General features: G+C 49.6%; 1 protein-coding gene and 1 non-coding gene across 2 annotated transcripts; both read left to right on the top strand.

Moving 5' to 3' along the window:
- The first annotated feature begins 48,875 nt into the window (after positions 1–48,875).
- On the top strand, positions 48,876–63,636 carry RHBG (Rh family B glycoprotein). The gene is made up of 10 exons (XM_056139143.1): positions 48,876–49,092; positions 56,732–56,918; positions 57,320–57,470; positions 57,549–57,696; positions 59,411–59,577; positions 59,789–59,926; positions 60,062–60,195; positions 60,902–61,023; positions 62,777–62,850; positions 63,146–63,636. The coding sequence occupies exons 1-10, from the start codon at positions 48,906–48,908 to the stop codon at positions 63,212–63,214; spliced, it is 1,377 nt and encodes a 458-aa protein (XP_055995118.1). The 5' UTR covers positions 48,876–48,905; the 3' UTR covers positions 63,215–63,636.
- Positions 53,761–53,863, top strand: LOC130015856 (U6 spliceosomal RNA). The gene has a single exon (XR_008791176.1). It is a non-coding gene; the product is annotated as a U6 spliceosomal RNA (small nuclear RNA).
- Positions 63,637–70,757: the final 7,121 nt, after the last annotated feature.

The following is a 70,757-nucleotide window of genomic DNA, read 5'->3' as shown; positions in this document are numbered from 1 at the left end:
TGCCTCCAATACTTGGGGGATGCCCGGGGTTCGTGTGAGGCTGAGAGCTTGCACCTGAGGGCATGCATGTGTGGGTGACCCTGCCCATCCCATGCTCTGGGACATCCGGGGTGGGAGGGGTGAAAATAAGTTAAAATACTGTTTTAGGACAAGTAAAAGTAAGTCCTGCAGCACAGAATAAATTTAAAAAGAAGACTAAGTGCCCGAAAAGTGGTCCAGGGTGGACATCCACACAGTGGGTAAGAACCCATAGATAGTAATGACATTATCTGACTGGAAGGGCTTTCACAGAAGCCCCATACTCTGGAGCATAATCTCAAAGAATACAGCCTCTCTTTCCCAAAAACGAGCCCTTATTTTTAAGGATTCTCAGTACTTTACGTCCTCAGTTGAGAGGATGCTGTTTAAGCTTCTGGGTAGCAAACAGGAGCAGCAGCATGGAAAGGGATGAACATGAAGGAGACTCAGCACAGAGCTGGGCGGTGTGCAGTTCTCTATCTTTAACACCAGGTGGCACCGCATGCCAGCATTCTCCAGACATAGCCCTGGCACCTAACCTTTGGGCATTGAAGTGTGACAGAACCAGAGGGAAGAACTCTGGTCTTGAGAGGGATGTTGTGGCTCGCCTTGGTTAGTACACATTGAACATTATCATTGAACTTCTGAGTTCGTGTTCTTTTTTTTAGTAAAGATGTGAGATCAAAATAGGTGGAAACTCTTTATTTTTTGGTCTATAAATGGGCTAAACAAGTTTTAGTTCTTTGGGTTACTGATTGTGGAATGTCATTGGTGGAGAGGTACATCCAGTGATGCTCAGGACTTAACATCTGAACCATCGTGTGCTAGAAAAGAGCTGGTACCCTGATGGGTCACCCAGTGTCACTGGCATACACCTTGTCTAGTCCAGTGAAGATTGTCTGTGATAAAGACTGACCTGTGGGCAGAAGCCAGACTCATACAGGAGAACCTGAGGGCCTTGCTTTGAAGAGCCCTCTCACAGAGCCAGGGCTTATTGGGTACAAGGCCATGGACTGTCCTATGAGAGAGAAACAGTCTTTGACAGGTCCGGAGGACAGTACAGCAGGCAGGGTGCTTGCCTCATATGCAGCTGACCCTTGGGTCCATCACCTGCATTACACCTGATTCCCTTGAGCCCCGCCAGGAATGATCCCTGAGCACAGAGCAGGAGTAAGCCCTAAGTACTGCTGAGTGTGGTCCAAAAACAAAACAACAAACAAACAGAAACAACAACAACAAAAAAAAAAATACTCTTTTTTGTTGTTGACCACTTGTTTATATGTTTTAGTCAAGACCCAGATAAAATTCACAAAATTGTGTTTTTTATTGATTTGTCTCCTAAGTGTCCCCTCACTCCCTCTCATTGCCTTTTTCTCCTCTGTGTTTAATGAAAGAATCAAGTTGTGTGGCATACACATTTTCCCACTAGGTGGTACATTACACCTCCAAGGTCTAGTCCTAAGCATTTTTCTGCATTTCCTTTAAGTTGGTTTTTAGGTGTAGGTTTGACCAGATTCAGGGGTTCTCTATTTGTTTTCAGTTTTTTTCACTATTTTCATTTGGCTTGATTTTATATTTGTTTTCCTTTATAAGAAAGGGTTTCCATTAGGATATTTAGTGCCTGGTTTTCTCTTTTTCTGATTCTTTGCAGCTATTGTTGATCAAGCTCCATACCAGCCTTTCTCTGTATAGTAAGATGCATAAATATGCCCATATTTATACATATTACAGTGATGTCTCTATTTGTCACAGACCCTCAAATTAAATTTTAAAGTGTATAAAGTTAATAATTTAAGTAAACTTTCATAACTTGCACCAAAATATTTCTAAGATGTTTCCTGGATTTAAAATAAATTTGATGGGCTAGAGAAATAGTACAGCGGGTAGGGCATTTGCCTTGCACACGACCAACCCAGGTTCAATTCCCAGCATCCCATATGGTCCTCTGAGCACTGCAAGGGATAATTCCTTAGTGCAGAGCCAAGAGTAATCCCTGTGCATCGCCAAGTGTGACCCCAAAAGCAAATTAATTAACTAATTAATTTAATTAGACTCTTATGAGTTGTCACAGCTTTGATTCTTTGTATTTTGTGCTTCATCTGATTGTACTTCAGATGCAGCAAAAGTTAGGCTGAGGGGAAGCGGCAGTATGGAACTATCTGGTTGGTAGGAATTTCTCATCTGTTTTCTAGCCTATAAAAACCAGCTCCCAGAAGAAAACAGTGCAGTCTCCTGCCCCGGCACCTGGCTGTCCTTGCCGGGGCCCATTGGAGGGGCTTGAGCTTTCCTCCTCGCCCTGACCAGGGCTCCAGCAGCCGAAGACCTCCAGGACCAGCCACCACCATGCTGAGACCACTCTCCGCACACCTGAAGGTACCGGCAGAGGAACAAAGGCAAGCGGGTCCCCGGGGCCGAGATCTCCAAGCCTACTCGGTTCGGGGCTGAGCATCCTCCACCCAGATCCTCCGAATTCCAGTAGGCAGGGGTCACACCCACCAACTGGCCCCCTGGCGCCGTGTAATCCCATCAATGGCCAAGACTCAGAGACTATAAAAACCAGCTCCTGGAACCGCACGGCCGCATTTGCGGCTGTGCGACATCTTATTATGACATCTTATTATCTCATTCCTACTTTGGACAAACTGGCAGGCCACCGAATGTAACCTGTCCACACGGCAGAGTCTGGCAAACTCCCCATGGCGCACCCAATATGCCAAATACCAGTAACAATGATGGGTCTCCTTATCCTAAAGAGCCTTGAATATAGCACTTTCTTAAAAATCTCAGGGCTAGGATGAAGGAGACGTTACTGGGGCCTGCTCGAGGCAATCGACGAATAACAGGATGGTCGTGATTCGTCGTCGTGATTCGTGATTTCTAGCCTGTCAAGTCTGCAGCACTGAAGAGGTCTAGCAGCCTCCTGTGAGCTTGTCAGGCTTCATCATATTGTCCCTGAAACACAGTTCTGTCCCTTAAGCAAGGGAAGCCTTGTTAAGGTCCGACTGGACCATATCAAGGTATTAATTATTTGCCTCCTATTTCAGCCCAGCAGAGCCAGTTGTGCCTCCTGCGGCACCAGCTGCCAGGTATCCTGGGAGCCCGGGTGAGCAGCTGAACCCAGCATCAGTGACAGTGGGAAAGACAAGGTGGCCTTGGAGTCCCTGATGCTGGGGAGCCCTTATTTATTGATTTGACTCCAGACTCTCAGAAGAAGGAAGACCCCAACCTCCTTGCTCACAGCATGCAAGAATAAACTATTTTTCTGCTGCCAGTGTTGCCAAGAAGGGGGTAGCTTTAGGTCCTGCAGTCTGGTGCATTTAACGCACCATGCAACTGAGGCAGAAAGAGGTGACTGGTGCCTCCTTGATCTTGCTGGGAAGATCAGGGCAGTGCTTGCAGTGCCAGAATTGGGATTTCTTAGACAGGCTAATCAGTATCTTACTGTGAAAAGGGTCAGAGCTGGATGCTTGTTTTCTGTCTTTCACAGGACTTAGAGTCTCAGGATTAAGTGAGCTGGATATAAGCCCCACCAATTCCTGGTTTTCAACATAGTGAAAAGGCTTTAATTTTGGAGCTCCAGCATTTTAGACTACAATCAGGAGAAAAGCCCATCTTAGAGGATCTGTTTTTCAGAGCACACTGGTGTCAGTGAACATCCAGGCTCTTCCAATCAAGGGCCAGAGGTTGCACGAGCTGATCCAGGAGCTGAAAGACACGCTTGATGCTCTTGACCTCTGCCAAGAACAAGGTGATTGCTTGCACCATGAGAGCTTGGGCCTCACATGAGGATCAGGTCATCTTCCTTGCATGCAGCCAATCTGGGTTCAATCCCCAGCATCCTATACAGTTCCCAAAGCACCACCAGGAGTGATCCCTGAGCATTGCCAAATGCTCAAGAAACAAAAAATAAATTTTAAAAAAAGACCTGGGCCTCACACAAACTCACAAGAGACATCTGCAAAACCCCTCCAGTAAAGAATCATCTTGGTTCATGTACCTTTCCATTTTGTTGCTTATTCCCATACTTTCTTTAAAATTATGGGGCTGGAGCAATAGCACAGTGGGTAGGGAATTTGCCTTGCACGCGGCCAACCCGGGTTCGATTCCCAGCATCCCATATGGTCCCCTGAGCACTGCCAGGGGTGATTCCTGAGTGCAGAGCCAGGAGTAACCTCTGTGCATTGCTGGGTGTGACCCAAAAGGCAAAAATAAATTAATTAATTAATTAATTAAATAAAATTATGTCAGTGATGTACAAAGGCTCCTATCAGTTCCACTCCTTCTCATCATTTAAGCAACCCTGTAAAACCCTGTGCTCACAGGAACCCTCCCCCAGCTCATTGGAATGTGGTGATACTGTTCTTCTTCATCTCACCATATAAGCCCTTCACTTCTCTAAACATTAAACTGTTCTCTTGTTTCTTTGAGCAGACACTCGTGCGCCAAGTAACACTCAAGTACCTCAGCAGAGTACCTTCTTCAAAGCTGCCTCTGAACCTTGCCACTTGATGCCTTCCTGCTTGCAGGGTCAGGTGCTCCAGCCTCAGCATTCTCCAGGGTCGACAGCTGCCCTCCGGTCAGTTGCTAGAGAAACTGGTCAGTGCCATGGAGGTAAGACCATGTAAATGGCTGTGCTTCTGAGTCATGGACCACCTGGCAAGTGTCTTGCTGTCTGTGTGAAGATGGGGCTGTTCTGGGGTCATCATTTTCCCGTGAGATCCTACTCATAATGCTCAGGTGAGCTTTGCACAGTATTAGTTAGTTCGTAGGGGACAGTGACCATATCTGCCTTTCTTGGTGGACCTGTATCAGTCAATCCACTCATGAGTATGTCAGAGACATTCAATAAATATTTGTGTGCTTGAAAGTTCCATGAACTCACATCATGGTTGGGGGCGCTTAGGGGTGAGTCAACCTATTGGTAGAAGGAAGGATGGACTGGTCAGCTTCTTCGAGGCTCCCCTGTGTTCTGGATGGAGCCCCAATTCCTCTATAGGAGCTCACACACCTTTTATGGTCTTGCCTGCTTGCAGCTCCCTTCAGCTCCTCATGACCAGGATCTGTCCCATTGTCCCTTTCAGGCACTGCTTTGCCTCCATTCCTCTTCCCAGATTATTTTGTTTTTTAACCTGCTTCAATCCTTTTGAATCTCCCTCCCCACCGACCCCCTTGTTTGGTTGGATGCAGCTCCCAGTATTTTGTACTAACTTATGTCCTAACTCTTCAGTTAGCCAGCAAACGTCGAGAGTCTGCTGTGTGCCAGATATGAGTTCAGGTATGAGCAATAAAGCTGAGGGCAAAAACGACTTGATCTCTCCTACCAGGTAGCAGTTACCCATTGGGCCTCCTGTGCATGCATCCTCTTGGATAATTAATTGTCTTAAGCTTCTTTTTCTTGCCTTCTAGATTGCGAGACTCTAGAAATCAGGGACTATTCTTTGGTGGTGTTCTTAATATCTTACATAGAACATTGAGTAATATTTTAGTACCTTTAGTAAAATTTAGTGCATACTCTATGTGTGGATTTGTAGATTCAACACTTCGTATAGTCCTGGCCCCTAACCATTGGTCAAAACTGGATTGAAAGAATAAAGGAAAATTCAAATTAGGAACATTTTTAAGCTAGGGGCTTTGTTTGTTTGTTTTTGGTTTGGGACCATACCTGGCAGTGTTCAGGACTTACTCCCAATTCTGTGCTCAGGGATTATTCCTTTTGGTGCTTAGGGAACCATATGGTGTGCTGGAAATTGAACCTGGGTCAGCTGCATGCAAGACCAGTGCCCTCCCTGCTGTACTATCTCTCTAGTTCCTGGAAATGCTTAATTCTTAAGCTCAAAGTTCAGGACTTTCAAATGATTTGTTCAGTACTTCTATGAGTTTCTGGTCTGGTTTCTTAGGGTGGGGAGGCAAGGGAGTTTTTCCCAAACTGTCCTGAAGCCCTGGGAAGCAAACCTGGTGATTCTTAACTTACCAGACTCAGTGCTTTTGGGGGAGTGTGAGGAGGAGGGCACCCCAAGCTACATCCAGTGGTGCTAGGGGGACCGTGTAGTCCAGGGATTTTACCAGGGTACTTGAGCATGGAAAGCCTAAACTACTGACCTGAGTCTCTTACTCTGTTGTCTTTATTTTTGGCTTCCAAGTAGTTCTCAGCGGGTCCAGGATCCATTCCAGGGATACTTGTCTAATCCTGGGCTGGGCAGTTCATTTACAAGGCTTGGTGACAGGCTTGGCATCTCAGTCCCAGTGCTTTGCAACTGGGTCCAGGGCTGGTCCCCGTGCATCACAGGCCCACACTCCTCACTGGTGAGCCATCCCCCTGGCCACTCTTGATTTCTTACGCTTGATTCTTACTTCAGCATACCAAACTCAGGCTCTCGGTTCTGGGGGTAAGACTGGCTCCATGATACTTATTTTCTCTGACCTCTTCTGAAGACCACACATTTTTCCATTTTACCCACAGTGTCAGGTTTTGCTTGTGTTTCTTCCAGGACGCCTCAACACTTTTGCTTTGAATTATCTGGGCTTGAATCATATTGGACAAAGCCCACAATGTGAAGAGCCACTGAATGAAGACTTCCATAGCAACGTGTAAGCTACAGGCCAGAGTCCAGTGCCATCACCGGAACCCCCATTCAGAACAACCTGCTGGACATGTACTCATGGCTAAAGTGAGTGAGCTTGGGGGTTCTGTAAGAATGGGGCCTCTTGGTAACCCTCATGATTATTTCATTTCTGACAATAAAGATCTGCTAGGTGCCAGATTATCTTGTGTAGCAGATGGCAAGCCTGTCAGCCTTTAAATGGCAAGAGAATTAATATTTATGAGAAAATAATCTGTTGATGGATGGGCTGATATTGGGCTTTGATTACATCTAGTCCTCATGTATGGGAAAAATATAGGACAGATTGAATTAAGGGAAGCAAAAGTCATCTTTCTTTAGCCCTTTGAATGTTTTGGACTACTTCTGTTTAAAAACATGTGGCCTGAGGTCAGGGTTACAGTTTATGTCAAGCAAACACAAAAGATTATTGATTCTAAAATGCATGTTTTTATTCAGATAGTCTATGAGGATGTGGAATTAGGTTTGGGGGGGGGAGGGGTGGTCTTTGAAGCTTTAGGAAAAATGTGAGCTATCACCTGTGTGACCTGTTATGATGACACAGACATTGTTAATGGGGAAATTGACATTTTTTGTAATGTGGTTTTTGTTACTGACTGGGGCTTTTTGATCTGTCTCTCAAAGCTTTGCTATGAAATTTGCTTTTAAAAATTATTGGGTGATGGCTATAACCCAAAAGTCTGATTTGTATTTTGTATTATGTTTTTTTCTTGAACCTTTCCTTCATTCGCTCACATATGTCCACTACTACCTTGTGACCTTCTTCTGCAGCAGAAAAAAAAAATACCAAGGTTTCTCTGCTATTCTCCATTTGATGACTTCACCCTGTGGAAAAGTAAGGTCAGCTATGGTCACAGAGAGAAGAACAGTGTTGTAACCAAGGAGTCTTTTGTGGAGAACAAGAACCACCTATACTCCTGGATTCTCTGGTAAACCCTTGGTATGCCACCACGATTCTCTGTGGAGCTTCTTTGCTCACCCTAAGTGTCTCATTCGCCCATCTTCCACTTCCTCTTGTGTGGTCGTGCTGTGCCCAAGTCCTCTTTTAGGGAAGGATTGGAGGTATTGTCCAGAAGTTGACTGAGTTTTCAGTATCTACCCAGGGTGCCCACTCTATAATAGTCGGTTGTTTTATGTGACTTTATCCAGCTGCCATTTCTTTCTCTCTTGAAAGAAAAAGTGATGCTGCCCCAGAGTAAATTCCAGCTGTGCCATCTAAAGCTTTATGAAGCTGAAGAGACTGTCTACAATGTCCTTTTTGCAAGATCAAGGTATGTTAGGGATCCCCAGCTCATCCCTGTCCTTGCGAAGGAGTGAATGCGAGGAGAGGGGTCAGAGTCCCCCCCAGCTATGCCTCTGTTATTGATTAGTGGTCTCTTGGATCCTCTCTTTTGTTCCTCCTTCTTTCTCTTCAGCCTTTCCATGCTCACTTCTCATTCACACGCACTGAAGGCTTTCAAACCTGTTAGTCACTGACTTCCCTGTGTGCTGCGTGTGGTCCGTGGGTTCTGGGTCTGTCTGGTCCTGATGGGGCCAGGTTGGGAAAACATCTCTCTGACCTTTGTCCTCTCCTCCACTATTGTCTTGAAACTCAAAAACTATTCTGTAATTCTTATGTCTATCCTTTGTCTAAAAGTCTTGTCCTTCCCTGAGTACCAGATTATTTTGTTCCATTTGGTACCTCTCATTTCCAAGTGAATATTTTCTCTTTTTGTGTCTCCTTACTCTTATGAACATACATCTTGATATTGTTGTATAAGTTGTATCAGTATGTATTAATATGTATTAATATATATGCCTCTCGGAGAGCTTGGCAGGCAACCAAGAGTGTCCCGCCCATACGAGCAGAGCCTAGGAAGCTCCCCGTGGCGTGTTCAATGTGCCAAAAACAGTAACTATAACAGGTCTCATTTCCCTGACTCTGAAAGAGCCTCCAGTCGAGTTAGGAGAGACTGGTAAAATATCAGGGTTGAGATGAGTAGAGACGTTACTGGCACCCGCTCGAGTAAATCAAGGAACAACGGGATTACAGTGATGTTTGTTTTCGGAAGTCCAGTGGCGCTCTATCTCTCTCACCTCCCGCGTTCGGTGGTCTCACGTCCCTTTCCCCACTCCAGGGAGGTCAGTGGCGATGGGCAGGTGAAGGAACAAATGAGAGCCACGCTGGTCGGTATCAATTGTAGTTTATTCCAATCTTAACTCTTACCTCTGACTCTGCCCTCTGGATCCTGAGCTCCCTAGCCCGAGCCTATGCCTGAGCCTCAGCCTGAGCTTCAGCCTCTGCTCTCTCCAGCCTAAGCCCGAGCCCGAGCCCGAGCTTGAGCCTCAGCCTCAGCCTCAGCATCCTCCTCAGCCTGAGGCTTGAGCCTGAGCCTCAGCCTCCTCCTCAGTCTGAGCCTTCTTTCGCCCTGCTTTCTAGAGCCCAAGTCTCCTCCTAGTTTACAGTCTTAGTTTATATAACAATCATGTAGGGTGGTGACACAAAGGTGGGTTAAACATTAACAAATCAGCAAAGAGAGGTAAGACCACTCTTCGAGGAGATTAACTCAAGGATAAAATGTCATATAAAGAGATTATTACAGATTACTAGGAGATCTGCTCAAGGGTGGGATCCCAACAAGGGTGTGTCCTTTCCTCAGCTAGTAATCTATTTAAATAGTTGTAGTAAATCTACTTCCAATATTTCTAGCAATGTCATTCTGTATAAGCACAGTAAAAGATATAAACTTACAGTTTGGTTCTTCCTGAGGACATCTCACTATATATTCTACAGGCCTCAGGCCAGGTTAGTCTTCCTAGCCCCAGCAGGGTCCTAGTCTCGTCGTTATTTACCTTTGGATTATGACAGCATTTGTCCATGATCATGCCCTCATCTTATAGTTGAGCATCGTGGCACTTTGGCCTGGCCCATTTCGATGCCAGGGTAGCTCACAGCTTGCCCTGGGTCCATTCAGTCCTTCGTTGGGACCCTGTTTTGGGGTTTCTAGGAACTAAGGGCAACTGAGTTAAGAAAGCAGATGCCCAGGAGTAAATATTATTCGGAGTCAGTCAACTCCCAAGTTACAAAGCATAATATAGCTGTCTTCCTGTGTCCATACAGAAAGGACATTGCTTTAAGGTAAACTATGCAAAAGACAAAACTTACAATACAAGTTCAGTGTCCTTAGAAGGATCTGATCTTACAAGCTAACAGAATCTGATTAGGGAGAAAACGTGATTAGCTGATTGGGGAGGAGAGCACAGAGAAGAGTTTACAGATAAACAGGAATGGGAGTGACTCAGGAGCACTGTGATGGGTGTAACCAATAAGCCTAAGCGCCCTATGGCAATGTTATCCTACACAGTGGAACAGTGATGTATTAATATTTAAAGTTATAAAATGTTGCTATTGGTGCCAATTAATGCCTATATGTTATTTTTAAATGATTGACTTTTAAAAGTTACTGGTATTTGGCATATTGGGTATGCCACGGGGAGTTTGCCAGACTCTGCCGTGTGGGCAGGTTACATTCGGTAGCCTGCCAGTTTGTCCAAAGTAGGAATGAGATAATAAGATGTCATAATAAGATGTCGGTTCCGGGAGCTGGTTTTTAGTCTCTGAGTCTTGGCCATTGATGGGATTACACGGATTACATGGCGCCAGAGGGCCAGTTGGTGGGTGTGACCCCCGCCTACTGGAATTTGGAGGATCTGGGTGGAGGATGCTCAGCCCCGATCTGATTAGGCTTGGAGATCTCGGCCCCGGGACCCACTTGCCTTTGTTCCTCTGCCGGTACCTTCATGTGTGCGGAGAGTGGTCTCAGCGTGGTGGTGGTTGGTTCTGGAGGTCTTCGGCTGCTGGGGCCCTGGTCGGGGCGGGGAGGAAAGCTCAACCCGCTCCCCTCCAAGGGGCCCCGGCGTGGACAGCCAGGCGCGGGGGGCGGGTGCAGGAGACTGCGCTGTTCTCTTCTGGGAGCTGGGTTTTATAGTCTCTGAGTCTTGGCCGTTGATGGGATTACACGGATTACACGGCCGCCAGGGGGCCAGTTGGTGGGTGTGACCCCCGCCTACTGGAATTCAGAGGATCTGGGTGGAGGATGCTCAGCCCCAAACTGAGTAGGCTTGGAGATCTCAGCCTTGGGACCCGCTTGCCTTTGTTCCTCTGCCGGTACCTTCATGTGTGCGGAGAGTGGTCTCAGCATGGTGGTGGCTAAAGAGCCTTGAATATAGCACTTTCTTAAAAATCTCAGGGCCAGGATGAAGGAGACGTTACTGGGGCCTGCTCGAGGCAATCGACGAATAACAGGATGATCGTGATGACTTTTAAAAGTAATTACTTTTTTTTCATTGCCAGTGCATGCTGGGTTTGGCTTCATTTGACAAGTTGAATTATTTTTCAAAGACCTACTGCAAACCTGACCAAGCATGTCTGTAGAAAGTCTGTGTCACCCCAGTACCTGTTTATATATGAGTTTTCTTTTGTGATCTGAGGCAGGTCAGATATGCGGTCCTATCTAAAGAGAAATGAAAGCAGGAACTGCAAAACTGGAGGATGCCCTGATAATCTGTTTAGTAGAGGTAAGCAGAGAGAAACTCAAAAAGATCTCTAACTCATGGAAAAGTGAACTCAGATTTGGTAAGCACACAGATAGAAAGAGTGTGAATTGTTGGCGTCTGAGCTAGCCTTAGCTCTGAATTCAAATCACAGTAAAATGCACTGATCCACAAGCCTCGACTGGAGACCTGAATGATTCTAAAATTTTTCCTGAAGCGAGATATGGCTTCATTATTGAGTGAGCTTGGAGAAGGCTCAAATAGCCTCTCTGCTTCCCAGCTTCCCCCACATTCTGTCTAAGGCCCTGATCTCTTTCCTGGGCTTTGTTTCCTCTCGGAAGTGGCACAAGAGTTTGGGTCCAGCAGGTCGGGACATGCAGCACCATCCACAACCTGTCATAGCTGCTGCGGCCCTGCCAGTGCTGCCGTCAACTTCTGAAGAAGTCAGTCAGAAAAGCCCCTTGGGTGGGGCCCAGGAGAAGCATGGAAGGCACAGGCTGGTTATTGGCTTTATAGTGACATTCCTGGAACTTGGAGAGTCTGTGGTCTGGAGAACAGTTTTTATTGTTTGTTTTGTTCTATATAGGCTTTGTTTTAAAATGGAAAAATACCTTTGGTGAGTTAAAAGGGAGGCCATGCATGAATGCTTTGGTATTTTAGGGTGTCATAAAGATCATTTTGTTACTTGTTTTTCTCCTTTTAACAATGTATATTGGGGCCTGTAAGTCCAGTTGTGAAAATGCAAGTATTCCTACAATTGGGAAAGTTACCTTTTTTTCTGTTGCATCAGACACCCAAATGTGAAATTTGTTCTATTAATTGCTATAGAGTTGTAGTTTGGTTATCAGTAACTTAATAACCGTGTCATTCCAGTTGGGAAAAATAGAATGATAATGTTGTTTACCTGGCAGCTAAGTCTCTATAAGCTTCCCTCATTTAATTTTTTTTATTCGCACACATGAAGGTACTGGCAGAGGGACAAAGCCACGCGGGTTCCGGGGCCGAGATCTCCAAGCCTACTCGGACTGGAGTCGAGCATCTTCCACCCAGATCCTCCAAATCCCAGTAGGCGGGGGTCACACCCACCACCTGGCCACCTGGCGCCGTGTAATCCCATCAACGGCCAAGACTCAGAGACTATAAAATCCAGCTCCCGGACGAGAACAGTGCAGTCTTCTGCCCCCGCGCCTGGCTGTTCCTCGCCGAGGCCCCTTGGAGGGGAGCGGGTTGAGCTTTCCTCCCCGCCCCGACCAGGGCTCCAGCAGCCGAAGACCTCCAGGACCAGCCACCACCATGCTGAGACCACTCTCCGCACACATGAAGGTACTGGCAGAGGGACAAAGCCATGCGGGTTCCGGGGCCGAGATCTCCAAGCCTACTCGGACTGGAGTCGAGCATCTTCCACCCAGATCCTCCAAATCCCAGTAGGCGGGGGTCACACCCACCACCTGGCCCCCTGGCGCCATGTAATCCTATCAACGGCCAAGACTCAGAGACTATAAAATTCAGCTCCCGGAACTGCGTGGCCACATTCGCGGCCACGCGACATCTTATCAGGACATCTTTTTATGACATCTTATTATCTCATTCCTACTTTGGACAAACTTGCAGGCTATCGAATGTAGCCTGCCCACAGGGCAAAGTCTGGCAAACTCCCCGTGGCGTACCAAATATGCCAAATACCAGTAACAATGATGGGTCTCATTCTCCTAAAGAGCCTTGAATATAATCTCAGGGCTAGGATGAAAGAGACATTACTGGGGCCTGCTCGAGGCAATCGACGAATAACAGGATGATGAAATGAAATGAAATGAAATTCTATCACTATGATCATCCTTGTTGTTTGGGGGCCACACCCTGGAGTGCCCAGGGACTCTTCCCACTCATAGTCTGGGAGTCACTGCCAGAGGTCTTCAGGGAACCATGTCATGCCAGAGATAGAAGCATATGCTCAGTCCACTGAGTTAGTACCCTGGCCCCTAGATTTATCTTCAATGTTATGAGAAACTGTAAGTTACTTGTTTTTCATTTTAACCAGGACTTTTCTTCAGTGTGTTCTGTGACTCGCCTCAGCCTACCGCTTGCTCCTGTCTCTGCTTTGTTCTTCCCAGGTTCATTTGCCAGAGAGTTTGCTGCCCTTCGAGGGCAGAGCCAGGATTGTTTGGTTTCAGCTGACTTTCATCTCATGAACGAAACTAGAGCCTTATCACAGTGGGTTTTTGGAGAGCAATGCAGGCCGACCTGGTATCCAGAAGATTTTCTGTCAGAAATTCCTGGGAAAGAGGTTTCTCAGGTTTATGTAAGCGATAAGGCCCTAAGTGTGTGAGTAACTTGTTTCTGGAAAGCTTTCAAGGAGAACAACATAGCCTTGACCCAAGAGACTGGAATCAATCTGAGCACCAATTGCTCCAACTTGCTGAAAGGCCCTCCTCTTTGAGCGCTGTTCCCTACTTAGCTTCTGTCTTCATGAGTAGTTCTGTTCCGTTTTCATGAAAGCCTTTTAGGGCTGTGAAGTGATGAGAAGGAGGCAGAGGCCTGTGTAACTGAGTGGTGCCTTTCCCTGACCATCTCAGAACTTGTCCCATTGGCTCCCAGCCCAGAGAGGGGCGATCAGGGGTCTGTGTCTCTCTCTGCTGAGGGAGAGTTGTCCTTGCCTCAGCCTCTCCTCAAGGGTTTGTTTTTGTTTTCTAAATGTAACTAGAAAAGAGTTTACTGACAAATAAATGAATTTCTTGATAGAATCACTTGAGAATTCAGTTTAAGAATTACTTTTAATTAGGGGCTAGAATGAGATAGCACAATGGGTAGGGCGTTTGCCTTGCATTCGGCCAACCCGGGTTCGATTCCTAGCATCCCATATGGTCCCCTGAGCACCGCCAGGAGTAATTTCTGAGTGCAGAGCCAGAAGTAACCCCTGTGCATTGCCGGTGTGACCCCAAAAAACAAAAAAATTACTTTTAATTAAATTTTTAAAATATTTATCTAGGACTTTGCCTCCACTGATAACTGAGGAAAAACATAAGAATGTCCTATGTGGCCAAATTTTTACTCCAAAGTATATCTTCAATATACTTTGTGAACTATTGAGTTAAAATTCCTTCATATCATTTTGTGTTTCTTTTTTTTTTTCATTTTGTGTTTCTTGATACTCAAGTGATTTATTCACAAACCTTCTGAACGTCAGACCATTGGTAGTTCAGTCCTCTTCGGGTTGTTTCATTCAGGGAGCACTGCAGATTTCTCAGAATCCTGACCAGCTTTCCATGTATAACACAGAGCACTCGCTCTCTTTTTTGTTGTTGTTATTGTTGTTGTTGTTGTTGTTATTGTTTTAGGACACACCTGGCAGTGCTCAGGGCCTATCCTGGCTCTGCACCCAGGGATCACTCCTGGTGGTTTTCAGGGAACCATATGGAGTGCTGGGGATCAAGCTTGGGTTGGCTGCATTTAAAGACAAGTACCCCACTAACCGTACTGTCTCCCCAACCTAGAACACCTTCTACAGCCTCAAGAATTGATGAGAACTGAGACACTGTGTGTGCTTTCTATCTTTTACTTCCTACTGAACCTAAAATGGTACATTCTCTGACTTAATTTCCTGACCTGGCATCAATGTTTTTGTGTAGATTAGAAAACAGCCTTAGACAAGAGCCTTTAATTCCCCACCTGTACAATATCACACTGTGTTACAGCAGGGACATATCCACTCCAGACAAGACCCTACAACACCACACTGCATCATGCCTTGCCATATACTAACATCACACAGTGATCACTGTCCAAGCTGCCTTTTATTTTCCTCAACTCTAGTGAGGTATCTGAGTGATGAACTGGGAGCTTTTAAGTGGTAGTCCAGTTTTCCTCTCCACTATTCTGGTGGTGATCTCAGGGGTCCTTGAAGACTTCTGAAGGGTCATTCATTTTAGCATCAGGAAGAAGAACCCAGCTTCTCTCCCCCTGTGTTCCACTGACTCTAATGTTCTCTGGGATGATTTGATTAATATCCAGAGAGCTTATTTGGAAGTGTTTACAAGTGCTCCTGAGTCATTCACCCCTCTTTGTCCAGCAAATTTTCAGGAAGACTGGAAAGTAGGTAAAGCTCTTAGTCCTTCCACAGTTGGTTAGGATCAAACTTCCTCTTGTCCAGTGGCTTGTTGGTTGCTAGGGGGGCAAAAATGAACCAGGCAGATGCTGCCTCTGCTTCCTTGGAACATCTCAAATCCTAAAGGCAAACCATGATTCATAAGTGGTTCCATGAAAATATGAACAGAAGGTACTGAACAATTTAGTGGTGGCTCCTAACCCACTTCTTGGGCTTGGGAGAACCACTAAGAAATGATATTAAGCTGGAGGCATTAGACTGGACAAGAGTGAGACCAAGTGTGTTGTAGGGAGGGAGCACCTGGACATAAAGGGAGCATCTGTTGAGGCCAATGTGAACTGGGCTGGAAGGTGGTTGGTCCAAGAAGTATGGGCTCTGCCCTCAGTGGGAAACCACTCAGGAGACTAAAGAGGAGGAAAGAAACATATTTGTTGTCATCGTCATTGTCATTGTTGCTGAGGCCTCACACATTAGTGCTTGCAGTGGAACCCAGGGCTTCACACATGCCAGACTTCTGTTCTGCCACTTGAGCCACACCCTGGGTCCCCAAACTTAGATTTTATAAATGGTCTTCATCAGTAAGAAATGGGTAGGTTCCTTCAGTGGTGAGGAGAGGGTGGGCTTACAGTCGAAAGCAGAGGCCATTGGGAGAATGCACCGGTGACTTAAAGAAAATGCAGCAGGTTAATGTGACTTCCACCCATATGTAATGAAATCTATTCCCAGATTTTGTCTCTGTTGGCTGAATTGGAGGCAATTTGAAGACATTCAGGATCCCAAAAGAGGTAAGACTATTATTTCCTCTTCATGTATTGCTTTTATATCAACCCAGAAACTTGGTATTGCTTACAGTCAGAAATCTTAGCTTTTATGTTGACAACCTTGAGTTCTGCTGGGCAGAAAGCACTGAGGTAATAGCACAAATCCCTTCTGATTTCTAATGAAAATAATTGTAGCACAGTTGAAAAGAAGATTCCCAGAGGGCTCGGTGTAAGCAAAGTCTCTAAAGAAGTGTTTGAAAAGAGAGCTGCATCTAAAGAAAAGACAGGGAGTGGCAGAGGGATGCAGAGCTAGGAGCAGGATCAGACCAGGAGCCCTGCACTGCCAAGATGTTCCCAGATGGGACTGGGGTTCTAGGGAGGTGCACATTCATATTTATTATCCCTTTTGTATATGTTATACATCTGCACTCATCTGTATGGAGTAAAAATATTGGCCTAAAGAATAGTGAAGCCGTAGCAGCTTGCTGTCCTGGCAGCAGTAGGACCTGTGTTCCCTTGCTGTAGGAATACAGATCTCCTGGGATGAGCCCCAGGCCCCAGATAATAGTAGCTGCCACTTTATTCCGACTTTATTTAGCACAATCTGTAGTTTGTACTCAGATAGCACTGGGTCTAAAGCATCTTGTAACGTGTGTGATCCTTGGGTGAGAGGAGGCTTCTCCTCATCCATCCACATGTGATAATTGAATCCAAAGAATAACAAGGGCAAGAGAGTCCTGCAGAAGAGTTTATTTCTTCTAAGTGTGTGTGTGTGTGTGTGTGTGTGTGTGTGTGTGTCTATATGTCCATCCAGTGTCATCATCTCTCAGTGGATCAGCATGCTGAAGGTGGCAGCTCTGCACCTTAAGAGACAGGGACTGACTCTGTTTTTTGGTTTTTTGTTTGCTTGTTTGTTTTTTTAATATAGGAGTACTGCTATTGATTTAGTCATTGATTGAGCTGATTGAACTGAGCATGAACTCCACATTACTTTTTTTTTATTGAATCACCATGAGATAGAGTTACAAAGCTTTCATGTTCGAGATTCAGTCATACAATGATTGAACACCCATCCCTCCACCAGTGCACACCCTCCACCGCCAGTGTCCACAGTATATCCCCTGCCACCCCATCCCAGTCCTCACTCTGCCTCCATGGAAGGCAATTTCCCCAATACTCTCTCTCTACTTTTGGGCATTATGTTTTGCTCAAATTTCCCCACCACCATTCAAGCCTGTTTCCCAGGGACAGATGCTAGATCATTTATTGTCCATTGCTCATTTAGAATATCTTGGATGCTGCTGCTGCACACTTCTGGAGTCCTGTATTGTAAATGGTTGAGTTCAGGAGACTTTTCTGTAGAGCACTAATCCATTTTGGGATTCAACTAGGTGCCTCTGGAGCAGGGTTGTTGGTCCGCTAAGATGGCGCCTGGAGGCACGTTGTGGGTGTGACAGCCAGGTGGACAAGTGGGTGGGGAGCCAGGGAGGGACAGCCTGGAGCTTCTGGAGCTTCTGATGCCATGTGACCTGGAGATTTAGTCCTGGAACCAGCATACCAGGGCCTTGCTTGTGGAAGCTCTTGGTTGCCGGGATTTCATCTGGAGTAGTGGGGAGACTGCACCTGCTCCATCTGGGGTGCCCCAGTGAAATTGGCTCAGTATGGGCCCCAGATCTCCAGCTCTGTGGTGTCTTTCAGGACTTTCTGCTGTGTCTCTGGCTTTTGATCTCTTTTGAGATTTATTTATGGGTCTCTGAAGCAAGGCCAGGGTGGCACCGGAACTGGTTCATGGGGGTGACTGCCAGTGCTTCCATGTGTATTGGGAAGTGGGGGGAGGTAGCCCACCCCAACTCTGTGAAAGCCTGGAGATTTCAGTCACAAAACTCGCATACCCAAATTTTCAGCAGATTATATCTTGGTGAGGTCCATCCTGAGATGGCGGAGTCAGGCCAGGAGTATGGTGGCGATTTTAGATTGTGGAAGCAAGTGGCTGCTGGGGGCTCTGCTTGGGCAAGCACAGGCTAACCTGTCCCCCACCGATTTACCCCAGTCTCTTCAGCCATGTGCAGGTCCAAGATTAACTGTGCTTTTGGTCTCTTTTGAGATTTATCTATGGGTCTCTGAAATAAGGCCAATAAATAAACTTGTATAGCTGAGCAGCAGGTGATTTGTGGGTGTGGTTCCCACATACCTAACTTTTGGCTGTTTAATTTCTTGGGAAACTTGATCCCATGTTGTTGAGGTCCATCCAAAGGCACTATGGCAATTTTGGGATGTCAGGAAGCCTGAAGGCACCATCAGACTGCTGATGCAGTAGCCCTACAGGTACAGATTGACCTGTTGGTGGCATCATACCCCCAGGGACTAACTTGTGCCACCAACAATGGTTCCATCAGCCCCAAACAGAGTATAGACTTGGTAGAGGCATCCAATAGCTCCAGAGGCCCTCAGTATGAGCTGGCCAAGTCAGATCTACTCAGTTAAGAGCAAATGGTTCTCAGCTATTAAGAGCAAATGGTTCTCAGTTATACAAGGAATTTGAATACAGGAACTCAATTACAAATATTCAGGTCAGAGCAATAGTGCAACATATAGGGCACTCACCTTGCCTAGGGCTGACCTGGGTTTAATCCCCAGCACCCCATATGGTCCCCTGAGTACCCTCTGGAGTAAGTCCTTAGTGTAGAGCCAGGAGTAACCCCTGAGCACCATCAAGTGTAGTTCAAAAAATCAAAACAAAAAATCCACATCCATTGTAGGATAACATTGGTTTGCCCTTTCTCTCTTGCTGCAGGGAGCTTAGGTTTATTGTGTTACACCCATCACAGTGCTCTCTTGGCACTCCCATTCCTCAGTGTTTATTTTTAACCTCTCCCATGTGCTCTGCTTCCTCTATCTGTTAATCACCATTATCCCCAAATCAGACCCTGTGACTTGTAAGGTCAGATTCTTCTAAGGACTTTGAATTTTGTATTTGTAAGTGAAATATTGCTTTTCTCTTTCCCTTATGTCCTTTGCATAGTTTACTTTAGAGCAATGTGCTTTTTGTATAGACACAGGAAGACAGTTAATGCTATGCTTTTGTAACTTGGGAGTTAATTGACTCCAGATAATATTTACTCCTGGAGATCTATCATATTTACCTAACTTAAGCCTCAGTTGCCCTTAGTTCCTAGCACCCCAAAAGCAGTCCTGGTGAAGGGACTGGATGGATCCTGGACAAACTGTAGCTACTCTGGCATCAAAATGGGACAGACTAAGTGCCATAAAACTTATAATAAGCTAAGAGCACAATCATGGACAAATTCTGTCATGACCCAAAGAGAAATGACTGGACAAGGACCCTGCTAGGGTTAGGGCTCACTGCTGAGCTCACACTGGAGCTCCCCAGGCATCTCACATCCTGGTGTGAGGCTTGCACCCCGACACTGGGGTGCTTATACACATGGGCTGAGGTGCAACTGAAATCAATCACTTTTGGTGCTGGCAATGAGAGATATTAGAGCTGCAGCATCACTCTCGGGGCCTGTGGTGGCACCCGGGATAACTTGTGACCATGTGCTCATCAGCCGGCACTTGCTGTTATTAAGCTCCATGGCACTGACTGGTTGGGTGTGCCCCTGCGGTACTGTGCAGGGCCACTGTGCAGGGCCACTGTGCCGGGCCACTGTGCCTGTCTGCATGTTGATTTAGATCAAAGCACCAGGGAGGGCTGATTGACAGCACTGAATTCCTCAACAAGTAAGACTTTAAATAACTCCTTCAAATGGTCTGTGCACTTCATTGTTAATCTGACATCTGTTTCCATGGAAACAGAGAAAGGCTTCTCCTCATATCTAAGGGCTGCAGTTTTGATTCTTCAGAATATAATGCTTCAGACCTAAGGATATATCAGCCATGGATAAAAGGGAAAAGCACTATTGCAAAAGAAAAGCCAAGGAATTTTCTATTATGTTTGGAATATGCTTGATACCCAGGCCTTGGAGCCATTGCATGTAGCATTGCCACTGGGAACATGAGCACATCATCCCTCGGAACAAGAGGATGGAGTAGGTGTGTTCCTGGAAATGTCATCATTAGTTCCATTTTTTAAATTTTTTTGTTAAGCCAGTCAGATATTGCCACACTGAGCACTATTGCTGAGGTTTGTCATTTGTCTGATTTTCCCGCAGCCCAGACTGGGACAGATAGACCAGTCTGCTGTCTTTTGGGATCAATGTGTTTTGGTTTTACTTGAGACTCTTCTATACTTATGAATGAGGAAAACAGATTAAAATTATGCCTTTTAAAAGAATTGTCATAATTTTTTTCCCATTTGAAACTTTTAAACACCATGATTTGCAAAGTTGTTCATAACAGTCATCTCAGGTATTTGATATTCCACCAATCCCACCACCAATGTGACCTCCTTCCACCGATGTCCCAAGTTACCCACCGCCCACTCCACCCTCAGCCTGCCCCCTTGGCACAAAATAATTTACTTTATATTGCTTGTTACAACATATATCTCATAGTAGTAGAGATAAGGACCAGGAGGTCTACTCCAGGGCTTGGAAACCAGACTTACATGCTGGGGAGAAAGGCAGCTCAGATAGGAGAAGGACCACCAAGTAAAGGATGTTGGGAGGACCCATTCAGGCTGAAAGATGCGTGCCGAAAGTAGACTATAGACCGAACACAATGGCCACTCAATACCTCTACTGCAAACCACAACATCCAAAAGGAGAGAGAACAAAAGAGAATGTCCTGCTGCTGAGGCAGGGTGGGATGGTGGAGGATGGGGTTGGGGTGGGGGAGGGAAGCTGGAAACATTGGTGGAGGAGAATGGGCACTGGTGGTGGGATGGGTAAACGATCATTGTATGACTGTAATGCAAACACAAAAGTTCGTAAGTTTGTAACTGTATCCCACGTTGATTCACTAATAAAAAAAAGAAAAACACATATATCTCATAATGGTGTCGCTAAAGTCATTGGGTGAGGATGTGCTGAGCTCTCGTTGAGCCCTCTGTCATTGTTTTTGCTATTGAGCTTAAAGGGCGTCTACACAAGCACCCCCTCTATTTTTCTGTGTTCCTATAGGCTATCAATACTATGACTTTTGAAGACGTTGCATGGCCACATATGCAGCTCCACGATTTAGCAGCTGTGTCACTACAGTGGTATCTTGGATCTACCAGCCTCATTGCAGCGGGCTTCTCTCTGAGATCAGTTGTGGGGCCAGGAAGCAGTGCCACAGGAGCCTTGGTGGTCCTGGATAGATGATGTCTTGCCATACCTTCGCTGGTGATCCCCTCCACGCGGGGGGACTGGAGTCCATTGTGGAGAATCTTGGGAATCAGGGTGTGGCCAGAAAGGTGATTGCTCCCTCATCTTTCAATCAACGCATCTGTTGAGAACCTGGTGCTAAACCATTTGCAGCTGGCCTGCTTCTGGGTTAGGGTTTCCTGCATAGCAGAGCAGCTCCCTATCTGCAATCTACTTAAAGTCAGCCCTCAGCACAGTGGTTTGTCCTGTCCACAGATGGATGGACAGATGGACACCAGGAAGTCACTTTGTCACTCTCTTTCATTCTCACTCAGTCCCAGCTGGGGTCCCTGCATGTGCCCCTTCTCCCCATGAGGGCAGGGGCTCTCAGCGCAGTTCTAAACCACCTGCAGGTGTGGGTATGGGTGCCAGGTCACATGTCCTGCTGGGCATGGTTGGGACCCCTGCTCACATGCTATGCCCTCTGTGGTCAGCGGTGCATTTCCCCATCTCACCCCGGTCCCCATCCTCGTCTCCTCCTCGCTTGCTGTCCCCTCTCCAGCACAGCGGCCGCCCCAGGCTGGGACAGTGAAGTCTCAGCCAAGAAGGGCAAAGCCGAAAAGTGGCACATCCAGGAGTTGGGGTGCCCCGATCCCCTTGCATCTGAGGCAGGCAGGCAGCATGGGGCCAGTCATCACAGCTCCCGGGATTCGGTTGCATCTGGGGCAGTCTTCTCTCCCAGAGGTAGCTGGTGGCCCCACAGTGGCCATTCCACCCTTGGGTCTCTGCTCTGTTTCCTTCCCTGATGCCAGGGACATGAAACCAGGCAAGGGCGGTGGCGAGTGCCTCCACGCTTCCCCTCCCCTGGATCAACCGGCAGTCACAGAACACTGACTGGGTAGCAGTTGCCTCCCTGACCCTGCCCTTCCAGAGGTTGACCAGATGTTCAGCCGGACTTGGGCCCTCTGACCGCCTCACTGGGTTGAGCAGATATCCAGCTGGACTTAGCCTCTCCACACAGCCTCACAGAGTCAGCCAGATATCTCACTGAATGTAGGCTCTGTGCACTGCCTCTCAAGATCTATCATTTGCCTCTGGTTCTCTGTTCTCCAGCTCTGTGTGGTCCAACAGTCGACCATTTGTCTTACTGACTTGGCCTCTGCCTCTGCATGCCACACTCTGGGGATGAACTTCTCCCCATTCCCCGGCCCCGCTTGTATCTGTAGGTTAGCCTTTGCATCCCACATTCTGCAGTTGACCCGGGGTTTCTGAGCTGACGGCTGCCCTGCTCCCTCCTGAGGTTATCAGCATTGCTTTTGGCAAGTAGCCAACCTGCTCTCATTTGAGAACAGTGTCTGTCCAAACTTAACCTCTGGTGTGTGCTTTGCTGCAGTTCGTCTCTCTTGGCCCTTTCTGCCTCCTGGTGGCCACTTTTATATATTCCTCCTTGGAATGAATTCAAATGAGGGGAGGGCAGATGGGGACATCAGGGTGGCGGCATGTGGACAGTGCACCAGCAGGCTGACACACTGGACACTTGGGGAGGACAGGATGGGGCAGGATAGTTATGCCTCATCTTTTCCCATATATATATATATGTATATATATATATTTTTTTTTTTTTGGTGGGGTGGGGGACCAACACCCAAGCGCTTCTGGCTCCATTTAGGGATACCACATGGAGTGCCAAGGATCATACTTGGGGATCCTATGTATTATGTATTTTGTTTTAAGTTTTGTCTCTTTATAGAAATTGCTATGTCAACTATTGTAAATCAGTTCTGCCTGTCTCCCTGCCTGCCTTCCTTTTTGTCATTTTCTTTTTCTTTAAGACCTTGAGACATACCCTACAACCAGAGGTCAGGGCTCGTTTTTAGTTTTAATTTTTGCCTTTTTTTTCCCCTTCTGGGTTAGGGATGGTTGGGACACCCAGCTGTACTCAGTACTTACTCCTGGCTCTGAATTCATGGGACCAATTTGTTTTGCATCCTCTTGCCAGCAAGGCTAGTACCTAGCACCCTACCCACTGTAATATCTGCCCCACCCACCGCCCTGTGAAAGATTGACCTGGTTTCCTTGAGAAATAAACAAATTGCTTTACTTTGGCTTTAGCATCCAGAATGTGTGTATTCACTTGGCCCTTTAAACAGGATGGGAGATGGGAGTGACTCAGAAAAGAATGTAGCTAACCATTTTTATTTTCTGCATTGATCTATTGATTTTTACTGATTGACTACTTTATTTTTGGTTTCTGTTTAACTATTGCTTACTTTATTTTTGATTTCTGTATTAATCAATGGATTGTTTAGCTAACCGCTTTGTTTGGCTTCTGTAAATTTGCATGTTTGCTTAGTGAAATTCCAAGAAGTGGTTTGGCCCTTTAAAAAACTTTTGGGGCTGGAGCGATAGCACAGCGGGTAGGGCGTTTGCCTTGCACTCTGATCTGTTCTGTTCGATTCCCAACATCCCATATGGTCCCCTGAGCACCGCCAGGAGTAATTCCTGAGTGAAGAGCCAGGAGTAACCCCTGTGCATTGCCGGGTGTGACCCCCCCCCCCCAAAAAAACTTGCTTTTTACTGTCAGGGCTGTTCTCTCATTCAAGCTGAGCTCAAGAGAGCAGTTGCTGGCCAGCTAATAAAGCCTCCTTAATCTGAGACAAAATTATGACTTTGTAAAAATTTGGGGGGTGCCTCGCCTATAACACTACCCCAACTCTCACTCTCTTGCCCACCCTCTCTACCCCCACACCTATTTTTTCTTTTCATTTTCTATTTACTGAATTTACTTGTCTTTTTTTTATTTATTTTTTAAATTTTTTTAATTTACTAGTTTTTTGATAAAAAATTGTTTTAATTATTTCTTTTAAAAATGAAAAAAGAGGGGCTGGAGTAATAACACAGCGGGTAGGGCGTTTGCCTTGCACGCGGCCGACCCTGGTTGGATTCCCAGCATCCCATATGGTCCCCAGGAGTAATTCCTGAGTGCAGAGCCAGGAGTAACCCCTGAGTATCACCAGGTGTGACCGGAAAAAAAATTGTGGAAAATAAAATAAAATAAAGTAAAGGTTCACCTCTGTTGCCCCCCCCCCCCAAAAAAGAAAAATGAAAAAAGAAAAATAAAAGAAAAAAATATAGTCACCATGAAATCACAAACTTAATTCAGGATTGCGTTTTAAGCAGTGTTTCAACACCAATCCCTTCAATATTCTCCACTTTCCTTCAACGGTGCCCCATTTGCCTCCCACCCACCAGACAAATGATGGCAAAATTCTTGACCTTGTATTTCAAAATTGAGATGATCAAGAGGAAGAGGCAATACATACATCATCATTAACACTATTGTAGATGTGTGACCACTAGGATAATAAAGAGAGGAATAAAACTATTATTATAACTGTAATAATCTCTGTGGAAACAATTTAAGGTATATTATGAATTCTTGCCCTTTTCTATTATCAGTATTTTTTTTCTTTAAGGAAGATTTTCTAATAATTAACAATTTTCTTCTAACCCCGTAGATATCCTCAGGTAACTCTTCTGGGTTTGTGCCCTTAACCATTCCTTTCAGAACTCCCAGTGGTGGGGAACCAAGAGAATAGAGGGGCTGGATGGTGTGGGCCCCTTTGTAAAGAGGATCCTATGTGAATCAGTAGTTCTGATCTCAAATCTCTTGGAATATTTGTTCTGTTTTTCAGGAAACGTTTTTATTTACCTCTTTGATAAAACACCTATGTGAGTTCAGGACCACTCTGAATGTAAAAAACCTTAGTGAGAAAAACCACAAATCACACTGAATAAAAAAATGATGTAACTTTGGGTCCACACACAAAAACAGGGATGCTCAAGGTTTACTTCTGGCTCTGCAGTTGGGATACCGATATGATGTAGGCAGGTAGACAGGGAAGACCCACTCCCAAGGCAATGACAAAAGCCAGCCCTGAAGAAAATAGGAAAACAGGAACTAAGGCTTAATAAGACCCTCACCTGGCTCCAGCAACAGACCCAAAGAAGCTCCTGCAGGAGCAAAAGACCAGGAAAGGAATTTCAAAGACCATCACCTTTCCCAGCCCCCCTGGTAACCTCCTTAGCAACAGGCCCACCTGGAGGCAGGTTGGAGAAACCCTATAAAGGCCACCTTGAACAAAGGAAGTGCGCACATATGCTGCTGAAGCCCATGTGCTGCTTGCGCCCACGTGGCGGAGCACCTGTGGTGCCCCAGCACATGTGTCGCCCGCATCTCCCCTCTTGAGATGTGTACTTTTCATGCTTTTGTGTCTAATGCTGGGATGCGTGTAGGGGCTCTCTCCATCCTCGGAGAAGCCCATGTTCTCTCTTGAGTACGTTACTCTCTCTCATTCTCTCCCTCTCCACACCTTAAAAATCCTCCAAATAAAATCTATTTATTTCACTGCTCATCTATTCCTTAAATTCCTTTCTGCTAGGCGAGACAAGAACCCAGTAACCCTGGGTCCCGGGTGGCAGGGGCGGTTGGGGAGAAAGTGACCATCTTTCTCCTCCCCACTTCATGTAAGTCACCTCTGGGGCCCACCGACATCAAACCCACCAAAGAAACTCTCATTCTTTTATTTTTTTTTTAACTCACATACTGATACTCTGTTAGAGCTGAAATCAATCTTTTTGATGCTGGACTACTCCCACCCAGCAACAATACTCTGGGGGCCAACTCTCTCTGGCCCAGTGAGTTTTTGGATTCCCTTCCCCCTCCCTCCCGTCCCTTCCCCCTCCCCCCCAATGAATTTTTACAGCAGCAGATGTTGGAGGTGAGGGAGTGGTGTTCAGGGGAAAAGGGGAAATCATAGGATGTAAAGGAATACAGGAGCGGGGGCAGGGTGTGTGTTTTAGTCTCACATACAGGTTTTCATTTTATTCACGATTTTCATTTCTGCTTCTACAATCATAGCCTGGATGCAGGATGAAGTTTGACTCCAAACCAGTTAGACCAGGACCTCTGCACCACTTCCCCATTACCCCATTGTTTGCTCCTTGTGCTTGGTCTGGGAGGTAAAAAGCCGGCAGGAATACGCAAGATTCAGGGCTTTCTTCCCAATAAACTATAACAGTGGAGGTGGGGTATGCCCTCCAGAACACTCTGGCCTTGCCCTCAGGTTCAGAACTCCCACCAACAGACTCTTGAAGGCCAACCCCACCCCCTCACAAAGCCCTTCCTCCATCATAAACTAAGTCCTTGCATTTCTTGGATCATTCAAAATAATTATACAAGGATGGTGGGAGGGGAGGGTAACTGGGGACATTGGTAGTGGGAAATGTACACTGGTGAAGGGATGGGTGTTGAAACATTTTATGACTAAAACCCAACCATGAACAATCTCAACTGTGTCTTTCTCAATAAAAAAATTGTTTGAGTCTTAGAAAAGTAAGATTAATTATCCATGAGGCGAGGAAACTGGTGGGGTGGTGCTGGGGGGGTGGGGAGTTATTTACTCAGGACTCTGCAGGGAATAGGTAGAGCCTTGGAGGTGGCAGTGATGTAGGCAGGCAGGCAGGCAGGCAAATAGGGAAGACCCTCCCAAGACAATGGCAGTAAATTTCCTGGGAAGTAATAGCTCTGACCTCAGGAGAACTGGTGCCAGTCTGTAACAGACCCTGAGGAGTCTGGACCCTTACAGTGATAATGGCAGCAGAGATAGAGACCAATTAAGGACCTGCAAGAGATTCAGCAGAAACTCCTTTATTCCTTTGACAGAGCTGTTCCTTTGACACCTGACCAACCCCCTCCAGCAGAAGCTCCTGCAGAAACAAAAGGACAAGAAAGGAATTTCAAAGAAGACCATCACCACTCCCAGCCCCCTTGGTAACCTCCTTAGCAACGGACTTTTACCTAGGTAGAGACCACACGTGGGAGTAGGTTGAAGAAATCCTAAAAAGGCCACCTTGAACAAAGGAAGCACAGGCATACACTGCCTGAGGCCATGTGCCCATGTGCTGCTTGGCCCATGTGTCTCCCACATCTCCCCTCTTGAGATGTGGACTTTCATGGCTAATGCAGGGATGTGTGTAGGGGCTCTCGCCACCCTTGGAAGTGCGTGTGTGTGTGTTCTCTCTCTCTCTCTCTCTCTCTCTCTCTCTCTCTCTCTCTCTCTCTCTCTCTCTCTCTCTCCCCCTCCCTTCCTCCCTCCCTTCCTCCCCATCCACACCTTCAAAAACCTCCAAATAAAATTATTCAAAAACCTCCAAATAAAATTTCTTTACTTCACTGCTTGTTCATTCCTGAAATTCCTTTCTGCAAGGCAAGACAAGAATCCAGTAACCCCGGTTCCCTAAAGTGGTATATAACTTTAGGAAACACTTCACTTAATCACTTAACTTCCCGTTAATTGTTGATTTGCTCGAGCAGGTGCCAGTAACGTCTCCATTTGCCCCTGTCGCGTGCTAGTGTGATCCAATGGCGTCTGTTCGCTCTAGGAACATGAAGAGCCTCAAACCAATCGTTCATGATCTTGATGAAGAAGTCTGACCATCTGGTAGGTGGGCGGCCACGCGGTCTTTTGACATCCCGTGGGATCCAGTCGGTAACAGCTCTAGTCCAGTGGTCGTCTTTAAATCTCATTACGTGACCAGCCCATCTGATTTTTGACACCTTGGCAAACGAGACAGCGTCCCTGATTCTTGATCGTCGACAGATGTCGGAACTCCGGATTCTTTCTCTCATTTGAGTGAAACGTGATATTCCAAGCATAGCTCTTTTAATTCCTCTTTGGGAGACCCGAATAGAGTTCTCATCCTGTTTGCATAGGCCCCAGGTCTCTGAGGCATATGTTAGGAAACACAGCAACCAAAATACAATATTATTTAGCTACATTGAATACTTGTGAGCTTAGACAAGGGGTGAGGCCTGTTCTTGAGCAAATCCATCACCCCCCTTTTGAAGGAATTGCTCAGGAGCTGTTTGTGTGGTTGAGGCAATGAAAAATGGCCTACAGTTTTCTCCTGGCTCTGGGAACTTTCCCCACCCATGTTCCCTTTCCTGAAAGGGCCTGCATAGTGAGACCCACCTTCCTTTCTCCCCAGCTACATTGGGTCAGGTTCTTTTCCAAAGAAACATTAAATATGTAGTATTCAGTCCGACGACTTCCCATAAAAGGGGGGTCTAAGATCAAAACATAACCAACAATGCTCAGTGGCATTAGGGTTGGTGTTATTGAGAGCCGTGAAGGCCAAGGAGAGGAAAGTCCACAATTTAATCTTAAATTAATCAAGATTGATTTAATCTTGATTTAATCTGTCCTCGAGAGGAAATACACATCTGAGAAGTTGGCAGGTTGAGGTAGGGCATCTGTTCCTCTTGTGCCCTCTGGGCTAGAAGATGTAGGCTGGGGAGCTTTGGGCCTCTTTGGCCTTGGGGGTCTCAGTACCTTGTGTACCTTGTTGGGCCCTATAGCTGTCTGAGTCATAGGCTTCACCTTTAGGAGAATTTGCATAACCACCCCTCACCAACAGCATTGGTATAGCATTAGCCCCCATGACAGTCCATTCACCCATCTGGTGTCCTTTTTACCCTTCTCAGTAAATGTTATCTTGATGAGATTCTGAGTTGGGAAGACATTCCTGGTTGTTATCAGCCCTGGGGTTGTTCTCCAGTGGTAAGATCTGAAAGAATCCATATTAGGGCATCAAATTTTTGTGTACTTCAGCTAACTTGCAACATTGCTTTCTGTAAAACTGCTTGGCTGCTTTGCACCTGGGGGAGAGGGAACTTGGAAAGTGAATAGGGCATAACTTCTTTCTAAACCAAGTGTGACAGGATTCAGGTGTATTTACTGTTCCCGAAATGTATTGTCTCACTAAAGCACCCTGCAGACTTGGGTAACTCAAAATGTGGATGGTCAAGGGAGATTACCTAAGGCTTAATGATTGTGCTGACAATCGATGTACGTAAATGCTGATCTTTGAATCTATAGGCTAAGGAGTGAGGTACTTTTAAATGGATTTGTTAGGAAAGTATATGTTGTTACAAATCTATTGGCTATGAAATGTGCGGGCCTTGCTGTAACGGCCAGTGAAGGCCTATATAAGATCCCCTTTGAAGAAGCTCGGGGCTCTCAGCCACTGCCCATTTTGGGGTATGCTGTGGAGCCCCAGCATGCTGGTCTAAATAAACCCCGTTTTTACTCCTGCAGGAATTGTGTCTATCTGGTCTAAATAAACCCCGTTTTTACTCCTGCAGGAATTGTGTCTATCTGGTCTCTCCGCGCCTCCCAGGGCTAGGGAACTCCCGATCCCAACAGACCCATTGTTGTCTTCCACACAATCCCAGGCTTTCCAATAATAGTAATCAACTACTGTCCCACATCTTGCCTTTTTTGATCCAGTCCTGAAGGCCAGGCAGACCAAAAAAAAAAAAAATTCCTCCACATCCGCTCCCTAGTGAGTGAGTTGTGGCTATAATCCAGGTACCGTTTTTCTCTGATGTTAGTTTCCCTTGCCCCTGTAGGTTCCCCCAAGGCAGCCTCCAAATTAAAGTACAAGTCGGAGAACCAGGTGCTCATGGGGTACTCATCCTAGGTGGTATTACAGGGAGCATAAGTCTCTCCACTCCTTATTACCCAGGTTCATCGGTAAGATTGATAAGGGTTTTCCGTGGCGGTCTATCTCCACCCCCAACCCCCTCCCCCCACAGCACAAGGAAAAGTGCCGCTATTCCTATGAGCAGGTTTGTCGTGTTTGCAGGCAAACTTCAACTTCAAGGGGTTCCCCAGGTCAGCATGGGCCGTCCACTGGTCGTTTAAGGCTTTCCACTCCCTGCAGCTGGCCTTCCGGATGTGGGAGTGGTGTATCCATAGTCAAACTACGTCTACCTTTATGGCAGTGGGAGTTACAGAACAACAACATAAGGCCCTTTCCAGCGAGGTTCCAGAGTCTTACTCATGCCTCCAGACCCACACCCGGTCCCCCGGTTCCAAATCCCGAGTGGGACTCTCCTGGCGGCTCTGCTCATTCTGGTCCCAGTATAGTTCCCTAATTGCTGGCCATATGTCCTGATGAACCACATGGAGAGCCGTTAGGGCCGCCAGGAGCTCTCCCGGTTTCGCCCCGGGAACCAGCTGGGGGTCTATAGGAAACACAGGTGAGGAAGATCCATATAAGATTTCAAAAGGGGTTAAGTTTAGCATGTAAGGAGTTTTCCGCCCTGAAATAGGGCAAAAGGTTGAAGTGTCACCCAGTCCCCACCAGTCTCGATTGCCAATTTGGACAATGTCTCCTTAATTGTTCTATTCATCCTTTCTACCTGCCCCGAGCTTTGAGGGTTGTATTCACAATGTAATTTCCAATCAGTCCCTAAAGCTCGGGTGAGATGAGACCCCCGTATGAGCTCTGCTCATTGTGTGTGTGGAGGAGGGGCAGGCTTGCCTACCAAATAATTTTTCCTTTCAAACCCACCACCATGGCCCCTGAGTGACAGTGTCCATTTTGAACAAAACTGCTTCTGTTTGTAAACCAGATGGCATCACTTTGAGGTAAGGGGGTGTCTCTTAAGCCTTTCTTTATAAAGGTTATTTCGGACAAGATTTCTGGGCGGCTATGCAAGGGGGCTTTCATGTCTGGGGTAGGTAGCAGGGTGGCCGGATTTAGGACCACAGGCTCTTTGAACTGGATGCGGGGAGAATCAAATAACAACCCTTGATAGTGAGTTAGTCTTGAGTTGGTAATCCACCTGCCTGGGGGCTGCTTCAGGATTCATTCCGCAACATGAGGGGTTGTCACCATGAGGCATTGTCCATAAGTGAGAGCTTGTTTGCATCCTTGACCAGTAAGGCAGTGGCTGCTATAGTCCTTAAACACGAGGGCCATCCAACAGCTACTGGGTCTAGTTTCTTTAACAAATAAGCTACTGACCACTTCCAGGACCCCAGGCCTTTCATTAAAACTCCCTTGTCCACCCCCTTCCTTTCGTCCACGTACAGCTGGAAGGGTTTGGTAGGATCTGGCAAAGCCAAGACTGGGGAGTGCAGAAATGCCTTCTGTAGCTCTTCAAAAGCCCTTTTAGCCTCAGGGGTCCAGTGCCAAGGTGGGCCCTCCCTACAGAGTTCAAACAGAGGTCTATCTTCTCAGCGAACCCAGGGATCTAAAGACGGCAATACCCTACTGAGCCCAGGAATTCTCTTACCGCCCTTCGATTTGCTGCCACCAGGAGTTGAAGCACAGTTTTCTTCATGGCATCTGTTAGCCACCTCCAGCCACCCTGGAGTCTGTGCCCAAAGATATGTAACCTCCTCCATGCATATCTGGGTCTTCCTGGCACTTCCTTGGTACTCCAGCTCTCCCAGAACATGTAGCAGTTCACCTGTTCCTTTCATGCAAGTATCCTTGGAGAGGGCAGCCAGCAACAGATCATCTACATACTGCCAAACAGTCAAATGAGGGTGTGTCTTTTGGAACTCGGTCAGATCCTCATGGAGAGCTTCGTTGAAGAGAGTAGGGGAGTTCTTGAAACCCTATGGCAATTGTGTCCCTGTCAGGACTTGCAGTACCTTCTTCTTTGTCCCTCCATTCAAAGGCAAAGATCTCCTGGCTCTGTGGGGCTAGGAGTAAGCTGAAGAAAGCATTCTTTAATTCCAAAACAGTGTACCAGAACTGGGAGGGTGGCAACAAGCTCAACAAAGTATATGGGTTTGGTACAGTGGGGTGGATGTCTGTTGCTCAGGCATTGACTTCCCAAAAATCCTGCACTGGGCAGTAATCTTTACCTCCTGGCTTCACCACTGGAAGAAAGGGGTATGCCATGGAGAGCAATGACGTCTCAGAGTCCCCACCCCCAGCAGCCTCCTGATATGTGGGGTGATCCCAGTCTCGCCTCAGGTGTCACAGAATCCTGTTGGACACACACAGGCACTGCTCCACCTTGAGTTCCACCAGAACTGGGTCCGATGACTAGCCAAGCCAGCGCCCGCCATCTGGCCCACACTTGGGAAACTTCTCCATCCAGGAGACCATTTCCTGTGGAATTTCCTGTGGGGGCGGAGGTCGGCCAGGGAGATAGTTAGCATTTGTAGAGACCTTCTATCACAATCTGTTACCTGAATTCCCTTATCTTTGGAGAAGATTGGGGCACCCATCTTAGTGAGTAAATCTCTGCCCAACAAGGGGGCCAGACACTCCAGGATCTCGAGAAGAGTGATGGACTTGGTGATTTCCCAGATCAGCTCGCCTCTGGTTTGTCCAGCGATATGGTTTGGTCCCAGTGGCCCCTTGGACCAAGCTGACTTCAGAGGAGAGTGGTCCCCCATCTTGGGGTACTGTCGAATACTGTGCCCCCGTATCTACCATAAAGTCCACGAGGGTCCCCTCCACTCCAAGTTTTATCCAGGTCTCAGGGAGAGATGCACCTCTAATCATTGTCCTCCCCAGCTGCCAACACACTGGTGGATTTCGGCCTCTCTGCTTAGGAGTTTTCTCTATTACGCTGGCTGCATCTGGGACATGGACCCGGACCCCTGTCTACGCCACACCACCCAGGGAGGTCTCGGGCCCAGTGTCCTTTATGCTTGCAAAGGCGCAGTTCCTGAAACCTGACCCTCTGTTCATCCCTGAAACCCAGCTATGGATGGAGGGTCAGCTCTCCCCTGGTCCCTCCATGTGGTTTCAATCTTTCAAAAATTCTGGCCATTTCCCTTTGGTTTCCTTTGTTCTCTCTTGTCTGGAACTCTCGATCTTCTTGTCTAAATCTTTCCTGTCGCTCCTCCATGGTTTCCCTAGAACTGTAAACTTTCTCGGGCACCTTAATTAAGTCCCCAATTGTTTGCTCCCCTAATCTGTTTATCTTCTGTATCTTCCTCCTGATACCAGGCGCCTTCTGATTAATAAAGGCATGATAACCAGATCCTTGACAGTGGGACCCATAGGACTGTACTGCCTAATAGTATTCTCAGAATTCTCTCTGAGAAAGCCACTGGGGTTTTGGTAGGCTCTTTTATTCCCTCCCCCCAAAAAAGCTTTATTTACAGTAATTTTTAAAATAGATTTTTTTATTGAATCACTGTGATAGACCATTACAAAGCTGATCATGATTAGGTTCCAGTCATAGAGTGTTCCAACACCCATTCCTCCACCAGTGTACATTTACCAGCATCAGTGTCCCAAGTTTCCCTCCATTACCCCTACTTCCCCCAACAGTAATTTTTTTTATTAATGTAGGAGTACTGCTATTTATTCAGCCACTAATTAGGCTGATTGAATTGGGCATGAACGCCACTTGGTGGGCTCTTGTCTAATATCCCCCATAGCACAGCGGGTAGGGCGTTCGCCTTACAAGCGGCCAACATGGCCGACCCGAGTTTGATTCCTCCACCCCTCTCGGAGAGCCCGGCAAGCTACCGAGAGTATTCGATATGCCAGACACAGTAACAACAAAGTCTCCAATGGAGACGTTACTGGGCCCGCTCGAGCAAATCGACGATCAACGGGAGGGCCTTTACCTTTACCTTAGCCAAATTAGTGGGTTTTCTAGCCGCTGCACAGAGACCAGCTGTGAGAGTCTGGTGGTAAACTTGGAGCCGCTCCCTACCTGCTCCGGTGTTGTGGTCCCAGTGGTGGGGTCATGTTAGGGGAAACCCTTCATCAATCAAACCTTGAGGAGCGGTGGGCCCCCATCGTCCCACTTTCCAGGCCTCAAGTAGGATTTGCTCCCACTCCTCTGTGGTGAAGAGGATCTTCAGGAGTTGCTGGCAGTCATCCCACACAGGGAGATGGGTAAAGAGGATAGACTCAAAGAGATCAATTTGTTCCTTGGACTTCTCTGAAAAAGAAGCAGTTTGGGTCTTCCAGTTGTATAGGAGAAAGGTCAGAAAGGCCAGAATCACTGCTCTCAGTGGAAATGTCTGAGTGGCAACCAGGGATTCTGGGTTGGGGGATTGATGGGTTTTCTGCCAGGTCCCAAAAGCAGGCCCCTGTTGGGCCAGAGGAAGTGGCGCCACTGCTGCCTTGGGGGGAAGTGGAGGGTGAACATATGGAGAGCAGAGTTTGATCTCCGTATCCAGGTCAGCAAGACTGGGATACAAGGTGGAGTCCATCAAAACAGGGGGCTTATGAGGTAATGAGCCCCACTCCTTGTCAGGTTCCAGTGTCCACCAGTTGGGGGGCCCAGGGCTCTCCTCCCCTTTCTCTCGGGCTACTAGGACTTTTACAGGGGGGAGGAGGTTTCTGGGGAATGAAGGGATTCAGCCAATTCGGTGGATTATCGACCAAATCCCTCCAAACCCTAATGTAAGGAATCTGGTCCAGATGACCATGAGGGCCAGAATCAAAAATCAATCAAAAATCTTTAACCTTCCGGACTAGGTGCAGTCCAAGGAGCCCTATGGCAGCCATTCGACTTTAAACCTGGGCCATTCCGCAAAACAAAATGTAAGGAACTTATTCTTCTCGACCTCCAAACTCAGATTACAAGCTCTACTTCTAAAATCAGAGAAATTATCCTTAAAGAGAGACAGGGGTGTTATTTGTCCTTAGCCCATATTCCTGCAGAGAAAGTGAGTGAGCTTCACAAATATGCCAAGAAGACAGACAAACATCTGCTGTTAGTTCCCTCTTCACTTAACTAGCCCCACTCCTACACTGGCCCTTCCATGGTCAAGCTTACCAAATGGCGTCCTTGGTGTGAGGTTTCGGTGGGGAGGTAGCAGTGGGGATGTCTTCCAGACTCTCCAACTGACGACCCTCCAATGTGTCCGCTTACGTCTTGTGCCAGTTCTTTGTACTTGTGCCCTACTCCCGACCCCTCCAGTCAGTAAACTCGTACAGTCAGTGCAACTTACCGACCTACCTCAGTTAACCTACACTCAGCTGCCCCTTCCGAGACGACCTTCACTCAGCCACCCCTTCTGAGGCTACCTACCCTGTGGAGACTCTGAGAGTTCCCATGGTGCTGATCAGCAAGAAGAGTGAGGACCACGTTACAATCTGGGGATCACAACAAGATCAAAAATCCCGGAGGATGAGCCCCATGTCCTGGGACGGGAGTTTTGCTCCCACATTGACCGGACCAGACGCGAGGATCCAAATGCAAGGCCCCTTTATTGCTAGCTCGAGCTAGGGTCCGAGTCTTATCCAACGCAGTGGAGTCTTGACAAGGACCCCAACTCTGAATTCTGAGCAGCTTATATAGGGTTTGGTTACATCACAGCATTTTTCCAGGAACTGACAATATGTTTCCAATTTTTGGTCCCAGTCCTGCCTCGTGACTTGTCTCCATTGTCCATCTCTACTTGGCTGGGTGCCACTGCACATGCCCCCTATTCTGATAGGCTGCCATGGGTCGGTTTATCTGCCCAGGATGATATTGTTTTCTGAGAAGTCGGAACTTTCTGATTAGGGGAAGCCGAAACTTAGGCCTGGTGAGTTTCAGTCTTAAAGTGGAGCCTCTCATGGCTCAGCTTCAGCCTGGCAATTCAATCACCTTTGTAAAATTAGAATCTGATTCTTATAAAAAGCAAGTTACAGAAACATGATTTTCTCTCCACCTTCATTTTAAATTTGCCAGATGGCTTAACAAACCCGGCTCATTCTTTTGAATAAACACAGGAAGATTGGAGAGCTCTTCATTTAGGGTACTCCATTATTTACTGAGGAATTCTGGGGATTGGCTAAAGACAGGAGACATACCAATAGTGTCATTATTTTTTTTTAATCAGGTATGGTCAGTTATCCTGAGGTTCTTCATCCTCTTAACAACTTCTTCGACGCTCTTGAAGGTGCTCCACACTGCTCTCTTTCTCCTGCACAGTTCTGGCACCAAGTCGTTTCTCATGTTGAGTTCTCTACCCAGGTACACATAACTGCTGCATTCAGAGATATTTGTTCTGTTGAGAGCAAATGGAATGTCAGGAACTAATTTGTTTCTCGTGAACAATGTCTTCATGAGATTCAGCTGCAGTCTCCGACCTTTCCATACTCATGGTCAAAGTCAGCCAGCATTTGTGCTGCTTGGCTAATGTTTGGTGTTATTAGAACGATGTCATCAGCGAAGAAAAGGTGGTGGAGTTGCCAACCATCTATTTTCACTCCAATTTCTTCCCATTCCAGTTGTCGCATGACATTCTCGAGGGTGGCACTGAAGATTTTCGATGAAATGATATCATCCTGCCTAACCCCTCTCTTTACGTCAATGATCACTTCCTTGTAGAATGGCGAGATCCTGGTGGTGAATCTGTATATAGCTTGTGGAGGACCCTGATGTACTGAGTTTCAATGCCCTGTTTGGACAGGGCTTCAATGACCGCTTCAGTCTAAAGGCCTTCTTTAAATCGATGAACGTTAGACAGAGTGGCATTTTGAACTCTTGCGAAATCTCAATGAGCATGGTCACTGTGTGGATATGGTCAATTGTGCTGAATCTTTTTTGGAACCCAATTTGCTAGCATGGTTGTCCTTTGTCTAGTGTTCTGCCAATCCTATTCAGGATGACTCGAGTGAACAACTTGTAGACAATGGACAACAGGTAGATCTGGTGATAGTTGCTGATGTCGCAGTTGTCTCCTTTCTTGTATAACAGAAGGGTCCTGCTGGTTTTTCATTGGAATGGAACATTGCATTCAGACAGGTAGCGTGTGAAGAGCCGAAAAATAGTATTTACGAGTGAACAGATGGTGGCAGATTCTTCAGGTATTCGGGTCTCACCTTGTCTGGATCAAGTGCTGTATGCTTCTTTACCAACGAAATTGCGTGTCAGATTCCGGGAGGGAGAACACTAGGAACAACATATCCATCCTGCGGAATTTGGTATGTGGGCAGGTAGACATAGCTATAGAAGAAATCTGAGTAGAAGTCACGGATAACCTTCTCCACTGCCCTTTTAGAAGATGTGATAGATCCATTAGGATATCAGAGAGCAGTCATCTTGGTCTTATAGTTGGTGAAGGACAGGCGGGCGTTGCAAATACTTTTCCCGGCTTCTGCTGCATCAGCGAACACTGCTGCTCTTCTCTCTTTGAGGTCTTCCTTTATTGCTTATCTGCACAGTTTTGTGAGCTCAGACGTTAGCTTGTGATTGCCTGAGGCTCGTGCTGAATCACATTTGTGAATGAGCTCCAGAGTTTCTGAAGACAGGATGTTTTTGCGGCTTTCCCACTCTCGGCATTTCTCGCACAGTCATGGAGGTGCTGAACCAGTTGATCGTATTCTTTGTCAATGTTGTCAATGATGGCATCTGCCCATATTGCCACAACAGTGCCAAAGAGCTCCCAGTTGGTGGTCATTCTGGGAGTTCTCTTCTTAAACTTCGCAGCCCTTTCTCTGCACTCTGTTAAGTAGAATTTCGCACAAGGGAGACAGTGGTCTGATCCCGTTTGGTATTTTGGGACAGCAGTGACTTCAGTCAGGCAAAACCATCGCTTGAATATGATGTGGTCAATTTCGTTGTGGAATTGTCCACCGGGAGACTCCTATGTCCATTGTTTAGATTCGGCCTTCTGAAACTGCGAGTTACCATGGATGGTCTTAGTCGACATGATGAACTCAGACAGTCTCTCACCCTGTTCGTTCCATTCTAGGCCATGGGTTCTGATGTGGAGTTCTTCGCCTGATCTTCTCGGTCCTATCTTGGCATTAAAATCACTAACAATGACCTTTTAGAAGCTGTGGTCTTCTTTATAGAACTTCTTCAGCTCCATGTAGTACTTCTCAATTTCTTCTTCGTCATAGTTGGACGTTGGTGGGTAGACGACAAAGGTAGAAACTTCCGGCAATGAGCCACATCTATTCAAATGTAAGCATTCAATTCAGGTTGTTAGGCATTTGAACAAATCCATGCTCATGGCCAAGTTTGTGTTGACGAGGACACCGACACCATCGATGCCTCTACTGTCGCATGTTCCAAGGAACAGTTCTTCTCCAGTGTTGAAAATGGCATGATGTGATCGATGCCTTCTCGTCTCGGTCAGACCAATGACTTCGTACTTGATCTTCTGTGCTTGCACCATCAGGTCCTCAGTGGATGCTTCCAATGCCAGTGTATGTGCGTTGAAAGTACAGACAGTCATTTTAGTCCTTCTTCGTTTTGGCAACCTAGTTAGGCCCTGAGATTTTATCAGCCTCTCCTTGCTCGTCCTTCCTAATGCTGCCGTATTGGGGGCTCTTTCAGGGTTAGGGGAATGAGGCCCACTATTGTTACTGTTTTTGGCATATCAAATATGTCATGGGTAGCTTCCTAGCTTTTGTCACATGGGCAGGATACTCTCGGTAGCTTGCCAGGCTCTCCATGAGGGACGGAGACTTTTAGGGTAGTCTCTAATCGCCCTTACAAGTGCCCCCAGTCTACCAAATGCAAGCTTTTGGTCGACTAGCATGTTGTAACAGGTCTCCCAAAGAGGAACAGAAAGAGCTATGCTTGAAGTATCACGCGTCACTCAAGTGAGAGAAGGAATCCGAGTTCTGACCTCCATCAATGATCAAGGATCAGGGATGCTGCCTCATTTGCCAAGGTATCAAAAATCAGATGAGCCAGACATGTAACGCAATTTAGAGATGACCACTGAACTAGAGCCATTACCAACTGGATTCCACAGGACATCAAAAGAACACCTGGCCGCCCTGGTTGGGCTTCTTCATCAAAACCTGAACAAACGGTTTGATGATCTTTGTGTTTCTGGAGCAAGCAGACGTCATTGGGCTACTCTAGGACGCAACAGGGACAAATGGAGATGTTACTGGTGCCCTCGCGAGCAAATGGAGGAACAACGGGTTGACAAGTGATACAAGTTATGTCAGTTACCCAGGCCTGGCCTGAAGATAAGGTCCCACGATGAGCTGGAGGTGACACTGAGCCTTCAGGTTGAACGGGATGTGGAATTGGTGTAGGCAGGATAGGCCCCTTCCCAAGGTAATGGCAAAGATTTCCTGGGAAGAAATAGCTCTAAAGTTGCTGTGAGAGCCTAATAAGCCCTCAGAAGACAGGAAAAAACAGAAACTAAGGCCTGAGAAGACCCTCACTCATCTACAGCAACAGACCCAGAGAAATTTCTGTAGAAACAAAAGGCCAGAAAAGGAATTTCAAAGAAGACCATCACCACTCCCAACTCCATCCCCTTGACAACCTCCTTAGTAATGGACTTTGACCTAGGTAGAAGCACGCATGGGGGGCAAGTTGAAGAAACCCTAAAAAAGGCTACCTTGTACAAAGGAGCACGTGCATATGATGCTGGAGCCCATGTGCTGCTTGTGCCCAGGTGGCCGAGCACATGCAGTGCCCCAGCACATGTGTCATCCACATCTCCCCTGTTGAGATGGGGACTTTCATGCTTTCGTGTCTAATGCTGGGATGTGTGTAGGGGCTCTCTCTACCGTTGGAGAAGCCCAAGTTCTCTCTTGGGCGTGTTACTCTCCTCTCTCTCTCTCTCCCTCTCTCTCTCTCTCACTTTCTCTCCCTCCTTCCCTTCAAAACCTTAAAATAAAAACTGTGTAATTTTAGCCTACTCCTGAAATTTCTTTCTGCGAGGCTAGACAAGAACCCAATAACCCTGGGTCCCAGGTGGAAGAGACGGATTAGGAGAAAGTGACCATCTTTCTCCTCCTCACTTCACATGAGCCACCGGTGAGGCCCAGTGACATCAAAAAGAAGCTAAGATCTGTAGAGATACAATTAAACATCATGTTTAATTCATTCAATTCCATTTTGAAAACCTTGCACTGTATCAGGAGTCCAGATAATCTGTCTAATATCTTCCATAGATCTTGTCAAAAAGGTACTAAAAATTATGCAGATGTAATTTGAAAAGTTTCTTATCTCCCAAGAAATTTGAAAACAAATTGATAATTATTATCTCATTTAGTATGACAAAACTGTACTCTGCAGCACTCTTCAAAAGCATAGATATTCAAAAGGTTTACAGTGCTCAAAATTGAAGATCTCTTAGCAAAAGTTCACTTCACATTAGGGATTAATCAGAACATACTAAAAGGTTTATCTTTAGAATTCCAATATCTAGGAAAACAGATACAAGAGAATTAAAACACAGGTTATCTTGAAACAGTAAGGATCTCACACTTGTGGATAAAGCTCTCTTAAGGTCAAGACTAGGTTGATACCTGGTGACGAAGCTTTCATGAAACAAAGTTATCCTAACAATAGTATGCATTTTCATGTACTGGGCATTTTCATGCACTGAAAAAGAATGATTGCTGTAATTTCCCACATTTTCACCCAATTCTTCATATTTAGAAGCCACTAAACCCAAAGAGGCTCTCCCTAGCTGCTTGAATGTAAAGTGGCTCACTTTTTGCTCGAGGTAAAGGTAAAGGCCCTCCCGTTGATCGTCGATTTGCTCAAGCAGGCCCAGTAACGTCTCCACTGGAGACCTTGTTGTTACTGTGTCTGGCATATGGAATACTCTCGGTAGCTTGCCGGGCTCTCCGAGAGGGGCGGAGGAATCGAACTCGGGTCGGCCATGTTGGCCGCTTGTAAGGTGAACGCCCTACCCACTGTGCTATCGCTCCACATAATCGGCTCACTTTTTATTTTCTTTTTAATACGAAATCCTGAGGCTGCTGTATTAGAATTCTTGCAGGAAAGCCTGATATCCTTAGAACTTTTATCAATACACAATGCTGTGACTTCAGACTATCAGGCTGAAGTACGGGATTACTAGTTATGACCCTTTACTAAGTAGCTCTAGAAATTTAAGTAACCAAAAGTCTCAGAGATCAAGTAAAACACTAGTAGGATAAGTTTTACATCAACTTTATAACCCTAGAAACTCATGTTTTAATCTAAACCATTACTCTTTGAACCTGTTTTTATGTACCACAATTATTTCAATTCACAGGATTTTCTAGGTCAGATATTCTAATAAGACCTTTGAACCATAAATTTTTATGAAACATGAGAAATTCTTCTTTGGTTTATTTCAATCGTTCTTAGACCTTAGTTATTTCAAATCATGAGCTTTTTACACCAGATACTTGTCTATAAATGATGCTTAGATTGAAAGCATCATTCCTTGTACATAGTGGGCCATTCCAATTCACAAAGGGTGGTCAGCAGTCCGCGGGCTGAAGGTGCCGGAGGATGGAGGGCAGCCCGGAGGGTCCGGCATGAAATAAGGGGGAGGGGGCAGATCTTCCTCCTCGCCTACTGCACCGCTGACCGCTGACCGAGCCGCCCCCTTCCAAAGGCTCGAACGATTGATGTTCCGCGGGCTGACAGGGGAACAGATATTGCGGCCCTTTTCTAAAAGTCAGTAAAATGTTAGTTAACAGGGCTAGGGGCTCGGGAGTTTTCCCTTTTGATGCGGATTGTGCCATGCTGCCCCTATAGGAGAGAAGAATTAACACAGGGGAGGGGGTACAATAAAGAACACTGACCACAGTAGCGGACACGCAGCTGGTGACAGGGAGACAAAGACGACCTGCCAAACCCATTTGACAGGGGCTGGAGCAATAGCACAGCGGGAAGGGCGTTTGCCTTGCACGCGGTCAACCCGGGTTCGATTCCCAGCATCCCATATGGTCCCCTGAGCATCGCCAGGGGTAATTCCTGAGCGCAGAGCCAGGAGTAACCCCTGTGCATCGTCGGGTGTGACACCAAAAAAAGAAAAAAAAAAACCATTCGATAGCGCACGCTCCCAAAGAGAGCTCCCAAAGAGAGGGTGTCGGGCTCGTCAACGCAAAGGGGGCTTCAGTGGAACCGCACACCAAAGGAGGCCCCTGGAGGTCGGGGTGCCCTCGTCCTGCCACCCCCCCCCCCCCCGGGGAATCCGACTGAGTCCAGTTTGTCCCCTTTGCACTACCTGTGGCGCCCTACCCACCGGTTTTTTAAAATGGTGCTGGCCTCTATCCTGTCCGTCAGATCCCGGCGAGTCCCCCAAATGTTAGTTATAAGAAGAACGGGACAGTCAAAAATGAGAGCAAAGAAGTTCTTTAGTTGCGCCAAGCACAGGTACTGTTCGACCAGGGTCCCCTGTACAGAGGACTAACCCGGATCCCTGCAAGCGTCCCCTTTTTTCCCTTTACTTGGGTTCAGACCTTCCTGCATTGGATTGGCTCCCTCCCAGGACCCCAGGGTCCTGTTATTTTTCTTGATTGGCTTATCCCTTCCCTGCTGCCCTCACCTGCTAACTCCGATTACCCAATTTGACTTCTTTTCCCCTTTTTAGGCTAAAGCCTGTAGCTTTTCCTTTAACGGCCCCACGCCTTTACTTACTCTTCTGCTTTCCCAGAACTTATCCCAGTGATTGTGTTAGCTAGGTTAAAGATAAACCCAGATATCCTGTCCAATATGCCTGCTTCGCCTTAAATCACTACAGTGTGGGACTATGGCTAATAGGGAGTCCCTAATGTTAAGGTTCTTGGAGCCTTTTAGGACAGATATGTTTCCACAAATAAACCAAGTCTGACACTACTGAAGGAGACATGCCAGCTAGATGGGTTAGTGGAGGGGGAAGGACTGAGGCTACATTCAAGAGGTTTCCTTCCTCTGAAGGAACGCAAATGGAGGTATGTGTGAGGCCTAGTATGTGAGCCACTGCAGTGCTAGCTGCTCCACAGGACACCTGCTGTTCTGAATGAGGAGAAAGTGGCTCCTTCAGACTAGAGGAGGGCTAGTTTCCCTTGCCAACTGCTGTGAGAAGTCCTGCTTTTGGCTGACCCATCCAACATTTTGACTCCCTGCAAATTCCTGGGCTTTTCTGATAAACAAGGAGTTAACAGTTGTTCGTCATAAAATTCTGCCCCTGAGCTTAGGCTCACAGGAAGACTAAGATAATAAACAATACCTGAGGCAGATGGCCAGAAAGACTCAAACCAGCCTGATGACCACCCCGTAGATTCTCTGAATTCTCTGTGATACTTGATAAGAAATGCAAATGGCCTTTAAAAAAGGCCTACACAAAATCTTATTTTTAACTTAGTGCTATACTAAGTTCCTCCCAACTTGAGGAGCTTCTTTTCTTTACTCTTCTACTTTCCAATAAACTTTTCTACTTTCTAACTGATAGATTGAGAACCCTGTCTGATGCAGAGGAACAGAGACAAATAAAAGTGAAATAGGAAGAATGTATTGGTGTGCTTCCAGACAGTTCAGGTGAGGCTGGGGTAGAGCCATGTCCTGGGAGAGGCTAAGGGGGCTTTTAAGTTGTCTTAGGTGGGGAAAGGGGAAAAGGGAGCAAAGACCAATGAAACTGGTGTGCTTGGTCTGGCCTGTTATCTGTAGGGGATGGATGTGAGGAAGCAGGAAATGCAGTCTGGTGGCTTCCTGTCTCCTGAGTCCGTGAGTCGCAAGTCCTGTTTTCCGCACCAGCGGTGGGTGCTGGAGAAGGCAGTGAAGCGTGCAAGGCGAGCGCAGCTGAGCTGAGTCCACCCCCCCTCCCTCCCCGGGCATCCCCTGGGGTTTCCCGAGCACTGTCAGGGGTGCCCGGAGCACAGCCCGGGTATGTGGCCCCTGAACAGACGGACACTCACATAAGCACACTAAGTGGTGAGCGTGGTTTTAGATCGGTGGTAGGGTGATCTTTGATTCTATTTTGTTCACGGGCGATCATTGGATCCCGAGAAAACCTTACACTTTCATATGCCAATTTAGTCAAACTTTTAAGTGTAGATGATACTTTTTCCCCTTTGAAATGTCACTGACTAGAAGTGTTTGTGAACATACATAGGTACGTGTGTGCTTATGTGTGTTTGTGTATGTCTGTGTATGTATGCACATGTTTTGAGGGTGCTCAGCGTCCTTCACTGCTGGCTGTGCTTTTGGGGAAACCTGGGATGCTGGGATGGAACTGAGATCCTTGTACTTGCAAAGCATGGCCCCCGACCCCTGAGCTACATGCCTAGTCTCAGGCGTCCTTTAATTTTATACAGTAGCATTTCCTCTGTCCATTCATGTAGAAGGGTTGCTGTCATCTGTTTTAAAATATGTTAAGCTGTGTTAAAAAAAATAAAAATATAACAGTGACTGCTTCATGATGACACTTGTGACATATGAGTTTTATGTTCAGAATCATATTTAAGAATTATGAAGAGAAACAAGTAGGTGGTTGTGCTCATGCCACTCCATGTGGGCACCACACAGTGTGACCCGCACAGCAAAGCTCACCACCCTGGATTTAGCTTCACAAGTGGCTACCACTAAAGTGTGCTTATTCCCAATGGTGGCTGGTAGCCCTAGAGTGCTAGGGTGCCGGTTCCTTTGTAGAAATTTCCACAAAGCTTCACCCAGGAAAACACTTTCCCTTGGACACTGTTCTGCCTGAAACTGGGTTTTTTCATGGAGCTACCTCATTTTAACACAAGCTGGTAAACAATACTGCTACTTTGGACAAACTGCTACTTTGGACAAACTGGCAGGCTACCAAATGTAGCCTGCCCACACGGCAGAGTCTGGCAAACTCCCCGTGGCGTACCCAATATGCCAAATACCAGTAACAATGATGGATCTCATTCTCCTAAAGAGCCTTGAATATAATCTCAGGGCTAGGATGAAGGAGACGTTACTGGGGCCTGCTCGAGGCAATCGACGATCGACGGTAAACAGTAAAATCATCTTTTTTCCTCAGATAAGGAGAACACTCGCTCTTTGATCCGATCACCTGGCTGATGGGTCCTCCCTGGTACTTTTTAAAATTCACTTTGCTTCTAGGTATCTTATGTGCATTATCCATCCCTTTCTTCCCCTCCCCAGTCGCCCAGAATGGAGTGGCCACAAGGAGGCATCTTAAAATGATCTACAGCTCCCCAGTCGCCAAGAATGGAGTGGCCACAGGGAGGCGTCTTAAAATGATCTACAGCTCCCGCTAGAGGATCCGACCTGGACCTCTTCCCTCCTGCCTGCAAAGCGTGACCCCGGTCCGTTGAGCCCTCATTCTGGCTCTTGCACCCCGATTTTAACAGGTTATCTAGAGGGTGACTTGCAGAAAGCAGCCTAGGAGTCATGTCCGCATAACTCACTGGACTCCAAGGTTTGATGCCAGGCATTGCATGGTCTCCTGAGCACTACCAGGCAGGAGAGGAGTAGCAGATATAGATTGACCACCTCCTGTTCCAGCTCCTGTTCCTGCTCCTTCTCCTCCTCCCATCACAGAGAAAACATAGCTTGATTTCATTCTGTTCACCTCTATTTTACTTTTTCTCACACAGTAACAGAGAACCCGAATCTGTTTTAAAACGAGGGGTTTAGGGCAGAGAGACAGAGACAGAGAGTCCAGTGGGTAGGGTGCTTGCTCACCTTGCACGCGGCTGACCCAGATTCAGAGTCAGGAGTAATCCCTGAGCATCGTCGAGGTGTGGCCCCCAAACAACCAAATCAAACAACTGAAATGTGGTGGCGGGTGCTGGAGAAGGCAGTGAAGCGTGCAAGGCGAGTGCAGCTAAACTGAGTCTACCCCCACGCTCCACCCTCCCCCCACCCCACCCCCGTCGTCCCCTGAGGTTTCCCGAGCACTGCCAGGGGTGTCACCGGAGCACGGCCCGGGTGTGTGGCCCCCCGAACAGACGGACACTCACACAAGCACACTGAGTGGCGGGCGGGCGTGGTTTTAGATTGGGGGTTCCTCCCAGCGGACCCCCGCCCTGCCTGTTCTTCCCGGCGTGGACAGCGCCCGCACTAGCCCAGCGCGGGGGCTCGGGCGCCACCTGGCGGCCGCTACTCTAGCCCGGAGCCTCCCGGAAGGCCACCGCGGCCTCGGTGCTGAGCGTGGAGAGTGGACCTGCAGGCTTCACGCGGGGGCCGTGCTGCCTCGGGAGGGGGCGGCCCTGCGCCGCTCCACAAGCCGGCGGAATGCTGGTCCCTCAGCCGGGGCCCCAGGCTGTCCGGCTGGGTGGGCAGCACTCCGCCTGCTAGCGGAGCGGGGCGGGGAGAGCCGGCTCCTAGTGACCAGAGCCCCCGGAGGCGCAGGGTGGACGCAGGGGTGCACGGAGATCCCGCAGCCCGGCGCCGGAGAGCGTAACGGGGGTCTCCCGGGGCGCCCACTCGCCAGCGCCAAGAAGGAAAATGAAAAAAAATCAGTTTTTCATCTTGGAAAGTATTTATCTCCCTTGTCTTCCAGTTCCCGGGACACGGCGGTTGGGCCCAGCGCAGCCTGGGAGACTGTTCTGAGTCCCGGTGGCTTAGGGGTCATAGGACGGAGGCATCCCGGGTCGGCGGGTCACAGGGACCCTGGGTAGGGCAGATCCAGCCCGAGGTGGGCCTGGGGAGCAAATGGTGGGGGACAAGGCCAGACTGTGGTGGGGGTCCCCATGGAGAGTGGTGTATCCCACAGCTAGCTGCAGAGACCCTGAGGGGCTGGGTTCCGAGGGGGGGCAGAGGGAGTGGGTGGGGAAGGCTAGGGGGAGGCCTTGGTTGGGGCGGGACACTAGGCAACATGGAGGAGGGAGGGGGCAGGCCCAGGGGCAGGTCCAAGGTCCCTGGGGTGCAGGGGAGTGGGCAGCCCTGGGCTGGCCTCAGGGGCACCAATGGGTGAGGCCATTCTGGGCTGGGTTCTCCTGCCGCAGTGTTGTGGGGCTATACCAGGGAGGGGGTGGGGGCTAGGGAAGGCCACCTTACGGCCTAGGGAGTCCCTCTGGGGGCAAGGCCAGCCTGGGACAGGCCCCAGATGCCCCAGGGGCAGTGGCGCAGGTCCACAAATGCTCCTGGGGGCTTGAGCTGGACCAGGGCGAGCACAGGGAGGGCCCCAGGGAAAATGGGAGTCAGTGGCCTGGTTCAGGCCACAGGGACCCTAAGGGGTGAGGGCGGCCTAGGGCAGGCCCCAAAGGTATCGGTGCAGTGGGGCTGGGCTGGTGTGAGCATGGGGGAGGTGGATAACATGTGACAAGTTGGGGGGGGAGGTGTTACAGGGTCACACCAGGCAGGCCCTGGGGGCCCCAGGGAGACGGGGCTGGATTGGGTGAGCCATGGGACACCAGAGAATGCAGGGAGAGTCTATGGGCTGGAGAGAAGCTCAGAAGGGCAGTGCCATTGGGGCCTTGCTCTCCAGGACCCAGGGTAATTCCCACTGGTTGTTCAAGTATCAGAAATTATCCAGCAGCAGCTGAGTAGACATCTGCCCCTGCAGGAGCCAGATTTGCTGCTGGCCAAGTAGCAGCCAGGTGCCTCAGGACCAGGCAGGGTCACCCCACATCCCTAGAGCCCCTGTGGCTGGTCACGTGGGGTACACCTGAAATTCTGCTGGCCCTCAGAATCCAGGCTGGGCTAGATTGAAGGCCCTGAGGAGATGTGGGCGAGAGGTAGAGGGAAGGCAAAGAGGAAATTCAGGGACTTCTCAGATAGTTCTGTCCTTGCCATTCCCGAAAAGGGACAACTCATGCCCAGGGAGTGACTGGCTGTTCTGAACTGAGGACCAGGGTCCTCTGGGCTGGCTGGGGCTGCCCACCAGAGAGAGCCTCCATCCTGCCACCTTTGCCCTCAACTTTTCTATTTGGGTTTTTTTTTTTTTTTTGGTTTGGGGCAGCATTGGCCAGTGCTCGGGACTTAACTCCTGGCTCTGTGCTCAGGGATCACTCCTGAACAGCCTCAGGGGATCCTATGCAGTATTGGGGATCGAGTCCAGGTCATCTGCATGTAAGACGAGTACCCTGGTACTATTGCTGTAGTCCGTTTTATTTTGTTTTAAAGTCATAAGCTAGTGGAGTTTGACTACTTGGTTGTGATACTGGGTGACCATGCAGTGCCCAGGATCAATCCCTTTTGGATAATCCTTTTTTTTTTTTTTTTGCTTTTTTGGGTCACACCCAGCGATGCTCAGAGGTTATTCCTGGCTCTGCACTCAGGAATTCCTCCTGGCAATGCTTGGGGGACCACATGGGATGCCGAGGATCGAACCGAGGTCAGCCACGTGCAAGGCCATCTTCCTGCTTCCCAAATTTTTCTTTCTTCCATGTGATGCTGGGCTTGGGGAGACCAGAGGCCACTTCCTGCCATACCTGGCCAACCTGGCCTGCAGTTCAATGCTCAGGCTGAGAATGTAGGCCACCAGGACCATTCCCTGGAGATGCCTAGGCCACGTGGTGCCCCTGCATGCTCTCTGGCCTCGGTTCCCTTGGTGGGATGGCAGCAGGAGCAGGTAAGGAATTCAGCTGCTGAGGTGGCCGTCCTGGCCAGGTTAATCATCAATGCCTCCAGACCTCTTCTTTATCTCTGTTCCGCATCACAGCTTTTCAGCTGGGTACACAACTGAATTGAGTACCCTTCAGTTCCCTGTTGTTAACCCTGCTGGGGCCAGGCCTGGACTTAAACCTGACTCCGGGAGAACTATGCTCCCATGCCTTGACTGAGCTCCGGGATGGTCGCCCTGCCTGTCCCAGCACTGGTCTGCAGGCGTGCCCCAGCAGCAGAGAACTCCGAGAGCCTCTCCAGGATCATGGAACAGCTCCAGGGCTGGCTGGGCCAAAAGGGCCGGAATAGGACCTCCCAAACGCCTCCCGCCCTCCCAGTTTCAGTCAGAGGCCCCACTCCGGTCTCCCTGCCAGGACCCCCAAACCCGGTGCCCTGACCTGCAGTTAGGGCAAAGGAGGACTTCGCGTGGGCTGGGCCCGCGGTGGGCGGGACCCTAGGTGGGCGGGACCCTAGGTGGGCGGGGCCTGCCTCCTGCTAGGGGCGCCCACCAGCGGGCGGCTGCACCCGCAGACCTGGTGTGTCCAGAGCGGGACTGGCAGCCTCTGTGCCATGGCCGGGACCCCGCGCCGCGCCGCCAGCCGGCGACTGCAGCTTTCCCTGCTGTGCCTCCTCTTCCAGGGTGCCACCGCCATCCTCTTCGCGGTCTTTGTTCGCTACGACCACGAGACCGACGCTGCCCTGTGGCATGGGGGCAATCACAGCGATGCGGACAATACATTTTACTTTCGTTATCCGAGTGAGTGAGGGCGAGAGGGGCGCGGGGAACAGAGATACCGAGCTCCCTGTGTCTGGGGAGGGGCCCTGCATGCCCTGGCCGAGGTGGGCAGCCTGGGCTGTGCCAGCAACTCTCTTGCTCGAAAGGAAGATGTCCTGGTGGATAATGACACCCTTTCTGCTCAGTTCCAGATAGCACATCGAGGGTGGGACAACCAGGAGCTTATTCGGTTTACGAGGGAGCCAAGATGGGGAAACTGGGGCTTAGAGAGGTTACGGGATTAGTTTCGAGTCAAGTTGTTAGAGAGCTGGATTTTGGGGGGTGGACACCCGGCGGTACTCAAGGATCCCTTCTGGCAGGACTCAGGACCCTATGGTGTGACGGAGATGGAAACCAGGTCAGCCACGTGCAAGGCAGGCATCCTACCCACAGTAGGACAGTAGGATCTCTCTGGCCCCTGGGGGCTGGAGTTTGAAACCAAATCTAAAGCCCCAGTGCTAGCTGCACCCGTGTGCGACCTTCCCACTGTCCCAGGGTGTTCCGCTGGCCTGTGCCTTGCTGAGATTCCCCTTCACCACCCACCTCACCTGCCTAGGAAGAGACTCCTGTGCAGGAGGAAGGGATAGTCAGAGGGGCCAGGTACAGCACTGAAGGCACGCACGCAGGCCTGGTGGGGTGCAGAATCACCAGGCTCCTTAAGCAGCTCCGTCCAGATGCATAGGGGGGCACAATACCTGCTCACAGCACTGTCAGGAAGGAGGCATCCAGAGCAGGGAGTCCAGCTCATATAGGAGGGAGGAGGCATTGCTCGTCGTTGGTGACTCATTTGAGTGACAAAACTGGGACTAGGACTCAAGCACCCTTTGTTCCATGGACCATGGCCTTACCCCCCTGCTGGCAAGGCCCAGAAAGAAGAGGGTGAGCCCCGAATCCCCTTTTCTCCTTCAAAGTTGGAGACCAAGGCTGGGGATTCAAGTTCTGGGCAGCTGGGAGCAAGGACACCAGATTTCTCAGATCATCACAGATGCTTCAGAGTCTTTTTCCAGCCTCAGTTTTCCCCATCTGGTCAATGGGGAGAAGGATGCCTCTGAAGGATTCACAGAAGGCCAGTTTGTGGGAGTCTCTTATAAAAACCTGGGGCTGTTGTTACCTTTCTGGCTGAGCTGGAAGCAGCCTCTCTTTCCACCTGACCCTGTCTTGGTCCAGACCCCGACCCCCAAAAATTGAAGCTCACTGGGCTGCAGATAGGAAAGAGCCAGAGCTCAAGGTGCCAGACCTTCAGCACCTTCTTCCCCAGATTGCACCCTCAGCCCTTCTTGAAAGGTGAGCCCCAGAAGCTGAGGCTAAGTCAGAGCCCCAGCTGAGTTGTGCAAAGCCAGGGCATTCGGAGGAAAGGTCTGAGTTGAGAGGAGCAAGGACTTTTTTGCTTTGGTTTTGTTTTTGTTTTTTGGACTACACTTAACAAGGCTAACTCCTGGCTTTGTACTCTGAGGTCACTCCTGGCTTATCTTGGAGGACCCTACATGGTGCTAGAGATCAAACCTGGTCTACCACCTGCAAGGCACATGACTTCTCTGCTGAACTATCTCTCCTGTACTTTATTTCCCCGACTCTCAGTTTTGGGTTACCCTGATACTGCTTATAAGCTACCTGACTCTGCTCAGGAGTCGCTCCTCAGGGCCTGTGCAGTGTCAGGGACGGAAGCCACGCTTCCTGTGTGCAAAGCATGGGCTCAGGCTTCTTTTTTTCTTTTTTCTTTTTTTTTTTTTTAATGTGTGTGTGTGTGTGTGTGTGTGTGTGTGTGTGTGTTTCTTTTTGGGTCACACCCATCAATGTACAGGGATTACTGCTGGCTCTGCACTCAGGTATTACTCCTGGCAGTGCTTTTGGGACCATATGGAATGATGGGAATCGAACCCGGGTCAGCCGCGTGCAAGGCAAACGCCCTACCCGCTGTGCTGTCACTCCATGCCCCATGGGCTCAGCTTTGATTTATCTCTAGGTCCTTGTCTATCTTAACACAAATAAAGGTCTGACCTGGGTGCCGGCCTGAACTCCCACTCACTGCTCCAGGATGCGTCCCTCAAGCCTCCGCCCCGTGTATTCCCAGGTACTCCCTCTCTATCACTCCCCTCCCAGCTTCACACCCTGCACTGTGGTGAGGGGAGTGGGGCAGGGATCCCATCTTTTTTTGTCCTAAGTTGACTTTGGGGCTTTGGGGAGGGGGGTGTCTGTGGAGGGGGAGCTGAGGGACACATGAGATGCCGGCTTTGATGAGCCGGGTCTTCACCTGTCCCTGTGTCCAGGAAGGGGTCAGGGCCAAAGGGGCGTGGCACTGCCCTTTGATTCGGGAGATGAAAGGAAATCCTGCAGCTGCACTGGACTGTAGGCCTGGCCAGTACAAGGCCATGGCTGCCCTGGGGGTGGCTTCTGTCATCAGAGGAAGGTCCCCCAGTGCCCTCTGCTCCATTCCTCTCACTGGGAAAAGGCAGGGATGCCACATCACCTGCCAAGACCCCACAACCAGCCAGGCTAGGATCTGTTTTTCTGGCTTCCAGATATTTCAGTCTCTGTCCCTAGAGACAGGAGTGGAAAGAGAGAAAATGCTATGGCTATTGGGGCCAGAGGGCAAATGTAAGAAAGGGTTCCACGAAGGAATCTGGATTGGCCTCCTCCTTTTGGGGAGGAAAGGGCATACCCACAGGTGCTCAGGCCTTACTTCAGGCTCTATGCACAGAGATCACTTCTGGCTGGGGACCCCTATGGATGCCTGGATTGAACAGCTGCATATAAGACAAGTGCCCTACCCACCATCTTTGGTCCCAGCTGGCCCTGTACATGTCCTTCCTAGACCTTGCTTGCAGCACAGATGGAAGCAGGGTTATTTTGAAAAGGTAGGGTAGGGCGCCCAAGGATTTTGTGACCCATCTGGCATCTTAGAGGCAGCTGGGGAGAGTGTGGCAAATACTCCATCCCTTCTTCCTGCTCCTTATCATTTATGTCCTGTCTTTTCAAATCAGGAAACTGAGACTCAAAATGTTAATTGTAGGACCAGTGGGGCTGGCAAGATAGTACAGCAGGTAGGGCACTTGCCTTCCATATAGTTAACACGAGTTCAATTCCCAGCACCGCATATGGTCTCTCAAGCATGGTCTCTCTGCCATGAGTGAATGCTGAGATCAGAGGCCCAAGCACTCTGGGTGTGACCCATAAACAAAAAGAGTTATTAAGTGGCTTATTTAAATTCATATTATCAGGGGGCTGGAGAGATAAGTCAGCAGAGAAGACCATGCTGTGACCAGAGCTCAATCAGCAGCTCAGTATAGGGTCCTCTGAGCACAACCGGAAGTGATCCGTGAGCACAGAGCCAGGAGTAAACACTGACCATAGCTGGGTGCCGGCTCCAAACCAAAACCATCTGGTAAGAGAATTTACATGCAGCTCCATGGGATGTGAAAAGTCTTCGCTTTCAGACCAAGCAATAGGACAGTAGGTCCAGCACTTGCTTTGCACATGGCTGACCTGGGTTCAATCCCTGTCACCTCATATCGTTCCCGAGGCTGCCAGGAGTGCTCACTGAGTGCAAAGCCAGGAGTAGGCCCTGAGCACTGCTGGGTGTGGCACGCGCACACACACACACATCACAGGTCCTGGCTTTCATTGCCTCATTGCAAAATCATCTGGCAGCTCTGCGAAGGGAGTCAGGAGGGGCAGTCAGTGGCTCTGAAAGCATTCGTCTTCTCCCCAGTGAGTGCATTTGGTGGAGGATCCCCAGAAGAGAATGTTCTTACTCCCCCACATCCAGCTAGGAAAGCTCTTTCTCCGCCACAGTCCCTGAAAAAGTCACTGGAACAGCCCCCAGGAAAGGAGGTTCTTCCAGTTGAAAGTCCAAGGCACTGAGTTTTTATTGCAAACAAACCCAGGGCAGAAGAAGTAAATATTATTACCATACAAGACAAGTTCTGGAGTGGTTCTAGCCTGCACTGGACACCCAACCCCCCCTGGTTAATGTTGCTGTCCTTAGCCAAAGAATGGACATGCCATCTTACTGCTTGCCCAAGGAGAAAACAATCAGGTGGCAAGGCTAGAGAGAACTTAGGCTGTGAGTGGAATTCTAAGTGCTTCCTTGCCTGTTAGAGGATTTGGGGCATGAGCAGAGCAGATATAGCATGAGATTGGGGGCATAATTACCAATGTGATGGGCAGCTGAGCTCTGTTCTCTGCGCCCAGACACAGTCACCCTCTGCCTGGGATTTCCAAACACACCCCACCTCAAAACACCCCAAACATAAGAGCTTGCTTTTCTATTATTGATTGCATTCTCAACCAGAGGGGCCAGAGTGATAGTACAGCAATAGTATTGAGCGATAGTACAGCTCTTGCCTTGAATACAATGACCTGGGTTCCATTTCCAGTACCACAACAGTTCCCCTGTTCCCCACCAAGAGTGAACCCTGAGCAGAGAGCCAGGGGTAAGCCCTGAGCACTGCAAGGTATGACTCCAAACCCAAAGAAAGAGAAAGAAAGAGAGAAAGAAAGAAAGAAAGAAAGAAAGAAAGAAAGAAAGAAAGAAAGAAAGAAAGAAAGCAGGCAGGCAGGCTCAATCAGAAAATTTTAACTAGTTGATAATTATTTGGATTAAGAAAAAAATGTTCATGATATTTTTAATTATATCTTCCTTCTACTGCAGCGCCACCAGCACATATACTAAAATTGGAACGATACAGAGAAGATTAGCATGGCCCCTGCGCAAGGATGACACTTCCTTCTACAAGGGCACAAGTCCAAGAATGCAGGGGCCGGAGAGATAGTACAGTGGGGAGGGCACTTCCTTTGCACATGACTAATCCGGATTTGATACCCAACATCCCATATGGTCCCCTGAGCCTGCCAGGAGTGATCCCTGAGCTCAGAGCCAAGAGTAAGCCCTGAGCACTGCCAGGCATGACCAACCGCCCCACTCCCCCAGGGGCAAAAAAAAAAAATCTAAGTACAAGGAGACACAGAAGACAACACTGTAAGAATGAGATTCTTGTGCAGCTCTGAGCTTCCAGGCAGTCATGAAAAAAACAATTTTTTATTAATCTTTCTGGATTATTATCAGAGTTAAGGAAACTTGGCCTCTGTCATCTTGATCCCTGCCTGACTTCCACTCCTGGGGCCGCAGCCTGCCACCCGCAGCTGCTACCTGTTCCTCTCCACAGAGAGGCGGAGGGGCCTGGCCCGTGTGTGCACAATGAGTCTGGGAAAGCAGTTCCTCCAGGGATGTGAGTTTCCTAGTACTGAATTCCACAGAAGTTTCTCAAAGTTTCTCAAAGTGTGTGTGTGAGTGAGTGTGTGTGTATGTGGTGTGTGTGTGTGGTGTATGTGTGAGTGAGTGTGTTTATGTGGTGTGTGTGGTGTATGTGTGGTGTGTGTGTGTGTGTGTGGTGTGTGTGGTATGTGTATGTGTGTATGGTATGTGTATGTGTGTGTGTATGTGTGTGGTGGATGTGTGTGTGCTGTGTGTATGTGGTGTCTGTGTGTGTGTGTGCATGTGCGTGTGTGTGTGTATTGTTTGCTTGAGGGCCACGTCTGGCAGTGCTCAAAAACGATTGATGCTGAGGGCTGGCCCAGGCATTCCACATGCAGAGCACCTGCTTAGTTCTTCAGGCTACTTTTTTTTGGAAGGCCCACATCCTGTGGTGTTCAGGGCTTTCTCTTGGCACCGTGTGGCCTCGAAAATAGGAATTTTAAAAGGAACTTTATGGGGTCAGAGAAATAATACAAGCAGGAAGAGCGCTTGCCTCGCACTCAGTCACCCCGGATTTAGTTCCCAGCAATGCATTTGATCCTCTGAGCACTGCCAGGAGTGATTTTTGAATGCAGATCCAGGAGTAACCCTTGAGCAAAGGTGTGACCCAAAAGCCGAAGAAAATTTAAAAAATCGTTAAAAAGGAGTTTAGGGGGGCTGGAGCGATAGCACAGCTGGTAGGGCGTTTGCCTTGCATGCAGCCAACATGGCCAACACAGGTTCAATTCCCAGCATCCCATATGGTCCCCTGAGCACCGTCAGGAGCGATTCCTGAGTGCATGAGCCAGGAGTGACCCCTGAGCATCGCCGGGTGTGACCCAAAAAGCAAAAATAAATAAATAAATAAAATTTTAAAAAAATAAAAGGGCGTTTAGGGCTGAAGAGATGGTATAGTGAGTTAGATGATTGCCTTGCATGCTGCCTTAAATTCAATCCCAGTGCTGTATATAGTCCCTCAGAGCCCCACCAGGAGTGACCCCTGGGCAAGGGTATTGTTCAAGGGTAAATCCTGAACAATGGTTTCGTTCAAGGGTAAGCCCTAAACAATGCTGGGTGTGGCTCCCAAATCAAAACAATAACAATAATATTAACAAAATAAAAGGCGGAGTTTGGGGTCATGGGTGAGCAGATTTTTCACTCGCTTGTACAAGGACTGCAATAATATGCTTCTACTGCTCTTCTTCGTATTATTTCTCCACTAAAACCAAAGATTCAGCAATCACAGACCCAAGCCAAGACAGATAGACTGCCTGAGTCTAACACTGAGTTGTTCAAACCCTTTATGCAAGTTGATGCTGGAGCTTGAAGTAGAGCAAATGAGCCCAAAGCAAACTGCCAGCATTTACCCGATTTGCAAAGTATCCATGTGTATTATTTTATTAACTCATATTTTTATGCACAGTGGTATCAAGTAGAAAATAAAAGAGGGGGGGAAAAGCCCCAAATCTCCCTGTTCAGCAGCCAGACATTAACTAACATTAGTAAAATTCAAGTAACTCACATACGAAGTGAAAATCTTCAAGCTAGAGCCAGAGGGAGTACAGAGTTAAAGTGCCAGCTTTCATGAGGCTGACCCAGGCTCAACTACCACATATGGTCCCCTAAGCACTGCCACGAGTGGCTGCTGAACACAGCTAGGAGTCAGTCCTGTGCTAGCCCCACAACCTGTGGCCCCCAAATGAAAAAAAAAAAACCTCCAAACTTAAGAAAGCAGCAAGTTGAAAAGTGGGGCCCTATTTCCCAGAGAAGCATCATCCCCTAGTCACAGCACAGCCCTGCCCCACTGTCTTTTCTGGGTAGGTGGGGCTTAGGCCACAGCTGGTGGTACTCAAGGGACAATATGAGCTGCTAAGAATCAAACCCAGAGCTCTTGCATGCAAAGCTAGAACTGTAGTCCTTTGAGCCATCTCTCCAGTTCTTTTTATTTTTCAATCTTCAAATTGGAAGATTCAGGTCCTGAAGTCAGAGGGATAAAGATTAGCCATCCAGAAGGCCTTCCCAGCAGACAGGGAAACAACCAAATGAAGGGGAAGGGGATTTGGGGCTCCAGGGGCAAAGGCGGGGGCAGAAGGACAGATAGACTGGTCATGCTGGTTTTTTGTGCTTTTTTTTTTTTACCCTTTCCTTTTAAACAAGACTGACTCTAGAGCTGCATGGGGCTCCGTGAGCACCCGCTCAGCCCTTTGCTCAAATTCCCAGTCCAGGCTAGTCAGAGCAGCCGGGCAGCGGGCTGGGCCCTGCTGCTCCTGGCTGGTCAGCTCTTGCACTGGCCATGCCTGGGGAGTTTTACAGGCTCACCTGCAGGTGGGGAGGGCGCTGGAGGCCAGGGCGGAAGTGGGTGGCTGACCGGTGAGGGCCTGCCCACAGGCTTCCAGGACGTGCACACCATGGTCTTCGTGGGCTTCGGCTTCCTCATGGTCTTCCTGCAGCGCTATGGCTTCAGCAGCGTGGGCTTCACCTTCCTCCTGGCCGCCTTTGCCCTGCAGTGGGCCACGCTGGTGCAGGGCTTCCTCCACTCCTTCCATGGAGGTCACATCCACGTGAGCGTGGAGAGGTGGGCATGGTCGGGGGCAGGGGCCCACTCCACTCTCTGCCTTGGAGGTGCGGAAGCATCAGAACCGACACTGTGACAGTCTTTTTAGCTGCCCATTTCTTCTCTCCTTCCAGACCCAAACCCTTAGCTGCTTCTCTCTCCTTCTGTAAGCTCCTGATTACCCAAGAGCCATGGGGAGGCTAGCTTCATGGGAAAGGGCAAGGTTTGGAGGAGCTCTTGCTTGTGAGATCTGGTTGTTCTACCTCGTTAGGCTTTATTCCCCGAGTCACAGCACCTCCTGTTACCTCCTCTCTAGGAAAGGCAAGGTCCCTGCACACACGGGTGCAACCCTGCCCTCTCCCTGCTGCTTCCCTGCTTTCTGTCCTCAGCCTCTCCCCCTCCCCACCCCCCCCCCCCCCCAGCATGATCAACGCTGACTTCTGTGCTGGGGCAGTGCTGATCTCTTTCGGGGCAGTGCTGGGCAAGACTGGACCAGCTCAGCTGCTGCTCATGACCCTGCTGGAGGTGGTGCTGTTTGGCGTCAATGAATTCGTGCTTCTTAGTCTCCTGGGGGTGAGTATGCAGGGGAGGGGAGAGCGTGGGATGGGGTGGGGCGAGTTTCACAGCCTCACCTTAGCTGTCTCTCCCCAGGTGAGGGATGCAGGTGGCTCCATGACCATCCACACTTTTGGTGCCTACTTTGGCTTGGTCCTCTCCCGGGTGCTCTACAGGCCGCAGCTAGAGAAGAGCAAGCATCGTCAGGGCTCTGTCTACCACTCGGACCTCTTTGCCATGATTGGTGAGACTGGCACCTGCGGTGTAGGGGACCACTTTTGGACATCCTCAGTCCAGGCCAGAGAGGCCCATCTCCAGCAACAGGCCTTGGGGTTCGGCCCTTCCAATTTGGAGTCAGCTGTGGCCCAGAAAGAGAGCACAATGGGTAGGGCATGTGCCTTACATATAACTGACCGGAGTGCCATCCCCAGCACCCCCTATGTTCCCCCAAGCCCACCAGGCGTGATCCTCAGCTAAACTCTGAGTGTCACTGGGTGTGGCCGCAAACCAAAAATAACCAACCAAGCAACCAGTTTGGAGTCTGCCATGAGAGCCCAGGATATGTCCCTCATACTCAAGGGTCTGTACAGGCTCCAAGGACAGCTGTGAGGACCATCTATGCTCCTTAATTTTTTGATGTGACTGCACCAATCTCTGCCTAAGACCCTTTATGCACACACACAAACACACGCACTCGTACACACACACACACACACACACACACACACACACTAGTTAGAACCAGATTCCTCAACGTGCATTTCCTCTGTTTTTCTAAACTAGGATGCAACGGCGCTCCCTTCACCTCTGCCCTGGCTACACCCTCAAGCAGGAAGGAGCAGCCCTGGGGGGAGGAGGGGAGGGGGCAGGGGGGCAACTGTGGTCACCTCTGCTCTTTGAAGCCCACCTTCTGCCTTGGCCCCTGCTCCTCTTCTCCCCACATCGGGTTTGGGGAAGCCATCCAGCCTTCCCTATTTCTTGGTGGCTCAGAGTGGTGGCCGAACTGCCTCTTCTCCCACCAGAACAAGGGCTGCCTCCTCACCCTGTTATGAAACATGCAGGATGTGCAACCCTGGGTCAGCTGAGGCCTCTCTGCCCTTTGCGACCCGATCCCTTTGGCTTGCAGTCCAAAGGCTTCTCTGAGATCTCTGCGCTTCCCGAGAGGCTCCTGGTCTCTCTGGCTGTCTCAGTTTGTGGCCTGCGTGTGTAGGTCACCTTCCTGCAGACTGCTGGGAGGTGTGGTGCGCATACCCACCACTGAGGGCCAGGCCCTGCTGTCTTTCTTTTTTTTTTCTTCTTTTTGGGTCATACTCAGTGATGCACAGGGGTTACTCCTGGCTCATGCACTCAGGAATTACTCCTGGTGGTGGTCGGGGAACTATATGGGATGCTGGGAATCGAACCTGGGTCGGCTGCATGCAAAGCAAATGCCCTCCCTCCTGTACCATCTCTCCAGCCCCTGCTGTCATCTTTCCCTCAGCTCCTCTGCCCTCTCTCTTCAGGACTAACCTGGGAAGCCCAGAGGGGCAGGCAGGGACACAAAGCTCCCCCAGATCTTAGTAAACATCCAGGTCCAGCCATACCCCACCTAGTGGATGAGGTATCTTCTGACCATTGTTGGGTCTAGCTTCTGGACCGCCATCAACATTATAAAACAAATTATTTGCTGATATATAGATCAAGCAGCTAGCTTAGGGCTTACACATGTGACCTTTGCCTCCCTCTTTTCTTTTCTCTTGTGGGGGGATGGGGGAGGAGGCCACACCTGGCAATGCTCAGCGGTTACTTCTGGCCCTGCACTCAGGAATCACTCTTGGTGGTGCTGAGGGGACCATATGGGATAAAACCCAGTCAGCTTTTCTGATATTTCAAAACCCAGCTCAACCCTCCCTCTGGCCTTCACTGGCCAGTGGCCGGTCACTTCCTTCCTCTCACTCCACCTGCTTGTCTCCATTTAGGAACCATCTTCCTATGGATCTTCTGGCCCAGCTTCAACTCTGCCCCCACCGCACTGGGGGATGGCCAGCACCGGACAGCCCTCAACACATACTACTCGCTGACTGCAAGCACCCTCAGCACTTTTGCCCTGTCTGCCCTTGTCGGGGCTGATGGGCGGTTGGACATGGTATTGGGCAGAGAACTGGTGCACCTGCGGGCTGGAGGGGAGGGGACTGAGATCTGGGGTCCTGCAGGTCTAGCCACGAAGCAAACACGGCAGGGCACTGGCTCCAGCAAGAGGTCAGAGTTCAGCAGTGGGTGGATGACCCAATGGTGAGCCAGCTTGAACTGGGATGAGGGCCACTGTCTAGTGCCTTGCTTGTCCCTTCTCTCCCCAGGTGCATGTCCAGAATGCAGCGCTGGCCGGAGGGGTCGTGGTGGGGACCTCCAGTGAAATGATGCTCACACCCTTTGGGGCGCTGGCTGCTGGCTTCCTGGCAGGAGCTGTGTCCACGCTGGGCTACAAGTTCTTCACGGTGCAGAGGCCTCTCTTGGGCCTGGGAAGAACAGGACTCTTTGTCCCCACCTCTTACCTCTCCTGCAGGCTCAGGGGAGGGGTTCTTGGGGGAAGGGAGGCATAAGAGACTCATGACTATTTTCTCCTTCTCCAGCCCATCCTGGAGTCAAAGTTCAAAGTGCAGGACACATGTGGTGTTCACAACCTCCATGGGATGCCGGGGGTCCTGGGAGCCCTCCTGGGGGTCCTTGTAACCTGGCTGGCCACCCACGAAACTTATGGAGATGGGTGAGTATTCAGGCATTACCCTCTGGGAATCACCTCTCATGCTCTCTCCTCTCTCCTCTCTGTAGCAGTACAAATGGTGCTGGAGAGAGTGTGGGAGGCGCAGTTTCACCCCCAGGACTGCATGATCCCCTGAGCTTTGTGGTAGGAATGGGCCCTGAGCACTCTAGGTGTGGTCCCCCCAGAAGAGAGTGTTTTCACCTCTTCACTCATTCATTCTCCCGGGAACCTTTTACTTACGGAGGGAATGGACCTTGCATCACTTATAACCAAAGATCTCTGGGTAGATGGTTTTAATAGTGTGGTTTCTAAAGGGTCTCTGAGAAATAAGGACTCAGGGGCCAGAGACGTAGTACAGTGTGTAGGGTGTTTCTTCATGGCTGCTCTGCACAGGGTCCCTTGAGGCCCCCGCCAGGAGTGATCCCTAAGCGCGGAGCCAGGAGGAATCCCTGAGCACCTCTAGATGTGCCAGATGTGGCCCCCAAAACAAAAGTGAAAAAAAAAAGGACTCGGGTCAGTGTTTTGCACGTCAGGGCTCAGAAGAGAGGGTAGGCAAGAGCACCCTGGACACTGCACCTGAAGTGGGTTTGCTGTGCATGCTGGGGCCATAGGGGGCTGCGTCACGGGGGGTGCTGCCTCTCTGTGGGGGCTGCTGGCGTTGCTCCCCTCTGCCCTATTCAGTTTGGCCCCCTGGCCTCCGCTTCTGCAGCCTGGAGACTGTGTTCCCTCTTATCGCCGAGGGCCAGCGCAGTGCCACCTCGCAGGCCGTGTACCAGCTCTTCGGACTGTTTGTCACCCTGATGTTTGCCTCTGTGGGCGCGCTGTTTGCAGGTGAGTGGGGGGAGGAGCGGAGGGGGGCCCAGAAGCAGTTCATGGTGGGAAAAGAGGGAGATTCTCAGAGAGAATCTGCACCCCGCATTCAAACTCTGTGACATTTGTAAGTGTTGCTCTGTGCTCACCAGGGGCCAGATTGTTGAGTTCAGGGCTACCCTCCCACTGGAAAAGGGGAGCAACTGAGGGCTCCAAGTGGCTCTGGGTCTCCCAGTTCTCCCTCTGGCTGTGCACTTAACTGCAGGGCTTTCTTTGCCCACTAGAGGGCAGTCCGACCTCAGCTTGAGGTGCCTTTTCCCCAGGAAGCCATCCCCGGAGGCAATAGGTAGCGCCTATCATTCCTGAGGTCTGGCTTTAGTGCTTTCAGCCTTTTCTTTTTTATTATTATTTAATTTTTAGTCACTGTGACTTACAGTACTTCCATATGATATGGTTTAGTATGTGTTCCAACACCCCCCCACCACCACCACCAGAGTGTCCATTTCCCTCCCCCAGCGTCTCAGGGTTCCTCTCAGGCCCCCCTTCCCCATCTGTCCCATCTCCCCACCATGGCAAGCTCAGTTCTGTAGGCCATTTCAGATTCAGCTGCTTTGGGCTATTCATTATTTCCTTACTATGCTTTTTTGCTACCCCCATCTGAGAGCAATCATTCTGTATCTGCCCCTCTCTTGACTGATTCCACTCAACCACGATACCTTCCTTTTGGTTCCATCCAATAGTGGCAAATGACATCACTGTCACTGTCACTGTCCTCCCGTTGTTCATCGATTTGCTCGAGCGGGCCCAGTAACGTCTCCATTGTGACAAGTATTACTGTGTTTGGCATATCGAATATGTCACGGGTAGCTTGCCAGGCTTTGCCGTGCAGGCGAGATAGTCTCGGTAGCTTGCCAGGCTCTCCAAGAGGGGTGGAGGAATTGAACTCGGGTCGGTCATGTTGGCCGCTTGCAAGGCTTACCCACTGTGCTTACCCGCCGTGCTATCGCTCCAGTCCAGCAAATAACGTGATTCCACATTTTTTTGTTTGTTATTTTGTTTGTTTTGGGGTCATACCTGCTGGTGCTCAGAGCTTACTCCTGGCTCTGCTTTCAGAGTTTACTCCTGGCAGGACTCAAAGGACCATACGGGGATGTGGGGATTAACCTCAGTTGGACATGTGCAAGGCAGGTGCCCTACCTGCTGTACTATGATTCTGGCCTCATGTTTTTATCTTTTCTTATGGCCATAAGAAATAATATTCTGTAATATTCTGTTGTGAATGTGTACTATGGTTTCTTTTTTGGCTACTGTGAGTAGTGGTGCAATGAAGACAGGAGTGCAGAGGACTTTTCAGAATAGGGTTTTGGGGTCGTTGCAGTAGATCCCTAGAAATGGATTTGCTGGGTCACTTGGCCTTTGAAAACAAACCACCTGTAATTCAGTGCCCCTTCCTGCTCTTAGCTGGAAAAGTTGCATCCATTCACTGAATCGCTGATTCAGTAGACACATCTGTACCCCTCTGTGGGGTTCATGACAGAACTCCCACTGGGTTCCTTAGCAGTTGTGCAAACTCCAGTCCATTCTTTAACCTCTGCAAGCCTAGCTTGCCTTCTCTGGCAGGACTCACAGGGAAGGGCTCTCAGGCCTGAGACACAGTAGGGTAGCTGTTCACCTTGCAGCCACTGGGCAAACAACTGCATTCACACCTCCTCCAGCCCCTCAAGCAGAGCTCTGAGTGGAGCCTCACCAACCCATCTTCGCCTTCCACCTCTAGGGTTCCTGCTGCAACTACCCTTCCTGGGTTCCCCACCAGACTCCCAGTGTTATGACGACCAGGTTTACTGGGAGGTAAGACACGCTGCAGCCTGAGGCCCCAGGGGCCCGCTCACCCACCTGCTCTTCTCCCCCTTCTCTTCTCGCATCTTTTGTGGTGGTGATGATGGTTGGTTTCCAGGACTGCACCCAGGAGGGGCTCTGGACCAAGCCCAAGTCAGTCTCGTGGAGAGCAGACACCTTAACTCGGTCCTATCTCTCCGGCCCCCCATACATCCATTCTTGCTTCCTTCTTTGCTGCCCTGCTCCTTACCCCGCTGTGACGTCCAGCCCCTGGAGTTCCTTTTCACATGCTCCTCAACCTCTCCAGGTGCCAGGAGAGCATGAGGATGAAGCCCAGGGACGGCTGAGGACAGAGGAGCCAGATACTCGGGCCTGACTGCACCCAGCCCAAGACCAAGCTCCACTTTAAAAACTGCTGACCATCTCCTAAGAGGATGTTCTTCTCTTATCCCTGCCGCTGCCCAGCATAAGCTGCATGTCATAAATCTCCTTTCCAGAGGCAGCCTGAGGGGCGGGCAGTGGAAGTTGGGGGGGTTGGGGAGGCTGGGGAGTGGGACTGTATCTGGCTGGGGAAGGAGGTTGTGTGTGTGCAGGATCACCAGAAGCCTCGCCCACCCATCACCAGGCTGTGTGTGGACAGAATGAGCCAGAAGTGATCTCCCTCTCCCCACCCCACCCCCTCACACATGTGCCGTGACCCAGCCCAGTGTCACTGAGTCACAGTGAGCTCTGAGTCCAGATGGGAGTCTCAGGGTGATAAACTCGGGTACAGTGAAGACTGACTGCTGCGTGTCTACACCAGGAATCTACCCACAGTGTTGGAAACCTCTGAGGTAGAGTGGTACAAAAGGCAGCCTGCCTCCTCGGGATCGGGCCTCTCCCTCTCAGAGGCCATGTTCTCTACCGAGCACAGAGCTACCTGCCTGTCCGGAGCTGGGGAGGCCTGTTGCAGTGGAAGACTGCCACCTCTCTTCAGGGCAGTGTGCTGCCAGGTCGTTTCTGAGCAGAGGGCAAAGGGCCCCCTAACAGGCGCGCTAAAATCTCTGAAGCTGGAAGCAGGGTCTGGGAAGATGGGACAGATGGGTAGAAAGAAGGGTCAGGCTCCCCATTACCACAGCCTGAAGCTATCTGAGCACCAGAGGGCGCTCCAGACCTAGCAGCGGGAGACCGAGCCTTCAGCCCCTCCCTCGGAGCTGGAACGGAAGACCTTCAGGCCACAAGTCTACCCAATGCTGATTAGGGCTGACTCCTGACTCTGCACTCAGGGATCACTCATGCTGGTGCTGGGGAACCATATAGGGTACTGGCGAGATAGTCTCGGTAGCCACATGCAAGGCAAGTGCTCTTCTTGCTATAATATCATTCCCACCCCTGCCTTCACTTTTTAAATTTGTTTTTCGGCCACATCCAGCAGTGCTCAGAGCTTACCCCTGACTCTGTGCTCAGGAATTCCCCCCCCCCCCCCGCAGCCCCCATGTCCTATATGATCTCCCAAGCACCACCAGGAGTAACCCCTGAACATCACCAGGTGTAGTCCCAAAACAAAAACAAAACAGACCAGAAACAGCTACTGTCACTGTCACTGTCATCCCGTTGTTCTTCGATTTACTTGAGCAGGTGCCAGTAATGTCTCCATTCGTCCCAGCCCTGAGATTTTAGCAGACTGTCCTTACTCGTCTTTCCCAACGATTGGAGGCTCTACCTGTTATTGTTACTGTTTTTGGCATATCGAATACGCCACGGGGAGCTTGCCAGGCTCTGCCATGCAGGCGGGATATTCTCGGTAGCTTGCCAGGCTCTCCGAGAGGCAAAGCAAATGCCTTAACCCCTTGGCCCACAAGCCTTTCCTGAGCCCCCTCCCAATTCCTGAGAGACTGCCCTCTCCTGCCCTTCACCAGGTTCTGAAAAGGGCTGGGCTCAGCTGCCCACTCCCTGACCCCAGAACCCCAAGATGCATTACAGAGAAAGGGAAGTAAAGATTCTGGGTCCTGGCCCTGGGACAGGTGAAAGGTTTCCCTCAGACCCCATCCTTGGGGCAAATGGAGGAACTGAATTTCCTGGGGACAGAGACCAAGACCAGAATTAAGAGGAGGAGCCAGAGAGATAGTAAGAGAGCACAGCCCATAGGGTCCTGTACAGGGCCAACTTGGGTTTGATCCCCAGCACCCCAAATGGTCCCTTGAGCACAACCTAGCTGATCACTAAGTGCAGAGACAGGAGTAAATTCTGAGCATCACTGGATGTGCTCCCTTCAACACACACACACACACACACACACCAGATGTGAGGAATAAGGAGAGCAGTTTTAAGAGATAGGCCTTCCATGGGAATCGAATTTCTCAACAGCTTCCCTCCTCACCCCATGGTACCCCCACCCCTATCCATGCTGGTTCGGTTAGGTAAGTGGAACTGGGGGTGGAGGGGTGTCTCTGTGCTGAAGTAGACAACAGATGATGTAAAATGGCTCTGGTGCTCGGGACTCTGGCTGGGAGGGAAGAGTTTGAAAGAACCGAGGTCTATCCACCACTACCAGCTATGGGATCTTGGTCACACCTGTCCAGAACCAGCCACTGACCTGGTCTCCCCAGAGCTTTGAGAGTAGTCCACGGAGCTCTGAGTATTTCCAGGAAAAGGAGCAGTTTAGGAATAAGATCACATCCTTTCTGCCCTTTTTCCTGGCTGGAGGAAACTAGAAATACTCTCTTCTTTGGTAGTGATGGGGTACACCCTACAGTGCTCATAGGTTACTCCTGCCTCTGCACTCAGGATTTGCTCAGGTAGTGCTTGGAGCACCATACAGGGGCCAAAGATCAAACCTGGCTCAGCACGGCAAATGCCCTATCTGTTGTTATATTACTCCAGCCTCTAAATATTCATTTTTCAGCCACCAACAGTTTTCAACCTGTGTTTGTGTTTTTGGTCTCACCCAACCATATTCAGGGTTCTCCTCGCTTTGTGCTTAGGGATCACTCCTGGTGGGGTTCTAGGAACCCTATGTAGTGCCAAGGATTCAGACCTGGACTGGGGATAGTCACCTGCTAGGCAGATGCATTATCTCCTCTACCTTCTCATGGGCCCTGCCTGCCAACCATTCTTGACCACAGCCAGTTCCACTGCCCTGAATCGGTGAGCTGCCCTGGCATGTTGCTGTCTCAATTCCAGGAGGCTTCCTGGAGGAGGAACTACCAGGCCCTCTCTAGGGTTCCAGAGGAGGAGAGACCACAGGTCTTCCAGAACTTCCTGAGAAAAGAGGCTCCAGGTTTGGGCTGCCTCCCCAATCTAGAGAGATCGTCCTGCATGGACTTGGGGTGGGGGTCCCAGACAAATTGTCACTACCCCTTCCCAAGCTTCTCGTGGCTGGGAGATTGCTGAGCTGAGCTGGCATAGGCATGGTGCTGGCTAACTTTGTTCTGCCCACTTCCCACTTTTCCCAGTATCCAGCACCCTTAGGGCTGAGGTCCTTCACCCAAGCAGAGAAAGTTACTCCAGGAGCACTGTGCTGAGCCAGGCCCACCCTTCCCTGTTGCCTGGCTGAGCTCATTGCTCCCCCAACATGGTGATGGGGACAGGGGTCCTGGGGCCAGTGGAAGGCTCCCTCATCACCCCTTCAGGACAATAACCTTCTGGCCTTGGAGGCTGGCCTCTCTGATCACCACTACTACTAGGGCCTTCAGTGAAGGACAATCAGACATTTGCCCGAGCAGGAACCGCATCCAACCTGGCCGCTGAGCGCTGGGAAGAGTGAGGGAGGGAATCGGAGCTCCGGCCTGCCTTGCCCAGTCCAGGCCAGGAACTGATGTAGGCCAGTGGGCACTGGGATGCTGAAGGCTGGCAGGAAGCGGCCAGGGTGGACAAGATTAGGGCGCGGGAAGGTTGGGGGCGGGGCCCCTGTGCAGAGCAGTCTGGGGGCCAGCGAGCCACACCTCTGGCCGCTGGAGCCCCGAGACTGCCTCTGCCATCGGGATTCCCATCACGGCGCGGGGAGGAATTAGACACGGCGTGGGTGTCCCAAGTGGGGGGCGGTGGTCGGCCCGGAGCCCGCCCGGCGCCTTTGTCTCGCGCCCGCAGCGGGAACAAAGCGGCCGATGCGCGCTATGCTAATGCGGCGTGTGGGAACCCGGCCGCGGGATGCGCCGGACAGAGCCGCATTGTCCGGGCGCCTCCGGGGCTGTCCGCCGCCTCCCTGGGCCTGACCTGGATAAGGCTGCCGACCATGCCCTTCCTGAGCTCTGAGGGACAGAGGTGCCGCTGCCCAGTGTCCATCGTCCATCCACACCTGCCCAGGAGCCCCGCGCCACGCTGGGAGACTGGGACGGGCCGATAGGGCGGTGGGCAATGCACTTCATTGTTTTGGGTCTCCAGCACCACACAGGGTCCTGAGCACTGCCAGGAGTGATTCCCTAGTGCAGAATCCGAAGTAAGCCCTGAGCATGCTGAGGTTTTGCGGGGGAGCCAAACCAAGACCGGTAAGGGTTCAATGACAGCTTAAAGGGCTGAACACTGGCTTTGATGAAGGCCTTAGTTCTGTCCCCAGCATCGTGTGATCTCCCAGCACTGCTTGACCCCTGACCACAGCGCTGGGAGTAGCTTCTAGCACCATGGATGTGGTCCCCAAGCCAAAATATAATACCACAAAATGCCTGACTGGCGGGCGAAGGAGTTCTGTGCTGAGAGGAGCCTTTCCACTTGAACTCAGAGACCCTCTCTACTCTCCGGATTTGTTTCTTTTGGGGGGGGGGGGCTGCACCCAGCAGTGCTCAGGGGTTACTCTTGGCTCTGTGCTCAGGGGTTACTCTTGGCTCTGTGCTCAGGGATCATTTCTGGCAGGGCTCAGGGGATCATATGAGGGGCTGGGGGTTGAACCTGGGTTGTCAGCATGCAGGACAAGTGCCCTGCCTCTGCGTTGCTGCTCTGGCCCTTGCTCCTAGAGCTCTAGACCTGGCACTCTGCAAGACCCAGAACCCAGTCCCTTGTTCCTAAATGCCTCCCAAGATGAATGACCAAGTGTTGATTCTCCACAGGCGATGGTACTTTATGGATAAAAGTGGCCCTTGCAGTGACATACTCCCAAGACACCGGGGACTTCTGGGTAAATTCCACCCAGGTGATACCAAATGAGAAGTGATTCTACAAGTGCAGTCCTTTGGTTCAGTCAGGCAGAGCGACTTGCAAGGCGAAGGGAGAAGCTTGGCCTGCAGGCTGCATCTTTCCTGCCTGGCCCAGTTCTACTTCCCGTGAAGCTCAGCCCTCCCGCCCTTCTGACTCTTCTTTTTCCTAATTTACTTATTTATTTTGGTATTTCAAGGCAAGTGCCTTCCCCTCTGTCCTAGCTCTTTGCCAATCCCCTTTCCAGCCTTTAGAAGGATCCAGGTGAATGTGTGTGACCTCCATCCCGAGGGTGTGTGTGGCCTAAGTTCCTGGGGGGTATTCGGGAGCCCCTGAGATGAGTGAGAGTTAGGGTCCTGGAGGGCATCACTGGGAGTGGAGGCTGAAAGCAGGTCCCCCAGCACCTCCATCTCTGGGATTGGGCCCGCATGTCCCTCCTCTCCCAAACACTCACCAGTCCAACCTGGTGTCCCTCCAATGTGTTCTGACCCAGAGCCCCCAGCCTCCATGGACTTTAAAGCTGCCCCTGGAAGAAGCCAAGTGAGGGAAGTCACATCCTATCACTGGCTGCAGGCCCCTACCCCTCCCTCCCACACTATTGCTGGTGGCAACTCACTTTGGACAGTGCCCAGAGCTCCCTGGGCACCATCTGCAGGCAGCCCCTATGCCCTCAGCCTGGATTTCCAGGGCACACTGGGCCTGATCTGGCTGTTCTCTGTGCTCTGGACCAGACCCAGGCAGGTCCAGTTGGTTCTGAGTCTGGGAGAGGAAGCAACCTTTGTTTGGCCTGGTCCTCATCTGAAGCTTGCTTTTCCCACCATGCTCTCCTTGGCAAAAGCGCCCTGTGCTAAAGAAGGTCCCCACCCCACCCGCCCAGCACCCTCCTTCCCAGCCCAGTGTTATCAGTCTCCCAGAGCAAGGAATGTGGAGTTGGGACATTGTAGGCTTGTCCCCAGTCTCCTTCTAGCTCATTTCACTCGGCTTTGACAGGCAAGCCTTCATCCCCCGATTACTGTCTGTGTCCCGGCCCTGCAGGACAGACAAGAGGGCTCCTCTCCTCCCCACAATTCCTCATGCTTCATTTTGTCCTGACATCCTCTGAGGGTTTTGCCCCATGGGGGGGGGGGCATGACCCCCCCCTCAGTGTGGGAGCTTCAAGGGGTTGGGCCTACCTCACACGTGCTGTCTGCAAACCATCCATCCCTCCTTTCTGCCCCTGCTCTACCAGCCTTGATTATTGGTGGAATTAATGCTAGGCTCCTTGCTGGCTGCTGCTGATTAAGACCAATCATAGAGGTGATTATTAATGGTGACACTGGTAGGAACTGCCAGAGGCTCTTACCTCATGCGGGTTGGCAAGGTGTGGTTCGGGCCAGATTTTACTCCTTTATCTTGGGTTCCTCTGGAGGGATAGAGGCTTAGAGAGGGCTGAATCTCCCACAGAAATGGAAAGGCAGTTGTCACTCCTTGAAGCCCCAAAATTGGAGTCAGGGAAGCCAGTATGCAAATGCACTTGGCAAGAACCACTGGGGCTTTTGGACACCACGATCTCTCTTCTTTCAAAGGGTTCTGTGGTCCTGATAGGGCAGGTTCTGGGGAGGCCTCAGGTGAACGGCTCTCTCCCTCAAACCACAGTACCCTGTGCTGAGTGGTCCCTGTTTGCCTCAAGCCAGGTGATGTGGTACTTGAATTTCCTTGTCTGGAACAGTGAGACTGTCAAAGGGGCTGAGGAACATTCGCCTCATACGTTCTCAAAACTGACCAGCCCTGGGGCAGACAAACCTCCTCGTCTCGCTCTGAGTGCTGTACCCAGCGGTGCTCCAAGGATACTCTGCTCTGTGCTGAGGGGAGAATGTGGAGCTGGGAGGGAACCCGGGCCTCCCACATGCCAGTCGCCCTTCTGGAGCCCGAGTCTCATCATTCAGGCTGACAATACTGTAGCCTGTTGGTTTTTGTTGGTTTGGTTTAGTTTTGGGCCACACCTGGCGGTGCTCAGGGCTTACTCCTGGTTTTGTGCTCAGGATCATTCCTGGTGGGGCCCAGGAGACCATATGGGGTGCTGGGGATCAATCCCAGGTAAGCCATGTGAAAGAAAAGTGCCCTCCCCACTATACGATTGCTCTAGTCCCAGAGTCTGACCTGCCATCCCAGCTGAACTTTCACCCCATGCTGTGTGTACGGGGCTGTTTACATGCCCATCAAAGGGACAGCAGTGGGTGTTGCACACAGGACATGTGGAAGGCCTGGGGCTCTGCGGGTAGAAGCAGAATATGGGGACAGGAGCCTTCATTCTGGCCCAGTTTGCTTCAGTGCACCCCATGGGGCGAAGACAGGGCAGTCTGCTCATACTCAACAGCGAAACTGGTCTGGCCAGACCATTCTCCTCCTGGCTCCAGTGGGCCTGTCCAGGCTCCCCCCAGTGGCCCACCCAGAATTGGGAGGACCTGCACCCCTCCCTCAACCAGTCAGCTCTGAAGGGGTCTAAGGCAGAGCCCTCTTCCAATCCCCTGCTCTCCCCCATTCTTCTCCACCTGAGCCTTCAATGTCTTGATTTTCTCCTGCCGCTTTTAAAGGAAGGATCCACCAAGACTTCACTCTCCCAAAGCCAGGGAAAAAGAAGAGAAAAACAAAGTCCTGAAAAGAAAACCTCTCCAATAACCCTAAAGCAGGAGAGATTGGTGGAAGGCTTTTAATCCCTTAATCCCTCTCAGATGGGCCTTGAGACTATAATGATTTTCCTAATTATTCCCTCCCATTTTCCCATCGTCCTGTAAGGACTTTGGAGAGGAGTGAAACTTGCAGAGAGTGAGTGA

The sequence above is a fragment of the Sorex fumeus genome, unplaced genomic scaffold (genome assembly GCF_029834395.1).
Source record: "Sorex fumeus unplaced genomic scaffold, SorFum_2.1 ptg000131l, whole genome shotgun sequence".
In the NCBI taxonomy this organism is placed as follows: Eukaryota; Metazoa; Chordata; class Mammalia; order Eulipotyphla; family Soricidae; genus Sorex; species Sorex fumeus.
This window is presented reverse-complemented; position numbering and strand designations above follow the sequence as displayed.

Excerpts from the sequence above, each read along its gene's own strand:
- RHBG (XM_056139143.1), top strand. The coding sequence starts at position 48,906 with ATGGCCGGGACCCCGCGCCGCGCCGCCAGCCGGCGACTGCAGCTTTCC. Across the intron at positions 57,697-59,410 it reads GGACCTCTTTGCCATGATTG|GAACCATCTTCCTATGGATC; the intron begins GTGAGACTGGCA and ends GTCTCCATTTAG. Across the intron at positions 62,851-63,145 it reads ACGACCAGGTTTACTGGGAG|GTGCCAGGAGAGCATGAGGA; the intron begins GTAAGACACGCT and ends CAACCTCTCCAG.